General features: G+C 41.8%; 3 protein-coding genes and 1 long non-coding RNA gene across 6 annotated transcripts; 2 read left to right on the top strand and 2 right to left on the bottom strand.

The window, feature by feature from the left end:
- Positions 1 to 10,012: 10,012 nt before the first annotated feature.
- On the bottom strand, positions 10,013 to 18,540 carry LOC123733390 (C-type lectin domain family 4 member M-like). 3 transcript variants are annotated; one of them, XM_045712798.1, is made up of 6 exons: positions 18,110 to 18,540; positions 11,699 to 11,797; positions 11,200 to 11,601; positions 10,938 to 11,062; positions 10,751 to 10,851; positions 10,013 to 10,319 (listed from the first exon to the last, which is right to left on the bottom strand). In XM_045712798.1, exons 1-6 carry the CDS (start codon positions 18,249 to 18,251, stop codon positions 10,172 to 10,174), a joined length of 1,017 nt encoding a protein of 338 aa, XP_045568754.1. In that variant the 5' UTR covers positions 18,252 to 18,540; the 3' UTR covers positions 10,013 to 10,171. The 3 variants fall into 3 exon arrangements, with proteins under 3 accessions (XP_045568754.1, XP_045568755.1, XP_045568756.1); XM_045712799.1 differs by lacking the exon at positions 18,110 to 18,540 and adding an exon at positions 12,663 to 14,103 and having other exon boundaries at positions 11,699 to 11,812; XM_045712800.1 differs by lacking the exon at positions 18,110 to 18,540 and adding an exon at positions 12,663 to 14,103.
- A 4,506-nt stretch (positions 18,541 to 23,046) lies between these two features.
- On the bottom strand, positions 23,047 to 24,141 carry LOC123733389 (uncharacterized). Its single transcript, XR_006763756.1, has 2 exons — positions 23,943 to 24,141; positions 23,047 to 23,353 (listed from the first exon to the last, which is right to left on the bottom strand). It is a non-coding gene; the product is annotated as an uncharacterized lncRNA (long non-coding RNA).
- A 12,739-nt stretch (positions 24,142 to 36,880) lies between these two features.
- LOC123723764 (T-cell ecto-ADP-ribosyltransferase 1-like) lies at positions 36,881 to 38,477 on the top strand. The gene is made up of 3 exons (XM_045712796.1): positions 36,881 to 37,088; positions 37,211 to 37,293; positions 37,902 to 38,477. Exons 1-3 carry the CDS (start codon positions 37,061 to 37,063, stop codon positions 38,475 to 38,477), a joined length of 687 nt encoding a protein of 228 aa, XP_045568752.1. The 5' UTR covers positions 36,881 to 37,060.
- A 2,275-nt stretch (positions 38,478 to 40,752) lies between these two features.
- On the top strand, positions 40,753 to 44,601 carry LOC106610442 (ecto-ADP-ribosyltransferase 5). The gene is made up of 2 exons (XM_045712801.1): positions 40,753 to 42,098; positions 42,260 to 44,601. Exons 1-2 carry the CDS (start codon positions 41,991 to 41,993, stop codon positions 43,142 to 43,144), a joined length of 993 nt encoding a protein of 330 aa, XP_045568757.1. The 5' UTR covers positions 40,753 to 41,990; the 3' UTR covers positions 43,145 to 44,601.
- Positions 44,602 to 69,870: the final 25,269 nt, after the last annotated feature.

Here is a 69,870-nt window from a genome sequence, read left to right as displayed (position 1 = left end):
GCGCGATTTTCAAATCCTTTGAAATGCTATTACTTCAATTTCTCAAACATATGACTATTTTACAGCTATTTAAAGACAAGACTCTCGTTAATCTAACCACACTGTCCGATTTCAAAAGGCTTTACAACGAAAGCAAAACATTAGATTATGTCAGCAGAGTACCAAGCCAGAAATAATCAGACACCCATTTTTCAAGCTAGCATATAATGTCACAAAAACCCAGAAGACAGCTAAATGCAGCACTAACCTTTGATGATCTTCATCAGATGACAACCCTAGGACATTATGTTATACAATACATGCATGTTTTGTTCAATCAAGTTCATATTTATATCAAAAACCAGCTTTTAGATTAGCATGTGACGTTCAGAACTAGCATACCCCGCACAAACGTCCGGCGAATTCACTAACAATTTACTAAATTACTCACGATAAACGTTCACAAAAAGCATAACAATTATTTTACGAATTATAGATACAGAACTCCTCTATGCACTCGATATGTCCGATTTTAAAATAGCTTTTGGTGAAAGCACATTTTGCAATATTCTAAGTACATAGCCCAGCCATCACGGGCTAGCTATTTAGACACCCGGCAAGTTTAGCACTCACCAATATCAGATTTACTATTACAAAAGTTTGATTACCTTTTGTTGTCTTCGTCAGAATGCACTCCCAGGACTGCTACTTCAATAACAAATGTTGGTTTGGTCCAAAATAATCCATCGTTATATCCGAATAGCGGCGTTTTGTTCGTGCGTCCCAGACACTATCCGAAATGGTAAATCAGGGTCGCGCGCATGGCGCAATTCGTGACAAAAAAATCTAAATATTCCATTACCGTACTTCGAAGCATGTCAACCGCTGTTTAAAATCCATTTTTATGCCATTTTTCTCGTAAAAAGCGATAATATTCCGACCGGGAATGTCCATTTAGCTAAACAGAGGAAAGAAAACAAAGCTTTCGGTCGACGCGGGCACGAGCCTGAGTCTCACAGTACTGTAACCAGCCACTACCCAAACGCGCTACTTTGTTTCAGCCAGAGCCTGCAAAGCCACGATTCAGCATTTTGCCGCCTTCTGAGAACCTATGGCAGCCGTAGGAAGTGTCACGGGACAGCTAAGATTCTCACTCTTCAATAAACAGAGACAAGAAGAACGACACCTTGTCAGACAGGCCACTTCCTGCATGAAATCTTCTCAGGTTTTTGCCTGCCATATGAGTTCTGTTATACTCACAGACACCATTCAAACAGTTTTAGAAACTTTAGGGTGTTTTCTATCCAAAGCCAATAATTATATGCATATTCTAGTTACTGGGCATGAGTAGTAACCAGATTAAATCGGGTACGTTTTTTATCCAGCCGTGTCAATACTGCACCCGAACCCTAACAGGAAAATTGGGCACTTCATTCGTCTGAATTTCAGAATACTGCCCCGTCACTAAAAAGTTAAACAAATCTTAGTTCAGTCACCAGTTTAAGTTGAGAGTGGGGGTATCCATGGCATTTTCCAATTATGTCCTTATTTTACAAGTCTAAAAAAACATAAGACTCAAACTTACCTGAGACTCCCTGTCTCTGCCAGTCTATCCCTGCCGATCTGTCCCCAGTGCTGCTGTCTCTGTGCCATTTGTTGCCTGCTCTGCCTAATGACACCATTGTGAAACATTACCATTAGCATTTCACTTCTTTCTTATGAACATTTTATCAACTAGTCTTTGAGATATTAGGCTACTAGGGTTCTTACCTTGCGTTTTGGTGTACTGAAAATACTCTTGATGTTCGTCTTTTTTATGTCATTTTTCTACCTGGCTGGCTACATACACACAGTTTGCAGGTTATTTACAGTAAGAGATTGACTTCTATTATCTACTATATGGGCTTCTATTATCTATTATCTTCTATATGGGCTTCTATTATCTTCTATATGGGCTTCTATCATCTATTATCTTCTATATGGGCTTCTATTATCTATTATCTTCTATATGGGCTTCTATCATCATCTATCATTCTATATGGGATTCTATTATCTATTATATGGGCTTCTATGATCTTCTATATGGGCTCCTATCATCATCTATCATTCTATATGGGCTTCTATTATCTATTATATGGGTTTCTATTATCTTCTATATGGGCTTCTATCATCTAGCACCCCTTCTCAAAAAACCTACACTCGATCCCTCCGATGTCAACAACTACAGACCAGTATCCCTTCTTTCTTTTCTCTCCAAAACTCTTGAACGTGCCGTCCTTGGCCAGCTCTCCTGCTATCTCTCTCAGAATGACCTTCTCGATCCAAATCAGTCAGGTTTCAAGGCTGGTCATTCAACTGAGACTGCTCCTCTGTGTCACGGAGGCTCTCCGCACTGCTAAAGCTAACTCTCTCTCCTCTGCTCTCATCCTTCTAGACCTATCTGCTGCCTTTGATACTGTGAACCATCAGATCCTCCTCTCCACCCTCTCCGAGTTGGGTATCTCCGGCGCGGCTCACTCTTGGATTGCGTCCTACCTGACAGGTCGCTCCTACCAAGTGGCGTGGCGAGAATCCATCTCCACACCACGTGCTCTCACCACTGGTGTCCCCCAGGGCTCAGTTCTAGGCCCTCTCCTATTCTCGCTATACACCAAGTCACTAGGTTCTGTCATATCCTCACATGGTCTCTCCTATCATTGCTACGCAGACGACACACAATTAATCTTCTCCTTTCCCCCTTCTGATAACCAGGTGGTGAATCGCATCTCTGCATGTCTGGCAGACATATCAGTGTGGATGACGGATCACCACCTCAAGCTGAACCTCGGCAAGACGGAGCTGCTCTTCCTCCCGGGGAAGGACTGCCCTTTCCATGATCTCGCCATCACGGTGGAAAACTCCATTGTGTCCTCCTCCCAGAGTGCTAAGAGCTTTGGCGTGACCCTGGACAACACCCTGTCGTTCTCCGCTAACATCAAGGCGGTGACCCGATCCTGTAGGTTCATGTTATACAATATTCGCAGAGTACGACCCTGCCTTACACAGGAAGCGGCGCAGGTCCTAATCCAGGCACTTGTCATCTCCCGTCTGGATTACTGCAACTCCCTGTTGGCGGGGCTACCTGCCTGTGCCATTAAACCCCTACAACTCATCCAGAACGCCGCAGCCCGTCTGGTGTTCAACCTTCCCAAGTTCTCTCACGTCACCCCGCTCCTCCGCACACTCCACTGGCTTCCAGTTGAAGCTCGCATCTGCTACAAGACAATGGTGCTTGCCTACAGAGCTGTGAGGGGAACGGCTCCTCCGTACCTTCAGGCTCTGATCAGGCCCTACACCCAAACAAGGGCACTGCGTTCATCCACCTCTGGCCTGCTGGCCCCCCTACTGCTGCGGAAGCACAGTTCCCGCTCAGCCCAGTCAAAACTGTTCGCTGCTCTGGCACCCCAATGGTGGAACAAGCTCCCTCACGACGCCAGGACAGCAGAGTCAATCACCACCTTCCGTAGACACCTGAAACCCCACCTCTTTAAGGAATACCTGGGATAGGATATAGTAATCCTTCTAAACCCTCCCCCCCCAAAAAAGATATAGATGTACTATTGTAAAGTGGTTGTTCCACTGGATATCATAAGGTGAATGCACCAATTTGTAAGTCGCTCTGGATAAGAGCGTCTGCTAAATGACGTAAATGTAAATGTAAATGTTTAGATTTAGAGGAGTATATGGGCTTCTATCATCTATTATCTTCTATATGGGCTTCTATCATCTTCTATCATTCTATATGGGCTTCTATTATCTATTATCTTCCATATGGGCTTCTATCATCATCTATCATTCTATATGGGCTTCTATCATCTATTATCTTCTATATGGGCTTCTATTATCCTATCTTCTATATGGGCTTCTATCATCTATCATTCTAGATGGGCTTCTATCATCTATTATCTTCTATATGGGCTTCTATCATCTTCTATCATTCTAGATGGGCTTCGATCTAAAAGGTAGCTAGCTAGTCAGCTAGCAAATGTGAAACAAATTGCAGTGACAAGGGTTGACAGCTGTATGAGTTCACCATTTACACAACGTATGCTGCAACCTTTTGTAATTTTAATATAGTTTATGTTTTATATTGTCTGGCTTCCAACAATAGCTGAATTATCAGAGCTAGCGAGCACCAATTCCGTTTCTGTGGTGTTTGCTATAATCTTTGCTATCGTCAGTTTACTCCAAGAACGGCACACAGGTGCTTCAAAGTCCCCTAGCAACAATTTAGTGTTTTGCAATGAGACCATTAAAGATATTTAAGACAATGGTAGAAGAAAGTGTAGTTCTGTTCAGTTGGGAGTTCAGTTTATCGCTAACCTTATCACAGGGACTTCGAAGCACTACAGCTGCATGCTGATCTTGGAATAAACTGACGATTGCAAAGATTCATCTTTGACCACGCCACATAAATGGAATAGGTACTAGCTAGCTTGATAGTTAATGTTTGCTTTAGTTTGCGCACTAGCTCTGCAAATGTAGCTATTGTGTGTGTGAACCCTGCCAACATAAAACAAAATCGCTATGGTGAGATTGACTGGGTCAACCTCACATTAGTTATGTGCATTGAGGGCCTTTCAGACGGTAGACATGAACCCTCTGTTACCTTGCCAGCTAAGGAACACTACATTGCATTGCTAGCCTCTCTCATTGACTCAAATTCAAATAGCTGCAAAAACTGGTTGATTATACTGTAGCTAGCTAGCAAACATAAGCTAACCGCTAGCTAACATATAGAGTGACCTGTCATTTAATGCAGCGAAAATGAGGACTGGTGACGGTTATAAATGTGTTTTCTTGTATTGAGTGGTAGAAGTAAAGAAAATGTCTAACATATGCTTTATTTGAACTACTTACTGTAGGTCAGCCACCAACGACAGGCTCTGTTACATTCCCACACATGCGCAGTACCTGTATCATGTGCCACTGGCAGTGGATCAAACCATTGTGAGGCAAAAGTCGGGGGGTCTCAATCTTTTGAAACTTAAAAATGAGCTATTAAGTGTCTATAATCAGCACAAGTTCTTTCACTGTGTATTATCAATATTATTTAAATGACATAGTTATGTTTACAGTGATATACTGGGGGGACAAATCATATTTTTACCAGGATGGGGGGGTCGTGTCCCCCCCGTCCCCCCTGGGATTTCCGCCTCTGTTCACATAACAAGTAATTTGAGGCCTCCAGAGGACTCTTATCTTTAAGTGTCTCAGTACAGTCCTTCTCACCATATTTTTGATTGCCATCGCCATTATCAGGCTGATATGGTGGAGACCAGTACCTACAGGGTTAAAAATAGTCAGATATCATGGTTAATACCAGTACCTACAGGGTTAACAACAGTCAGATATCATGGTTAATACCAGTACCTACAGGGTTAAAAACAGTCAGATATCATGGTTAATACCAGTACCTACAGGGTTAATAATTGCGATATCACAGTTAGAACATTACAATCCTAAATAATATACATATTAATATACATAAATAAAGATATCTTTGTTGACTGCTGCAATCATTGACAATAACCTGTATAGAAACATTTTTATTGGAGCCTTATTGTCAGAGTAGTTAACATCTCTTCTCTGTGGTCAGTGGTGTTCCATCCACCCATTTCCAGGTCTCCTCTGTCTCTCTGTCAGTCAGACCAATCCAGACTCTCTTCTTGAAGTTGAAGAGAAACTCCTATGGTTGAGAAAGATACAATATACACTGAATTGAGTAAGCTCCAAAAGTTTTGGGACGCTGACACATTTTGTGTTGTTTTGGCTCTGTACTTCAGCACTTTGGAATTGAAGTGATACATTAAAGGTTAAAGTGCGGACCATCAGCTTTCAGTTTCGGGTTTTTTCATCCATATCGAGTGAACGGTTTAGAAATGACAGCACTGTTTGTACATCGTCCCCCATTGTAGGGGACCAAAAGTATTAGGACAAATTCACATATGTGTTTTAAAGCAGTCAAAGTTTAGTATTTGGTCCCATATTCCGCAATGACTACATCTAGCTTGTGACTCTACAAACTTGTTGGATGAATTTGCTTTTGTTTTGGTTGTGTTTCAGATTATTTTGTGCCCAATAGAAATGAATGGTTAATAATGTATTGTGTCAATTTGGAGTAACATTACATGTAAATAAGTATATAATATGTTTACTAAACACTTCTACTTAAATGTGGATGCTACCATGACCATGGATAGTGCTGAATGAATTGTCAATAATGATGAGTGAGAAAGTTAAAGATGCACAAATCCCATAAAGTGAAAGCTGTCAGTCTGCCCGTTAACCTCATAGACACTGTATCATTCCAAATCCAAAGTGCTGGAGCACAAAGCCCCACCAAAAAACATTTGTTAACGTCCCAATACTTTGAGCTCATCGTTTGACCATATCTACCCCCGACAGACCTATATCCCCCCTCCCCCCACCTCCCCCTTCTCTTTCGCGCTCTCTCCTCTCACCTGTTCCTCTTTGCTGTTTATGATCACCAGGTCTGTTCCTCTTTCCAGACAGTACTGTCTGCTCTCCTCCCAGGTTTTCTTCTTAGTAGAGAGGAAGTAACAACTGCAGTCAAACTTCTTCCATCCATCAAAACAACACGTTTTTTCTGTTTGATGACAACACAACACTGATACAATACAATAAACATCACATTTTATTTTCCATGATTCACTGGATTCGATCTCAATTAACACATGTACATCATAATGAATAAAGGTATGAAAACCAACTCACTGACCACAACGCAAATTCTGAAGCCTGTCTCTCACTGTATTCAGGTTGTTGTATCTGGTCTGTAGCTGGTCTCTCTCTTCAGTCAGGTTGTTGTATCTGGTCTGTAACTGGTCTCTCTCTGTAGTCAGGTTATTGTATCTGGTCTGTAACTGGTCTCTCTCCGCAGTTGTGTTGGTCTTATAAAGGGAAAAACTCTGACAAGTTGTTCCTTTCATCCTCAGAATCTTTGATGGTTCTGTTATCTACAAAGTATTAACACATAGTTACTAGGTAAAACACCAGGTAAATAGGCTTAGTAACAAGCACTTAATACAACTATGTGAAAAGCAATGAACCTGTACACAAACTCACAGTAGACAGACAGGCCTATGATCCTAGCCAGTAGAACACACAGCAGCCCCAGACACACTGCAGCAACTAGGAAGGGTCTCTTCCCTGAGCTATCAGGCTCTGTGGACACATACAACATACTTTTAAGTTTTGTGAGTGTGTGTGTGTGTGTGTGTGTGTGTGTGTGTGTGTGTGTGTGTGTGTGTGTGTGTGTGTGTGTGTGTGTGTGTGTGTGTGTTACCTGAATGCTGGTCTCCTGGTTCATTATTTGGAGCAGTGTCTGCTGTCTCTTCGCTCTTGGTGCTGGTCTCACCGTCTCTCTGGGTGTCTGCACTTACGTAGATATCCACAATCTTCTCCTTCATCTCACCTCTGTCAAACTTGACCTTCTTGTTCATATCTGATTCAGCATAGATTACCTTTTACATCTTTAACAATGCCTGGGTCTTTATTTCTACAGTGGGGAGAACAAGTATTTGATAACCTATAAAATTGGCTGTTGTCCTACTTACAAAGCATGTAGAGGTTTGTAATTTTTATCATAGGTACACTTCAACTGTGAGAGACGGAATCTAAAACAAAAATCCAGAAAATCACATTGTATGATTTTTAAGTAATTAATTTGCATTTTATTGCATGACATAAGTATTTGATACATCAGAAAAGCAGAACTTAATATTTGGTACAGAAACCTTTGTTTGCAATTACAGAGATCATATGTTTCCTGTAGTTCTTGACCAGGTTTGCATACACTGCAGCAGGGATTTTGGCCCACTCCTCCATACAGACCTTCTCCAGATACTTCAGGTTTCGGGGCTGTCACTGGGCAATACGGACTTTCAGCTCCCTCCAAAGATTTTCTATTGGGTTCTGGTCTGGAGACTGGCTAGGCCACTCCAGGACCTTGAGATGCTTCTTACGGAGCCACTCCTTAGTTGCCCTGGCTGTGTGTTTCGGGTCGTTGTCATGCTGGAAGACCCAGCCACGACCTATCTTCAATGCTCTTACTGAGGGAAGGAGGTTGTTGGCCAAGATCTAGCGATGCATGGCCCCATCCATCCTCCCCTCAATACGGTGCAGTCGTCCTGTCCCCTTTGCAGAAAAGCCTCCCCAAAGAATGATGTTTCCACCTCCATGCTTCACGGTTGGGATGCTGTTCTTGGGGTTGTACTCATCCTTCTTCCTCCAAACACAGCGAGTGGAGTTTAGACCAAAAAGCTCTATTTTTGTCTCATCAGGCCACATGACCTTCTCCCATTCCTCCTCTGGATCATCCAGATGGTCATTGGCGAACTTCAGACGGGCCTGGACATGCGCTGGCTTGAGCAGGGGAACCTTGCGTGCTCTGCAGGATTTTAATCCATGATGGCATAGTGTGTTACTAATGGTTTTCTTTGAGACTGTGGTCCCAGCTCTCTTCAGGTCATTGACCAGGTCCTGCCGTGTAGTTCTGGGCTGATACCTCACCTTCCTCATGATCATTGATGCTCCACGAGGTGAGATCTTGCATGGAGCCCCAGACCGAGGGGTGATTGACCGTCATCTTGAACTTCTTCCATTTTCTAATAATTGCGCCAACAGTTGTTGCCTATTGTCCTGTAGCCCATCCCAGCCTTGTGCAGGTCTACAATTTTATCCCTGATGTCCTTACACAGCTCTCTGGTCTTGGCCATTGTGGAGAGGTTGGAGTCTGTTTGATTGAGTGTGTGGACAGGTGTCTTTTATACAGGTAACGAGTTCAAACAGGTGCAGTTAATACAGGTAATGAGTGGAGAACAGGAGGGCTTCTTAAAGAAAAACTAACAGGTCTGTGAGAGCTGGAATTCTTACTGGTTGGTAGGTGATCAAATACTTATGTCATGCAATAAAATGCAAATTAATTACTTAAAAATCATACAATGTGATTTTCTGGATTTTTGTTTTAGATTCCGTCTCTCACAGTTGAAGTGTACCTATGATAAAAAATGACAGACCTCTACATGCTTTGTAATTAGGAAAACCTGCAAAATCGGCAGTGTATCAAATACTTGTTCTCCCCACTGTTTGTAGGTCAACTAGTCTCTGCTTCTAGAATTAATGTGGTGGTCTTCCAACATGGCCACCAGGAGTTGTCGTACGTCAACTGCAAGTCCTCTATACGTTAAGTCTCTGCTTCCAGTGATATCTCTGTCTCTGAGTCATCTGTGTGTCTCTGTCTGTGTGACTGCTGTAGGTGTTAACTCTAGGGAAGTATCAACATGATGACATGGGTAGTTGTGGCTATGCTAATATAAAAAATATAACAAGTTTGCATACTTGTGTGTGTACCTTTGTGGAAGTGTGCATGTGAGAGATTGTTACAGAGGTTATTGTTAAAATATTTTCTGCAGCACAATATAAATCATTCCATGTCTCTACATGGTCACCTTGTCCAGAATATATCTCAACACAGTCCTCCTGCCGAGGGAATGGGACTTGCTATTTGTGATGATGGACAGGACACTATAATACCAGGAAGATATAGAGGGGAAGTGGAAAACAAAGGCTAGCTGCTAACAAATATATTCAGGGAGTTTCCAGAACTCCCCCTTCCTTTCACCTTTCTGCTGATTTGGACCGTTTGTTTACTTCCAAATATACATCAACATGTTCAGGAGGTCCAGCACTACACACATGGGTCATTACAATGTCCATACAATAGATTTGAGACTACAAACTGCTCCAAGTGGATATTGAGGTAGGGTAGTCTTAGCCAGTGAGGAGGAAATGGCGACAGAAACGGATGCAGCTCTGTTCTCTCTTAATGAACCAGATTGGTCGAGGAGGTTTTGAGTGACAGCTAGTTGAACCACTGAAAATAACAACTTCACTTCCCTTTTTGAGACCCATATAGTAGAGTCTGATGTACTATCTTCATGTTGACTCTGGTAAACAGGAAGCTACAACGTCAGGAAACAAGTAGGACTTTTATTAATATATTAATACAAACAAATACAACATTTGTGTGCATGAGTTTGAGACAAAGAGAGAGAGAGACAGAGACAGAGGAGGAAGTTCTGTGCACTGTAGTCTACTGTATGTGTTACAGCATGTTGTCATGGTGATTTTAAAACACTTTCTCACAAACCCAGTTGAGTTTGCTGCCACATGACATGTCATTCCATGCCTTTAGAGGACTCTGATCTTTGTGTATCTCAGCACAGTCCTCGTCCCCATTAGGACCTGCATTATCAGGCTGTTTGGCATACCAGTACCTACAGGGTTAAAAACAGTCAGATATCATGGTTAATACCAGTACCTACAGGGTTAACAACAGTCAGATATCATGGTTAATACCAGTACCTACAGGGTTAAAAACAGTCAGATATCATGGTTCATACCAGTACCTACAGGGTTAAAAACAGTCAGATATCATGGTTAATACCAGTACCTACAGGGTTAAAAACAGTCAGATATCATGGTTAATACCAGTACCTACAGGGTTAAAACAATCAGATATCATGGTGAATACCAGTAGCTACAGGGTTAAAAACAGTCAAACATCAGTTACAACATCATAATACTAAATAATATGTAGACATTTGTCATCTGATAGTTAACTGTTGACTGCTATCATCAATATCAGTAACCTGCATAGAAAAAGGTTGAATGGAGCCTTATTGACAGATTAGTTATCATCTCTCACCTTGTGGTCAGTGGGGTGTCGTCTACCCATTTCCAGGTCCCCTCATTAACAGAGTCAGTCAGACCAATCCAGACTCTCCTCTTGAGGTTGAAGAGAAACTCCTGTTGTTCATAAAGATAAATATAGAGATGTATTGGTTTGATCATATCTACCCCTGCACACTCATCCCTCTCCCTCTGCCTCTCACCTGTTCCTTATCACTGTTTATGATCACCAGGTCTGCTCCTCTCTTCAGACAGTCCTCTCTGCTCTCCTTCCAGGTTTTAGACTCAGTAGACAGGAAGTACCAACTGGATTCAAACTTCTGCCAGCCTTCCGGACAGGTTTGAAAATATTGATGAAAATACGAATTTCCTTCAATTTATCACACTGGACACTTAATGAAAGAACACAGACTCATGATCAGTTGTGTATTGTTAATGATAATTTATTACTGTAGGTTTACTCACCGAGATTGGTAAGCCTCCCGCTAAGAAAATCTCTCTCAGTCTGTAGCTTGTCTCTCTCTTTAGTGATGGTGTTGTAACTGGTCTGTAGCTGGTCTCTCTCTTTAGTCAGGGTGTTGTAACTGGTCTGTAGCTGGTCTCTCTCTTTAGTGATGGTGTTGTAACTGGTCTGTAGCTGGTCTCTCTCTTTAGTCAGGGTGTTGTAACTGGTCTGTAGCTGGTCTCTCTCTTTAGTCAGAGTGTTGTAACTGGTCTGTAGCTGGTCTCTCTCTTTAGTCAGGGTGTTGTAACTGGTCTGTAGCTGGTCTCTCTCTTTAGTCAGGTTGTTGTAGCTGGTCTGTAGCTCTTCTATCTCTGCAGATGAGTTGGTCTTATAGGCTAAGAAGCTCTTAGAGACCCCATCATCTGTTATAACAACAACCAAGTGTATCAATAAAATAGATAATCTGGTGAATTGTAGGTGAATGCTGGTGAATTGTAGGAATTGTAATTTAAGACTTACAGTAGACAGACTGGCCTATGATCCCAGCCAGTAGAACACACAGCAGCCCCAGACACACTGCAACAACTCTGGAGGATCTGTTCCCTGAGCTATCAGGCTCTGTGGACACAGGTACTGTACATAGCATCATCAATGAGACACAATCACACTTTTAAAGTTATGTTTTCTCAACCCATCTCTCTTCCTGTTGGTGGGGACTTGTGGTTGTTAAAGATACAGCTTCACACATTAACAGGAGATATAGTGACCAGTTACAGTTATCTCCTAGCCTTGCTAACGTTAGCCAGCTATCTGATGTTAGTAGAATTTATATGTTTAGGACATTCGTAACGTATTGTACATTTTGCAAATTCGTAACATATACAAATTGTAATTCGTAACATGTCATACAAAATGTAATTCGTAACATAATAGAAATTGTAATTTATAACATACAAAATGGATCATGGACATCCACAAATTGATACATGTCATATTAAACCTATCATATTACACTAAATGGAGTGACTCGGATTTACGTACATAATAATAAAAAATGCATTGAGACCAGGTTGGAAATACACAGTGGCGATTTGCATTGGACTTTATGAACATGGAAATGAATGTTTCAGCAGTTAGTATACATCCTAAAATACAGAGCCTCAAACATTTCAGAACATTTAACCTCTAGTCTTAAAGGAACAACGTTTCATGTATCCTTTTCCACAAGTATATCAATTCAAAAGCTTTCCCTTGTGAAGTAAGACCTATATTTGGAAGACACAATGTATTCCGTTTTTGAATATTTAATAATCTGTTTGTTACAGTTTATTTTACTCAGTTGAATTTTGAAGCCTTGGAGCGTAGGGCATCGGCCTTCCTCATCACATTAACATAGGCACAATTGTTTATGCAGCAAGTGGAAGGATAATAACCATTAGTTTAAACTTACATGTGTGTGTCTCTATGACTACAGTGTACTTACCAGTGTTCTGAGATTCAGGTTGTTTATCTATGATCCTGTTCACTGTATCCTGTCCACAGCTCTTCCTGTCCACATTAGCATAAATCTCCTCAGACTGCTCCGTATAAAGGTTCATTCTAATTGCCCCCTTAAAGTATACTTTGGTACTTTATGTATCTACACACAGTACAACAGACAGTATATTATGTTGCATATCCTGTTAAACAGCTGCTTTAGTTTAACAGTCTGTTGTGTCTGAGAACGTACAGTGTTATAGATGTAGGGAGGACTTCACACCTCATACATCCTGTTAAACTGCTGCTTTAGTTTAACAGTCTGTTGTGTCTGAGAACGTACAGTGTTATAGATGTAGGGAGGACTTCACACCTTAACCCTTTGTGTCACCAACCCCGGTGCTCTAAAATGAATGTGAAGAATAGGGAGAAAGAGCTGATGCTGATAACATTGTAGTGTAATACAGAAAATCCCCATCAATTGGATGAGTCACTATTATGTAGGTGGATGGAAATTATCCAAACATTATTTGAATATAATAATAATAAACTACATTAGTCAATCTGACTACATTATCATGTGAATGCTATAGGCCCAGAATGGTATCCAGAGGGAATATAGCCAAGGTTGCAAGCCTTGCGTCACCACTCGGAATACTATAAAATGCACGTGTCTAGGTTTACCGTTATGCAATTATTAAGAGGCTGAGGAACAAGGAGCTAATATTTTGCAATCAATGTCTAGCATTCAATTATTCAGTTAACCTCAGAGATGCACAGTTAGATACCAAGCATATATGCTATGTGCTTTTGGAAAGTATTCAGACCACTCAACATTTTCTTAACCAGTGGTTTGAGCAGACAGCAACCTCCAGGAAGAGACACAATAGCAGATAGACACCATGATGAGTGTGTAGGTATGTAGCAGACAGGTCCACTGGTGTATGGTACATTGTGTTGCTGTTGGTAACCTACATGTTGTCCCTTGTACAGTGAAGGTTGTGAGTCATTCTCACCTTTTATTAGCATTGATTTTGTGTGAGTGTGTGTGTTTCCTCTCAGTAATGTTCTGCCCTCTGTGTGTGTCCAGGTCACACTGTTTTAAGTATCCAATCACATTCAATTAGGAAGCTGGTAGACCTTGTTAAAGAACTTTGTTCCTTCATTTATTAATCTGTGCTTTGTTATTCTTAATATTAAAGTGATAAGCATAGGCTAATAATTGGTCACGCTTTTTTTGCAAAATCACATGACATGTTTCTAATAAAAATAAAGAAGAATCATTTTCCAGAGTACAGTATGTCTACATACTCTCCTCTAAATCTAAACATTTACATTTACGTCATTTAGCAGACGCTCTTATCCAGAGCGACTTACAAATTGGTGCATTCACCTTATGATATCCAGTGGAACAAGCACTTTACAATAGTACATCTATATATTTTCGGTGGGGGGGGTTTAGAAGGATTACTTTATCCTATCCCAGGTATTCCTTAAAGAGGTGGGGTTTCAGGTGTCTACGGAAGGTGGTGATTGACTCCGCTGTCCTGGCGTCGTGAGGGAGCTTGTTCCACCATTGGGGTGCCAGAGCAGCGAACAGTTTTGACTGGGCTGAGCGGGAACTGTGCTTCCGCAGAGGTAGGGGGGCCAGCAGGCCAGAGGTGGATGAACGCAGTGCCCTTGTTTGGGTGTAGGGCCTGATCAGAGCCTGAAGGTACGAAGGTGCCGTTCCCCTCACAGCTCCGTAGGCAAGCAACATGGTCTTGTAGCAGATGCGAGCTTCAACTGGAAGCCAGTGTGGAGGAGCAGGGTGACGTGAGAGAACTTGGGAAGGTTGAACACCAGACGGGCTGCGGCATTCTGGATGAGTTGTAGGGGTTTAATGGCACAGGCAGGGAGCCCCGCCAACAGGGGAGTTGCAGTAATCCAGACGGGAGATGACAAGTGCCTGGATTAGGACCTGCGCCGCTTCCTGTGTAAGGCAGGGTCGTACTCTGCGAATGTTGTATAGCATGAACCTACAGGATCGGGTCACCGCCTTGATGTTAGCGGAGAACGACAGGGTGTTGTCCACGGTCACGCCAAGGCTCTTAGCACTCTGGGAGGAGGACACAATGGAGTTGTCCACCGTGATGGCGAGATCATGGAAAGGGCAGTCCTTCCCCGGGAGGAAGAGCAGCTCCGTCTTGCCGAGGTTCAGCTTGAGGTGGTGATCCGTCATCCACACTGATATGTCTGCCAGACATGCAGAGATGCGATTCGCCACCTGGTTATCAGAAGGGGGAAAGGAGAAGATTAATTGTGTGTCGTCTGCGTAGCAATGATAGGAGAGACCATGTGAGGATATGACAGAGCCAAGTGACTTGGTGCATAGCGAGAATAGGAGAGGGCCTAGAACTGAGCCCTGGGGGACACCAGTGGTGAGAGCACGTGGTGCGGAGATGGATTCTCGCCACGCCACCTGGTAGGAGCGACCTGTCAGATAGGACGCAATCCAAGAGTGAGCCGCGCCGGAGATACCCAACTCGGAGAGGGTGGAGAGGAGGATCTGATGGTTCACAGTATAAACACAACAATTATTTGTCTTATTTTTTCTCTCTCTTCCTCATTCTCTTAATTTTCTTCTTCCTCCTCTATGTCTCTCTCTGACACTAAGGCTCTATCTCAATTAGTCTCCCCTCTCCTCCTAGCTCCTCACCTCCTCATATCTCCTCCTATCTCCTCTCCTCTGATCTCCTCTCGTCCTATACTCTTATCTCCTCTCCTCCTGTCTCCTCTCCTCTTATCTCCTCTCCTCCATATCACTGAATGCAACCGTCAACATAGTAATTACTACCAGCTAGCAAATGTTAGTAGAATTCAAATGTTTAGGACATTCCGTAGCATATTGTATGTTTTTGCAAATTCGTAACATATCATACACATTGTAATTTGTAACATATCATACAAAATGGATGACGGGCATCCACAAATTGATACATACCATATGAAAGGTAATGTATCATATTCAAATGGAGTGTCTCTGATTTACATACAGAATAATACGAAATGTTTTGAGACTAGGTTGGAAATACAGAGTGGCGAGTTACAGTACATACTGTAGGACTTTATCAGCATAGTAATTACTAGACTCCAAGAAAAACACTGAGAGTGAGAGTTTCCAATCATGTTCTTAAAAATATATGTTTTGACTCATGGATGTCATTCCATGAGAACTGTAGATGTATCATAGAAGCCAAGTACTAATTGCATTTGAAAATGTAATGCTAAGAGAGAGATACATTTTTTTTGATAATGGTATGCTCATCTTTGACAGTGTCTTTAATGCTGTAAAACCATAGGACTAGATGACCCTGTAAAGACATGGAATGATTACAATTGTGGAAAATATCAAAACTGGATCTGTGAGAAAGTGATGTAACATCAACCTACTATGACAACGTCCTCTCTCTCTCTCTCTCTCTCTCTCTCTCTCTCTCTCTCTCTCTCCCTCTCTCCCTCTCTTCCACCCCCTCACCCCCTCTCTCTCGCTCTCTCTCTCTCTCTCTCTGTCATGTTGATGGTGGAATACAGTGCTGAATGGTTAAGTGATGATTCCACCTAGTGGTTAAAGTGAGAGAGGAAGTCACCATAGAGGTGAAATAGCGGTATGATAGACTTACCTATGGGCTCTTTCTCAACTAATATTTCCTCAATTCCTCCTCACATCCTCTCTCCTCCCCTCCTACTCAGAACTCATTGGAGAATACAATCCTAGGTGAGCGACCTTGGACCTTCTGCTCTAATAGGGTTGAGTGTGTGTTACCCGAGTACTGGTCTCCTGTTCCACTCCTGGTCCATCCTCTCCTCCATCTTAACTCTGTCAAACTTGACCTTCTTGTTCATATCTGGCTCAGCATAGATTACCTTTGACATCTTTAACAATGCCTGGGTCTTTCTTTCTATGTAGGTCTACTATACATTAAGTCTCTGCTTCTAGAATTAATGTGGTGGTCTTCCAACATGGCCACATGGAGGCGTTGTACGACAACTGCAAGCCCTCTACATGTTAAGTCTCTGCTTCCAGTGATATCTCTGTCTCTGAGTGATCTGTGTGTCTCTGTCTGTGTGACTACTGTAGGTGTTAACTCTAGGGAAGTATCATAAATATAACACGGGTAGTTGTTGCTATGCTAATACAAAAAATATAACAAGTTTGCCTTCTTGTGTCCGTGCTTGTGTATGTGTGTATGTGTATGTATGTATGCTATTTGTAATGATGGACAGGACACTATTATACCAGGAAGATATAGATCATAGAGGGGAAGTGGAGAACAAAGGCTAGCTGTTAACATATATTAAATATCATATGTAACAGCCTCACGATAATTCAGGGAGTTTCCAGAACTCCACATTCCTTTCACCTTTCTGCTGATTTGGACCCTCTGTTTACTACCAAATATACATCAACATGTTCAGGAGGTCCAGGACTACAAACATGGGTCCTTATAATGTCCATTTAATAGATTTGACACTATAAACAGATCCAAGTAGATATTGAATGTGGGTAGTCTTAACCAGTGAGGATGAGATGACAACAGTAACTCCTCTACATTTACCCTTTAGCCATTTTTTAAAATGTTTTTTATTTAAAAAACGTATTTAACTAGGTAAGTAAGTTAAGAACAAGTTACAATGACAGCCTACCCCAGCCAAACCTTCCCCTAACCCGGACGACGCTGGGCCAATTGTGCGCCACCCTATGGGACTACCGATCATGGTCTGTTGTTATACAGCCTGGGATTAAACACAGGTCTGTAGTGACGGCTGTTGCACTTCAATGCAGTGCTTTAGACCACTGTGCCACTCAGCCCCCAATTTAGCAGACGCTCTTATCCAGAGTGACTTACAAAAGCAATTATGTTTAAGTGCCTTGCTCAAGGGCACATCGACAGATTTTTCACTTTGTCGGCTCAGGAATTCTAACCAGCAACCTTTCTGTTACTGGCCTAGCAATCTTAACTGCTAGATGTCCTGCAGCCCTCTCTCTTCATGAGCCTGATTGGTCGAGGAGATTTTGAGTGACAGCTGGTTGAATGACTGAAAAGATCCACTTCATTTCCCTCTTTTGGGACCAATATGTGGGAACAACAATCATATATGAGCATTTCATATTGTGCTTATATATAACTTCACAACAAAGACTGACTGTCAAAGATTATTAGGAGATCACACAACAGCCCCAGACACACTGCAGCAACTCCAGAGGGTCTCTTCCACCACTGAAAATGTACTGTATCACAAATTATTAAAGCTAAATCTTTGGTAATGTGTTGTACTGTATCATCCAGGAATGGGACACAAAGGTCTAGTACTACAGGGTAATCTCACCTGTTTAATGTGTGTGTGTGTGTGTGTGTGTGTAATTTGTGTGTGTGTGTGTGTGTGTGTGTGTGTGTGTTCGTGCAATCTTACCTGAAGCAACAATTCCATCTCTTCGACTGGGCTTGAAGGCATTTATGTTGGAATATAATTGGCCATCAATGTCTGTGTTCTTCATTGCATCAGGCTCATCATCTTCAAATCTATCTGGGATTTCATAGACTCCCTCTGACATCTTAACACACTTGTGATCAAGAACAGTAACTTCTACTTCTAACCTAAACTCTAATATACGTCTGTAGCTGTGTCTTCTCCCTGCATTGTCCTGTGTTTGTGTGACTTTAGGTAGTGAAACTCTTTATCAGTCAACCACAGTGAATGATACATTGTGAAATCAACACAACACTGGCCACCATGTGACTTCCACCAGTCTTAGTGTGATAATATAATACATGATGTGACTCCCACCAGTCTTAGTGTGATAATATAATACATGATATGACTCCCACCAGTCTTAGTTTGATAATATACTACATGATATGACTCCCACCAGCCTTAGTGTGATAATATACTACATGATATGACTCCCACCAGTCTTAGTTTATAATATACTTCACGATATGACTCCCATCAGCCTTAGTTTGATAATATAATACATTATATGACTCCCACCAGCCTTAGTTTGATAATATAACACATTATATGACTCCCACCAGCCTTAGTTTGATAATATAATACATGATATGACTCCCACCAGCCTTAGTTTGATAATAAACTACATTGAATTACTATATATCATGCTATATGATGTACGTGTGAATTCACAGGGTCTGAATTTTGGATGTGCTAAAATAAATTGGGATCCTGTTAATTGACATATACACTACATATATCCTGACTGAGTTTACAGCACCACCAGCCTTCAAATGGAGAACACATTATGGCTCCCTACGGTGGTGTAGGGAGAAGTGTCCCCTAGATGCTGGTCTTAGGTTGGTTTTACATTTCCACCACTAATGGTTAAGGTTAAGATTGGGGGAGGGAAAGCTGATCCTAGATCTGTACCAAGGGGAAACTTCCCCCGAAGTGTGACCGGCCACCGATGACCACATAGGATTCTTTGTTCTATCGATGCTGACTATGAAGAGTTACTCAGAATGAAAAAGCAGAAGTTCTGACAATATCTCCATAGTTTCAGTTTTAAGAGAATAGAAAGAAGAATAAAAACCCTTCACATGTATTATGATAAAACGTTCATATTTCCACCCTGACTTTCAATACAACATAACATATACATACTGGTTACATCTAATGACACAACTCTCTCTGCACTGACTCCACTGTTCCACATGACATCTACCTACATGAACTATTATACAACTCTATAGCTCTACTCTACTCCACAGGAGGAGAGAAAGCATCACACAGATCCTTAGATACAGGGACAGAGTCAAAGGTGTCCCTCTGGTGGATATAGTACTAACTACAGGTACATCTGTAGTGTTGGTGACAGAGACCTGGGTGGATGTAGTACTAACTACAGTTACAGCTGTAGTGTTGGTGACAGAGACCTGGGTGGATGTAGTACTAACTACAGGTACAGCTGTAGTGTTGGTGACAGAGACCTGGGTGTATGTAGTACTAACTACAGGTACAGCTGTAGTGTTGGTGACAGAGACCTGGGTGGATGTAGTACTAACTACAGGTACAGCTGTACTGTTGGTGACAGACCCGTATTGTCTAACTACAGGTACAGCTGTAGTGTTGGTGACAGAGACCTGGGTGGATGTTACAAGGTACAGCTGTAGTGTTGGTGACAGAGACCTGGGTGGATGTGTACTAACTACAGGTACAGATGTAGTGTTGGTGACAGAGACCTGGGTGGATGTAGTACTAACTACAGGTAAAGATGTAGTGTTGGTGACAGAGACCTGGGTGGATGTAGTACTAACTACAGGTACAGTTGTAGTGTTGGTGACAGAGACCTGGGTGGATGCAGTACTAACTACAGGTACAGCTGTAGTGTTGGTGACAGAGACCTGCGCCCTTTTCCCCAAAAGCATATTAAGGCTAAGTTAATCTTAGAACAATAGGATGCTATGGTAATAATAATGGACTTAGCCTTAAGAATGGAAACCTGTCCCTGGGCTGTAGAGCTCACAACCACTCCAACAGAGTCCTTCACTGAGCCCAGACACACACCCACGTTGCCTGCGCTGTCCACCACCATCAGTTCTACCTTCTTTGAAAAGCAGGTGTTGCTGTTGGCCACCTGGGTCATGTTATCGGCCCTGGGGCCCACCACGTAGAAGTGTTGAGGGTCCCGTTGCCCTGGCATAGGGTGACACAGACGATGCCCGTTCTGTTGATACCGTCGGTGAGGTTGGCAGAGAGCTGCCAGTTTGAGGAGCTGCATGCTAACGGGCAGTTGGAGGAAACCACTGAGGTATTTTAAGAACTGAAGACTGTGTCCAAGATGTCTTCCCGTTGTTTTCAAGCTATTCACATTCTTATACGCAGGTTCATGGACATCCATATCTGGGTTGCATCCAGTTTACACAGCCCAACATCACATGCGCACAAGCACTCAGTGTGCACAGGGAGCAGCGCAAGCAGCAACGACGTCATCCAAAAACATGGCAGACATTGGATGAATAATCGGCCTCAGCGACAATTATTTGAATGATACAATGGATGTTTTTTCTGCGCAAAGGTGATGACTAAAGAGTCTTATTAGGTCATTTTCTAATCTGAATTGTCTGTGTGGCCGTGTGTGGGAGATGTTTTATGGGGCCGGGCATCCGTTTAACTGCAGTACCGAAACAAAACTGTAGGAGCAATCGATCCCTGGCCCCTTGGAGGAGATGCCTGGTAGCCCGTTGTGGGGAGTGGTAAAATCTGTCACCTGGAGGGAGGAAGGGAGGGAAGAAGAAGGGAGGAAGAGGGAAGAGGGGATAGAGAGAGAGAGAGCTAATGTAGCTGAAAACAACTGGTATCTTACAGCAACCAATTCCTTTCAAATCAGTGACTGTGAGGGAGAGAGGATATGAGAAAGGGATGCCATTGTAGAGTTTTGAAACAAGACCTTTACTTTACTGACAACGGACAGGGTAACATCCGTTCCTGACGAGGTGCTGGTGGGCGCCATGAGGCTCACCGTACCGTTGGCCCCACCGCCCCAGTCACCATGGAGATGATGGCAGGGAAGGAAGAAGTGAATCTGCGATTGTTGGTGGCTTGGACGGTAAAGGTTCCTCCATTTTTGTTGGCCGTTTCTACGTTGAAGGGGACTAAAATGGGGCTTAGACTCTGATGGGTTAAACCTCTTACATCTAGACGTTCCGCTAGAGGAACACCTGCTCCAATATCCAATGATAGGCGTGGCTCGAATTACAAATTCCTAAAAAATCCCAAAACTTAAATTTTTCAAACATATGACTATTTTACACCATTACATCTAGACGTTCCGCTAGCGGAACACCTGCTCCAATATCCAATGATAGGCGTGGCGCGAATGACAAATTCCTCAAAAATACAAAAACTTCAATTTTTCAAACATATGACTATTTCACAGCATTTTAAAGACAAGACTCTCCTTTATCTAACCACACTGTCCGATTTCAAAAAGGCTTTGCAGCGAAAGCAAAACATTAGATTATGTCAGCAGAGTACCCAGCCAGAAATAATCAGACACCCATTTTTCAAGCTAGCATATAATGTCACAAAAACCCAGAAGACAGCTAAATGCAGCACTAACCTTTGATGATCTTCATCAGATGACATACCTAGGACATTATGTTATACAATACATGCATGTTTTGTTCAATCAAGTTCATATTTATATCAAAAAACAGCTTTTTACATTAGCATGTGACGTTCAGAACTAGCGAACTAGCAAACTTCCGGGGAATTTACTAACAATTTACTAAATTACTCACGATAAACGTTCACAAAAAGCATAACAATTATTTTAAGAATTATAGATACAGAACTCCTCTATGCACTCGATATGTCCGATTTTAAAATAGCTTTTGGTGAAAGCACATTTTGCAATATTCTAAGTACATAGCCCAGCCATCACGGGCTAGCTATTTAGACACCCGGCAAGTTTAGCCTTCACCAAAATCAGATTTGTTCATATCTGGTTCAGCATAGATGACCTTTGACATCTTTAACAATGCCTGGGTCTTTCTTTCTATGCAGGTAAACTATACATTAAGTCTCTGCTTCTTGTGATATCTCTGTCTCTGAGTGATCTGTGTGTCTCTGTCTGTGGGACTGCTGTAGGTTTTAACTCTAGGGAAGTATCAACATGATGACATGGGTAGTTGTGTCTATGCTAATACAAAAATATAACAAGTTTGCATACTTGTGTGCGTACCTGTGTGCAAGTGCGCATGTGAGAGATTGTTTCAGTGGTTATTGTTAAAATATTTTCTGCAGCACAATATAAATCATTCCATGTCTCTACATGGTCATCTTGTCCAGAGTATATCTCAACACAGTCCTCCTGCCCAGGGAATGGGATTTGCTATTTGTGATGATGGACAGGACACTATCATACCAGGAAGATATAGAGGGGAAGTGGAGAACAAAGGCTAGCTGCTAACATATATTAAATATCATATGAAACAGCCCCAAGATAATTCAGAGAGTTTCCAGAACTCCCCCTTCCTTTCACTTTTCTGCTGATTTGGACCCTCTGTTTACTCCCAAATATACATCAACATGTTCAGGAGGTCCAGGACTACAAACATGGGTCATTACAATGTCCATACAATAGATTTGACACTACAAACTGCTCCAAGTGGATATTGAGGGTGGGTAGTCTTAACCAATGAGGAGGAGATGGCGACAGAAACGGACGCAGCTCTGTTCTCTCTTAATGAACCTGATTAGTGGAGGAGGTTTTGAGTGACAGCTGGTTGAACAACTGAAAATAACAACTTCACTTCCCTCTTTTGAGACCCATATAGCAGAGTCTGATGTACTATCTTCATGTTGTCTCTGGTAAACAGGAAGCTACAATATCAGGAAACAAGTAGGACTTTTATTAATATATTAATACAAACAAATACAACATTTGTGTGCATGAGTTTGAGACAAAGAGAGAGAGAGACAGAGACAGAGGAGGAAGTTCTGTGCACTGTAGTCTACTGTATGTGTTACAGCATGTTGCCATGGTGATTTTAAAACACTTTCTCACAAACCCAGTTGAGTTTGCTGCCACATGACATGTCATTCCATGCCTTTAGAGGACTCTGATTTTTGTGTATCTCAGCACAGTCCTCGTCCCCATTAGGACCTGCATTATCAGGCTGTTTGGCATACCAGTACCTACAGGGTTAAAAAAAGTCAGATATCATGGTTAATACCAGTACCTACAGGGTTAAAAACAGTCAGATATCACGGTTAATACCAGTACCTACAGGGTTAAAAACAGTCAGATATCACGGTTAATACCAGTACCTACAGGGTTAAAAACAGTCAGATATCATGATTAATACCAGTACCTACAGGGTTAACAACAGTCAGATATCATGGTTAATACCAGTACCTACAGGGTTAAAAACAGTCAGATATCATGGTTAATACCAGTACCTACAGGGTTAACAACAGTCAGATATCATTGTTAATACCAGTACCTACAGGGTTAACAACAGTCAGATATCATGGTTAATACCAGTACCTACAGGGTTAACAACAGTCAGATATCATGGTTAATACCAGTACCTACCTTGTTAATACAAGTACCTACAGGATTAACAACAATAAGACATCACAGTTATAACATCATAATACTAAATAATATGTAGACATTTGTCATCTGATAGTTAACTGTGTTGACTGCTATCATCAATATCAGTAACCTGCATAGAAAAAGGTTGAAAGGAGCCTTATTGACAGATTAGTTATCATCTCTCACCCTGTGGTCAGTGGGGTGCCGTCCACCCATTTCCAGGTCCCCTCATTAACAGAGTCAGTCAGACAAATCCAGACTCTCTTCTTGAGGTTGAAGAGAAATGTCTGTTGTTGAGAAAGATAAATAAACAGATGTTTATGTTTGATCTTGTTAAGGTTGAAAAGAAATGTCTGTTGTTGAGAAAGATGTTGTTAACTGAAATGGTCTATATGTGTAAAATAAAACACATTACTGACCAAGGAATGTTAGTCCAGAACCCCATCCAGCTCTCTGTCTCTGACACCTGTTCCTGTTCTCTGTTAATGATCACCAGAGGCCTCATCAACCGCAGATAGACACACATCTGTGTGTAAACCATGCGCAGCATCATTTCCACGCAAAGTCTGAGATTTATATGGACGTTTGCTTGAATTTACGCACAGACATGACCATTTGTAGGAACAGTGAGTTCCAAGTGGTGGAACAAGGGAACTGCTTGTCAAGCATGGGGAAAATATATGTTGAAATTGTGTGAGTAATAATGTAGTTCTACTTCCATTGTGAATTAATGCAACAGATCTTGACAGACTATATATAATTTCACCACATCAGTGCATTTGTTACGATAATCATCAATATAAAGTAGGGTAATATGTTCAATTAGAGACACTTGTTGAAGTGAAACCATTGTAGAAATAATATAAAAGACTGAGATAATGGAATTAGAGATGCCTGATGTTGCTCTGTTAGAAGGTTTGGCACATGATGCATTTAGCAGAGCGCATTTTTGGAGACTTTTTTACAGAAAGTACAGAATGGCTCATCAGATATAATTTCCCAAAACCAATCGTATTGTATGTTTTAGAGGATTTTAAGACCTACCTAAGGAAGGCAAAAACATGTCAGTCCGGTGCACATCAAGTGCCATCCAGCCTCAGGTTTTTGGCAACCGGCACTTTTCAGTGGGAGCTTGCCGTTCGGCATCTGACATCCCTGTATGAGCCATTGTTTTGGATTTAGTCATCAGCAAAATAAACTGTAACATACAATTCCCATAAGTCATCGCGCAACAGGTTGAAATCAAGAGGGGTTTCTTTGCCATCAATGGATTTCCAATTACAAATGGATCAATAGACGGCACCCACATTACCATCCCAAAACCAGTTCAACTATGTGAACAGAAAAGGCTTCCACTCTTAATGTGCAGGTGATAGGTTATATGACAAAAACAAAACCTGATGAATGTGCTGGCAAGGTGGCCAGTTGGAACGCACGACTCGTTCATTCTGTTTATGGTGGCCTATTCACCTACAAGAGGGAGCTGTTGAGGATGGATGGCTTATTGGTGAGTGTTGCCTACTCATTTCAAGTAAATGTGCCGTTGCTAAAGCAACTTGAATTGTCCTAATGGTCCTCTCTTTGTAGCTATGTTTTTATTTTTCCTGGTCAAACCACAACTGAGTGAGACAAATAAAACCTGTTTTGTACTCAATATCTGACACTAGCACCTGTATTGCAGTCTGGATTATTATCATTCCAAGGTTCTTTTGGTTGTGCCTTTGTAGCCAATATCATGGTATGGCGTTGTATATTCCCACGGGCTTTAAAGGGTTTATTTTGACCATATATGGTTAACCTGTTGTGGTATAGGGGGCAGTATTTTCACGGCCGGATAAAAACGTACCTGATTTAATCTGGTTACTACTCCTGCCCAGAAACTAGAATATGCATATAATTAGTAGATTTGGATAGAAAACACTCTAAAGTTTCTGAAACTGTTTGAATGGTGTCTGTGAGTATAACAGAACTCATATGGCAGGCCAAAACCTGAGAAGATTCCATGCAGGAAGTGCCCTGTCTGACAATTTGTTGTCCTTCTGTTGCATCTCTATCAATATTACAGCATCTGTGCTGTAACGTGACACTTTCTAAGGCTTCCATTGGCTCTCTAAAGCCGCCAGAAAGTGGAATGGGGTGTCTGCTGTCTCTGGGCAAAGTACAGCAGCAGAGTTTGTAAGTGGTCAGCCTGGGGACAGTGAGACTGGAGATGCGCATTCACAAGACTTCTCCATTTTTTTCTTTCAGTCTTTGAATGAATACAACGTTGCCGGTCGGAATATTATCGCTATTTTACGAGAAAAGTAGCATAAAAATTGATTTTAAACAGCGTTTGACATGCTTCTAAGTACGGTAATGGAATATTTTAAATTTTTTGTCACGAAATGCGCTCGCGCGTTACCCTTCGGATAGTGACCTGAACGCACGAACAAACAGCGGTATTTGGATATAACTATGGATTATTTGGAACCAAAACAACATTTGTTGTTGAAGTAGAAGTCCTGGGATTGCATTCTGACGAAGAACAGCAAAGGCAATCCAATTTTTCTAATAGTAATTCTGAGTTTAGGTGACCCCGAAGTTGGCGGATGTCAAAATAGTTTGCCGTGATGGCCGAGCTATGTACTCAGAATATTGCAAAATGTGCTTTCGCCGAAAAGCTATTTTAAAATCGGACGTAGCAATTGCATAAAGGAGTTCTGTATCTATAATTCTTAAAATAATTGTTGTGTAATTTAGTAAATTCACCGGATGTTTTCGGTGGGTATGCTAGTTCTGAACATCACATGCTAATGTAAAAAAAGCTGTTTTTTGATATAAATATGAACTTGATTGAACAAAACATGCATGTATTGTATAACATAATGTCCTAGGAGTGTCATCTGATGAAGATCGTCAAAGGTTAGTGCTGCATTTAGCTGTGGTTTGGGTTTATGTGACATATATGCTTGCTTGGAAAATGGCTGTGTGATTATTTGTGTCTATGTACTCTCCTAACATAATCTAATGTTTTGCGGAGAAAGAGAAGTGTATCAATAAAATGGTGCAAAATAGTCCTATGTTTGAGAACTTTGAATTATGACATTTTGTGGTTTTAACCTGTTAGGACTAGGGGGCAGTATTGACACGGCTGGATAAAAAACGTACCCGATTTAATCTGGTTACTACTCCTGCCCAGTAACTAGAATATGCATATAATTATTGGCTTTGGATAGAAAACACCCTAAAGTTTCTAAAACTGTTTGAATGGTGTCTGTGAGTATAACAGAACTCATATGGCAGGCCAAAACCTGAGAAGATTCCATGCAGGAAGTGGCCTGTCTGACAATTTCTTGCCCTTCTTGATTATCTCTATCCATTACAGAGGATCTCTGCTGTTACGTGACACTTCCTACGGCTCCCATGGGCTCTCAGAAGGCGGCAAAAAGCTGAATCGTGGCTTTGCAAGCTCTGGCTGAAAAAAAGTAGCGCGTTTGGGTTGTGGCTGGATACAGTACTGTGAGACTCAGGCGCGTGCCCGAGTCGACCTCATGCTTTGTTTTCTTTCGTCTGTTTACTTAAACGCAGATTCCCGGTCGGAATATTATCGCTTTTTTATGAGAAAAATGGCATAAAAATGGATTTTAAACAGCGGTTGACATGCTTCAAAGTACGGTAATGGAATATTTAGAATTTTTTTGTCACGAATTGCGCCATGCTCGTGACCCTTATTTACACTTCGGATAGTGTCTTGAACGCATGAACAAAACGCCGCTATTTGGATATAACAATGGATTATTTTGAACCAAACCAACATTTGTTATTGAAGTAGCAGTCCTGGGAGTGCATTCTGATGAAGAACACCAAAGGTAATCAAACTTTTGTAATAGTAAATCGGAGTTTGGTCAGGGCTAAACTTGGTGGGTGTCTAAATAGCTAGCCGTGATGGCTGGGCTATGTACTCAGAATATTGCAAAATGTGCTTTCACCGAAAAGCTATTTTAAATTTGGCGCTCTGATTTTTCATTGCCTGTTGAATAGTGTGGGACGATTTCGTCCCACCTCCCCTAGAGAGGTTAACACAACAGTCACCTGGAGGAGGAGGAGGAGGAGGAGGAGGAGGAGGAGGAGGAGGAGGGTTAATACACAATACATTATATGCGTTGAGGTCGTTGTTAGGATATACAGTGAGAGTGACTTACTGAACACTGAGCTGGAGGACATTGGTCAACAGCCTGTAAGTCAAGAAAGTACCATACCTGTGCTGCAGAGGAGATGCCCTCGATGACGCTGGTGGATCGGGGCAGATCCTCCTTGGTGACCTCAATGGCCTGGCGTGAATGGCCTGACTCCACCCACGGAATGCCTACGACAACGACAACTGGAGCGTAGGTTATCATTCAACATGAAGGTCACCCGAGAAGAAAAGGTAGAGAGAGGAGAGGCAGAGAGAGGAACCGAGAGGTAGAGAGAGGAGAGGTAGAGAGAGGAAACGAGAGGTAGAGAGGAGAGGTAGAGAGAGGAAACGAGAGGTAGAGAGGAGAGGTAGAGAGGAGAGGTAGAGAGGAGAGGTAGAGAGAGTAGAGGGAGAGGTGGAGAGGGAGAGGAGAGGAGAGGAGAGGAGAGGAGAGGAGAGGAGAGGAGAGGAGAGGAGAGGAGAGGAGAGGAGAGGAGAGGAGAGGAGAGGAGAGGAGAGGAGAGGTAGAGATAGGAGTAGAGATTGGAGAGGTGGAGGGAGGAAAGGAGTGGTAGGAGAGGAAAGAGTAGAGGAGTGGTGGAGAGGAGTGGAGAGGTAGAGGAGAGGAGAGTTAGAGAGAGGAGAGGAGAGGAGAGGAGAGGAGAGGAGAGGAGAGGAGAGGAGAGGAGAGGAGAGGAGAGGAGAGGAGAGGAGAGGAGAGGAGAGGAGAGGAGAGGAGAGGAGAGGAGAGGAGAGGAGAGGAGAGGTAGAGAGGAGAGGTTGAGAGGAGAGGAGAGGACAGGGAGAGGGAGAGGTAGAGGGGAGTGGAGAGGTGGAGAAAGGAGAGGAGAGGTAGAGATAGGAGTGGAGAGGTGGAGAGGTGGAGGGAGGAAAGGAGTGGTAGGAGAGGAAAGGTAGAAATAGTAGAGGAGTGGTAGAGAGGAGAGGAGTGGAGAGGTAGAGGAGAGTTAGAGGGAGAGGAGAGGAGAGGAGAGGAGAGGAGAGGAGAGGAGAGGAGAGGAGAGGAGAGGAGAGGAGAGGAGAGGAGAGGAGAGGAGAGGAGAGGAGAGGAGAGGAGAGGAGAGGAGAGGAGAGGAGAGGAGAGGAGAGGAGAGGAGAGGAAGACGGAGGAGAGGAGAGGTAGAGAAATGTTCATGACAGAATAAAGGATGGATGTGTAGGAAAGTAATGAAAAGACGGGAGAATGGAAAGAAGATACATTGAAATGCAGAGAGCGAGCGAGAGAGAAAGAGAGAGGGAGAGAGATAAAGAGAGAAAGATAAAGGAAAGATAGAGATAAACAGTAGTGAAAGCCCTAGTACCACAGACTTGGTTCTCTCTATGAAGCTGGTGACAGTCAGGGGAGGCTGGTGGGAGAAGCTATAGGAGGATGGGCTCATTGAAATGGGGTTTCCATATATTTGATGTCTTTGGTACTGTTCCATTTATTCCATTCCAGCCAATACAATGAGCCTGTCCTCCTATAGCATCTCAGTCCAGCCTCCAGTGGTTTGTGTGTGTGTGTGTGTGTGTGTGTGTGTGTGTGTGTGTGTGTGTGTGTGTGTGTGTGTTTGCGCGAGTGCACTCTTTAGTGCATTGTCTTTAGCAGGAGCATCAGTGAACACATAGATCTCAGAGGAGGGTGGCGCCACTGTGAGGGCCAGCTGGGAATTACAAAACACACATCAGAGAGTCAGACCACACTGGGATCAAGTACTGGAACTCTATGGGAAATAACATGTTCAGTCCACTGGCAAACTAACCAGCTCTGGCAGAGTTACCAAAACAGGCAACCACATTTCAAATGCAGCCGTTGAAATACAGCCTTCATATTGGGAATGTGAAAGTAACTTTTGCTCATCAAATCAAATCAAATGTATTTATATAGCCCTTCTTACATCAGCTGATATATCAAAGTGCTGTACAGAAACCCAGCCTAAAACCCCAAACAGCAAGCAACGCAGGTGTAGAAGCACGGTGGCTAGGAAAAACTCCCTAGAAAGACCAAAACCTAGGAAGAAGCCTAGAGAGGAACCAGGCTATGAGGGGTGGCCAGTCCTCTTCTGGCTCTGCCGGGTGGAGATTATAACAGAACATGGCCAAGATGTTCAAATGTTCATAAATGACCAGTTTGGTCAAATAATAGTAATCACAGTGAACAGGTCAGGGTTCCATAGCCGCAGGCAGAACAGTTGAAACTGGAGCAGCAGCACGGCCAGGTGGACTGGGGACAACAAGGAGTCATCATGCCAGGTAGTCCTGAGGCATGGTCCTAGGGCCTCCGAGAGAGAGAGAAAGAAAGACAGAATTAGAGAGAGCATACTTAACCTCTCTAGGGCAGGTGGCACCAAATCGTCCCACCTACGTAACAGCCAGTGTAATCCTGTGGCACGTTATTCAAAAACCTAAAAATGCAAAAACTTCTATTTTTCAAACATATGACTATTTTACACCATTTTAAAGACAAGACTCTCGTTAATCTAACCACACTGCCCGATTTCAAAAAGTCTTTACAACGAAAGCAAAACATTAGATTATGTCAGCAGAGTACCCAGCCAGAAATAATCAGACACACATTTTTCAAGCTAGCATATAATGTCACATAAACCCAAACCACAGCTAAATGCAGCACTAACCTTTGATGATGTTCATCAGATGACAACCCTAGGACATTATGTTATACAATACATGCATGTTTTGTTCAATCAAGTTCATATTTATATCAAAAACCAGCTTTTTACATTAGCATGTGACATTCAGAACTAGCATACCCCCCGCAAACTTCCGGGGAATTCGCTAACAATTTACTAAATTACTCACGATAAACGTTCACAAAAAGCATAACAATTATTTTAAGAATTATAGATACAGAACTCCTCTGTGCACTCGATATGTCAGATTTTAAAATAGCTTTTCGGTGAAAGCACATTTTGCAATATTCTCAGTAGATAGCCCGGCATCACAGGGCTAGCTATTTAGACACCCAGCAAGTTTAGCACTCACCAAAGTCAGATTTACTATAAGAAAAATGTTATTACCTTTGTTGTCTTCGTCAGAATGCACTCCCAGGACTTCTACTTCAATAACAAATGTTGGTTTGGTTCAAAATAATCCATAGTTATATCCAAACAGCGGCGTTTTGTTCGTGCGTTCAAGACACTATCCGAAAGGGTAAATAAGGGTGACGAGCACGGCGCAATTCGTGACAAAAAAATTCTAAATATTCCATTACCGCACTTCGAAGCATGTCAACCGCTGTTTAGAATCTATTTTTATGCCATTTTTCTCATAAAAAAGCGATAATATTCCGACCGGGAATCTGCGTTTAGGTAAACAGACGAAAGAAAATAAAGCATGGGGTCGACTCGGGCACACGCCTAAGCCCATAGTACTCTGATCGGCCACTTGCCAAAAGCGATAATGTGTTTCAGCCAGAGGCTGCCTCGATATCATTCAGCTTTTTCCCGGGCTCTGAGAGCCTATGGGAGCCGTAGGAAGTGTCACGTTATAGCAAAGATCCTCAGTCTTCAATAAAAAGAGCCAAGATGAAACACAACTTGTCAGACAGGCCACTTCCTGCATGGAATCTTCTCAGGTTTTGGCCTGCCATTTGAGTTCTGTTATACTCACAGACACCATTCAAACAGTTTTAGAAACTTTACGGTGTTTTCTATCCAAAGCCAATAATTATATGCATATTCTAGTTACTGGGCAGGAGTAGTAACCAGATTAAATCAGGTACGTTTTTTATCCGGCCGTGTCAATACTGCCCCCTAGCCCTAACAGGTTAAATTCACACAGGACACTGGATAAGACAGGAGAAATACTCCAGATATAACAGACTGACCCTAGCCCCCTGACACATAAACTACTGCAACATAAATACTGGAGGCTGAGACAGGAGGGGTCAGGAGACACTGTGGCCCCATCCGATGATACCCCCTGGACAGGGCCAAACAGGCAGGATATAATCCCACCCACTTTGCCAAAGCACAGCCCCCACACCACTAGAGGGATATCTTCAACCACCAACTTACCATCCTGAGACAAGGCTGAGTATAGCCCACAAAGATCTCTGCCACGACCGACACAACCCAAGGGGGGCGCCAACCCAGACAGGAAGACCACGTCAGTAACTCAACCCACTCAAGTTACGCACCCCTCCTAGGGACGGCATGGAAGAGCACCTCTATGCCAGTGACTCAGCCCCTGTAATAGGGTTAGAGGCAGAGAATCCCAGTGGAGAGAGGGGAATCGGCCAGGCAGAGACAGCAAGGGCGGTTCGTTGCTCCAGAGCCTTTCCGTTCACCTTCACACTCCTGGGCCAGACTACACTCAATCATAGGACCTACTGAAGAGATGAGTCTTCAATAAAGACGTAAAGATTGAGACCGAGTCTGCGTCTCTCACATGGGTAGGCAGACCATTCCATAAAAATTGAGCTTTATAGGAGAAAGCCCTGCCTCCAGCTGTTTGCTTTGAAATTCTAGGAACAATTAGGAGGCCCGCGTCTTGTGACAGTAGTGTACGTGTAGGTATGTACGGCAGGACCAAAACGGAAAGATAGGTAGGGGCAAGCCCATGTAATGCTTTGTAGGTTAGCAGTAAAACCTTAAAATCAGCCCTTGCCTTAACAGGAAGCCAGTGTAGGGAGGCTCATGACATTGCCTGAACACACACACAGTGACAGGCACAGCTCTGGCATATCTCCTCCTCCTGTTGCTGTCACGGCATCAACACTCTGTTTGAAAATATCTGCATTTTGTTGTGATGATCAGAGGCCCAAATCCTGCAAACACAAACACACACACACACGTACACACACACACACGTACACACGTACACACACACACACGTACACACGTACACACACACACACACACACACACACACACACACACACACACACACACACACACACACACACACACACACACACACACACACACACACACACACACACACACACACAGGTATCTCCTGTCTAGGTGACTCTTTCCCAGGTGAGTCAACAGCGGACAGTTTCTCCACCTTGTTAATTACATTGTCGTTTTTTATTTGTCATGGATCCAGTTCAGAGCATTCAGAACATAGTTCCACAGTCCTGAAACAATATATAAACAACCAAACTAACTGCCATGTAAAGACCTTGGAACAACACAGTACTGGAACAAAATAAAACAGGTCTCTCTTGTAAAAGATATCCCAACAAGAATAACCTGTAGAAATAAATGTTAAATACAATTAAATACACAAATAGACTACCAGTTACAGGAACAGAGTGGAGAATCATGACTGTATCCTGACAACACAATATCAGGAACAGAGTGGAGAATCATGGCTGTAGCCTTGACAACACAACATCTGGAACAGAGTGAGAATCATGACTGTATCCTGACAACACAACATCAGTAACAGAGTGGAGAATCACGACTGTATCCTGACAACACAATATCAGGAACAGAGTGGAGAATCATGGCTGTAGCCTTGACAACACAACATCTGGAACAGAGTGAGAATCATGACTGTATCCTGACAACACAACATCAGTAACAGAGTGGAGAATCACGACTGTATCCTGACAACACAACATCAGGAACAGAGTGGAGAATCATGGCTGTAGCCTTGACAACACAACATCAGGAACAGAGTGGAGAATCATGACTTAGCCTTGACAACACAACATCAGGAACAGAGTGGAGAATCATGACTTTATCCTGACAACACAACATCAGGAACAGAGTGGAGAATCATGACTGTATCCTGACAACACAACATCAGGAACAGAGTGGAGAATCATGGCTGTAGCCTGACAACACAACATCAGTAACAGAGTGGAGAATCATGGCTGTAGCCTGACAACACAACATCATACAGTACCTTTTTGCATAGTACCACATGAAAGTTAAACATGTCTTCCAACAAGGTGATATACAGTATTGTTACATGCTGTACTCTACACACTGTGGTTGAATCAGGACTGGTAGTGTAGGTGATATACAGTATTGTTACATACTGTACTCTACACACTGTGGTTGAATCAGGACTGGTACTGTAGGTGATATACAGTATTGTTACATACTGTACTCTACACACTGTGATTGAACCAGGACTGGTACTGTAGGTGAAAATACGTTGTTTTTTCATGATTACCTTTAACGGAAGTCTGTGAACATAACAATATTAGAAACCTCTTTAACCTGTTAGGGCTAGGGGGCAGTATTGACACGGCTGGATAAAAACGTACCCGATTTAATCTGGTTACTACTCCTGCCCAGTAGCTAGAATATGCATATAATTATTGGCTTTGGATAGAAAACATCCTAAAGTTTCTAAAACTGTTTGAATGGTGTCTGTGAGTATAACAGAACTCATATGGCAGGCAAAAACCTGAGAAGATTCTGAACAGGAAGTGGCCTGTCTGTCAAGTTGTTGTTCATCTTGGCTCTTTTTATTGAAGACTGAGGATCTTTGCTGTAACGTGACACTTCCTACGGCTCCCATAGGCTCTCAGAGCCCGGGAAAAAGCTGAATGATATCGAGGCAGCCCCAGGCTTAAACACATTATCGCGTTTGGATAGTGGCCGATCAGAGTACTCTGAGACTCAGGCTCGTGCACGAGGGCACGAGATGTTTTTATTTTCTCTCTCTTTGTACGTATACACGCTTTCCCGGTCGGAATATTATCGCTTTTTTACAAGAAAAATTGCATACAAATTGATTTTAAACAGCGGTTGACATGCTTCGAAGTACGGTAATGGAATATTTAGAATTTTTTTGTCACGAAATGCGCCATGCTCGTCCCACCTAGCCCATAGAGGTTAATCCAAAGTGATTTACAGTACAGTGAGTGTATACATTTTGAGTTTAGGGTATGTGACTCCAGCGGGAATCAAACCCACCACCCTTACACTGCTAGGACCACGCTGTTATCAACTAATCCAAACCGGACCTCAATTCTCAACCCAGGAAGCACCGTCAATGTGTTTCACCTTTGCTAGATTACATAGCACTAGCAATACTGTATGATTGGATGACTACAACATAAATTATTGTAACTTTAGTGACCCAGGTCAGATGTACAATAATTTTATCCAAACACATCAGAATGTTTGCTGAACGTTTCTGGAATGCAGACATCCAGCATTCTGTTCTCCAGAATTCTTTAGATAACATTGACCTCACTTCAGAATCTGTAGAAATATGTGACTGTGTGCCAATGTATCCTCCTTCTCAAGCCATCTGCTGTTTCGACACAGTCACCCACAGGGGAAACTCTTAACATTCACTGTGTGTGCATACCATAGCAGCACCCACTCGTAGCATGCGCTCCAGCAGGTATGTCTCACTGGTCACCCCCAAAGCCAATTCCTCCTTTGGTCGTCTCTCCTTCCGGTTCTCTGCTGCAAATGACTGGAACGAACTGCAAAAATCTCAGAAGCTGGAGACTCATATCTCCCTCACTAGCTTTAAGCACCAGCTGTCAGAGCAGCTCACAGATCACTGCACCTGTACATAGCCCATCTGTAAACAGCCCATCTATCTACCTCATCCCCATAATGTATTTATTTATTTATTAATCTTGCTCCTTTGCACCCCAGTATCTCTACTTGCACATTCATCTTCTGCACATCTACCATTCCAGTGTTTAATTGCTATATTGTAATTACTTCGCCACCATGGCCTATTTATTGTCTTAATTTACCTCATTTGCACTCACTGTATATAGACTTTTCGTTTTCTTTTACTATATTATATAGTATGTTTTGTTTATTCCATGTGTAACTCTGTGTTGTTGTATGTGTCGAATTGCTACGCTTTATCTTGGCCAGGTCGCAGTTGCAAATGAGAACTTGTTCTCAACTAGACTACCTGGTTAAATAAAGGTGAAATAAAATAAATAAAAAAAACACGTGTTTGGGTGTGTCCGATGTGTTGACATTCTGAACGACAGCAATCAATCAGTCTTTATCAATAGAAACTTTGTCCTGAACAAACACTGAGGGGTTATTCATCTGACATATTACTGTGTTATGGAGACAAAAGAAAGAGGTTGTGTGTGTGTGTGTGTGTGTGTGTGTGTGTGTGTGTGTGTGTGTGTGTGTGTGTGTGTGTGTGTGTGTGTGTGTGTGTGTGTGTGTGTGTGTGTGTGTGTGTGTTAGAATATGAGCTGTATTGATCTGTGCAAACAGACATCACTGTACATATACAGTATAGCTGTTGGATTAGGTGCTACCTCTACAGTGGCTGGACTCCAGCATAAACTACACAGTCAGCCGCTGTGATACCAAACACCCGTAAGGTCACGTCCCATTCTGAATTTCCTTTCCTTGTCCTCTTTCCTTGTCTCCTGTCATCATTCCTTTGTAACCACCACAGATCTGAAAGACCTTGCCATATGAAAGCAATATGATGGAAAACCCATAGAATGAAATAAAATATAATGCGTCTCTATGGGGAAAACATCCGGGTCTCACGCTGACATAACATAGTAAAGGAAACAACAATAGGAAGCTGTTTGAGAGTATTTGGGAAACTGCCTAAATCGTCGTCTTGACATGATGCACTGTGGGCACAAGAGGTCAGAATCTCACCAGCTGAGAACATGATTGGCAGACAAAGCTTTGAGACAACTGACTCCCTGCCAATGCAGTTACCCTGGTAACCTTTGACAATTCCCCCTTCTGGCTACATGCAAATATAATAATAATCTGAGCTAAATTATGTCTAGTATGACCATACCTCACTATCACAGAAATATATTATATTGTAATGAAGAAAATGAAGTTAAAGTTTTATCCAAATTGAAAGAGAAAGTAACTTTAAAGTTGTCTTTCAGTTTAGACCTCAACGTCACTGTGGGGTGGATCATCATTATCACAGCTATAAAAAGAAACACATGACTGGGATGACAGAGAGAACTGATCCACTGTAAGAAGAGTTTGACTGGAGAGCTCCTTGCGTCACCAGTTACTGTACTAGTACAGAGTGCAGGTGAGTGATTCTCCATTTGACAGGATGTGATCTTTTATTCCAGTCTTAGGAACAGGGATCACTTGTTGCATCACTTGGGTTGTTGAATTAACAGTTAATTTCATAATTTTTTTATGTTTGATTATACTTTGAACATGCTGTAGACTTCTGCAACATGGGTGGTGGATATCTCTTAATTGATGGTGAGATGTTTTTATAATGTTTTACAATGACAACAGTTTTGTATGTATCTGTAACTTCTTTGTATGTAAAGGCACAATGGAAATGTTTATCATCCTTTCACTGGTTTTGTTCTCATCTTTAGATGTGAAGAGAACTGAGAAGAAGACAAACACAATATTTGTCTTGATGTTGATTCTCTGTCTTCACTTTGGACTGGTGAAACAGGTACACTAAGAAAAATACAACCTCAAACGTAATATTTAATTTACCTAGTTTACTTTTTTTACCCTGCTTATAATAAATTATTTCAAATCAGGAAATTAAGTTGAGTAAACGAAAAGCCAATCAAATATAATTACATTGTAATGTATTTGTTACACGTTCCTACAACTTTACATTTAACACCAGCAGGGTTCATTTATATTTTTAAGTTGAACAAGTACTCCTTTTACAGAGACATAAGAAGAGAAAATATTGTCCCACTACTGTTTTTTCTGACAAGAAAAGAGAGTCCTTAAATGTTATGGGCAATACCTGTGAATAGTCTTCATGTTGTTTTGACTACGCCCTGAGCTATGCAGAAAAAACAATTGTGGATCATATCTTTGGCATCCTGCTTTAGGACTTGAGCATTGCCATTATTTTGTACTTTCATTTTGCACATTGACATAAAACCACAGACAAACACACGACTTAATACTTGTTTTCCTCACATTTAGCCTCACAAATAGGAAACTACGTCCAATAAGGGATTGGTAAACATTTTATAACCCAAGCAGGGACCTGTTAGGTCTGTATCAGGAGAATGTCACTAAAGAATGTTACTGTTACAGAACAAGATTTTCCCACTGGACATGGCACCTGATTCTGTTGATGACAAATATGATGGCTGCAGAGACGAAGCCTTTAAGAGGGTGGATAGCTACTACCTCCCACATGAGAAAAACACCACCACTAACTTCATAAGAGCCTGGGACATAGCAGAGAAACATGCATCCATTCCAAAAGATGGTCTGCAAAAAGTGCATTCCATCTCTATGTATTTGTACACAAATAACAAACCCCAACCTCCCTCTGAATCCATCTACCTAGACTTCAACGAAGCAATTAGACAAGGCAGTTATGGGTATGGAACATCATTCCAGTACCATTCCCTGCACTTCTATCTAACTGACGCCATTAAGATTCTCAAACAAAGTCAAACAACATGTAGGACCACCTACCTTAGAACCAATGTAACTTTTGATCTGGATGTTATCAACAAAGAAATGCGCTTTGGTTATTTTGTCTCAAGTTCTATACATAAGACCTTATACGATTTTGGAGACACATCCTGCTTTGAGATCAACACACGTTTTGGTGTTAACCTGACATATTACTCTGCCTATGCAAACGAGGGGGAGTTTTGATTCCTCCCTATGAGGTATTCAAAGTCACCAACATCCAGACAAAGTCAGCAGTCAGTAACCTGTGGTGTAAAGTCGTCTACACTCTAAAGAGCACTGGGAAATGGAAGAGTGACCTGAATTGTAAAGCAATAGATACAGGCTACTGCTACATAAAGCTATTAACTGTGTTCATAGTCACAATAGTGTTCATATATTTACAACACTAAAATAGGTATTTAGTCAGACAGCATAGGCAGCAGCTCTATAGAGATGAGATGATGACTTGGAATGACATACTCAAGTCATAAAATAAAACCAATGTAACTGAAATATTTAATTAAAGTAATGTGAATAAATGATGGTTAAAAATGATTAAGTGATAAGCAGTAATGGTCAGTCACTACCATCATGGGACTTTTATTAATAGTTTTATTACGTGTTCTTACATCATTCAACCCACATATTGCATAGTGTATTTAATGTTTAAAAAAATAATGATTTTTTTTAAATTATCAAACAAACCGAACCAACCTCAAAAAGCACTAATCGTTCAGCACTACTAGCTATCATAGAACCAAAGTGTTATTTTGATCAGAACATTGTCAACAAAAAAGATTAGGCACATTCACCTCGGACACTCTATGCTTGGAAAAAGACAGAGATTCATTTGGAGAAACGTCCTGCTTTGAGATCTCCACATGTTTTGGAGTTGACATATTATATTACTCTGTATTTACAGGAGAGAGAGAAGTCTTAATTCCTCCCTATGAGGTATTCACAGTGACAAACATCCAGATGAAGCCACCAGAGAAAAAACTGTGGTGTGACGTCATCTACACATTAGAGACCACAGGACTTTGTAAGAGCTGAACTGCAAATTGGTGGCAAAATTTATCAGAAAAGTATTTTTTTTTAACGTTTCTTTTACGACCAGCTGATACAGGCAACATAATTCTGTTTAATTATGTTCTGTATATTACTGATCATCCTCCCAGCAATGTACAACGGGAAGTCATCTGAAACAAAGATATCTTTGTCTCGTCCTGACCCTAGTAAGATATCATTTTCATTAGTAGAGTAGGACAGGGCATGACAGGGGGTGTTTTTGGTTGTTCTATGTTTGCTATTTCTAGGTTTTAGTTGTAGTTGTTCTATTTCTATGTTGGGATTGTTTGGGGTTGATCTCTAATTGGAGGCAGCTGATCCTCATTGCCTCTGATTAGAGATAATATTTAAGTAGGGGTTTCTCCTCTTACTGTTTTGTGGGTGATTATCTTTTGAGTAGTGTGTTTCTCTCTCTCTGTGTGTCACGGTTTGTTGTTTTGTGATTTCAAGTTACTTATGTACGGCATTCAGTTTCACGTCTAATAGTTACGTGAAACTGACATTGCATTTTGGTCCGCTCATTCAAACAGCCGTGACAGAATACCACCAAAGGGCCAAGCAGTGTGGAATGGAGCAGCAGGAGAAATGGACTTGGGAAGAAATCCTAGACTGTATTAGAACACAGATAACAAACCCATCTACCTAGACTGTATTAGAACACATAACTAAACTCATCTACCTAGACTGTATGAGAACACATAACTAAACCCATCTATCTCCTCTCTGAAGTGTGCATGTGTAACAACTTGAATTCGACCTTGCACTCCTAAATCTGATGCCCGACCGCTAAGTCGATGACGTGGCACACAACAATTCGGCGCGGCAGGTAGCCTAGTGGTTAGAGCATTGGGCCACTAACTGAAAGGTTGCTAGATCAAATCCCCGAGCTAACAAGATAAAAAATCTGTCGTTCTGAACAAAACAGTAAACCCACTGTTCCTAGGCTGGCATTGTAAGTTAGAATTTGTTCTTAACTGACTTGCCTAGTTAAATAAAAACATTATGCCATTTTTAGAAACTTTCTCAAATGTTCAAGAATACTGAGATCAGATGTTTAATTTATTATAACATTATCAGAATGTTGGCCCCGTTACATATTGTCCGTCTTCTCTCACTGCTGCCCTCTGGGCTTCCTCTCATCACCATATTTGGTAGTGAGTGGAAGCCCCCACCGGATGCTTCAGGTTTTTACCCCTTGTGACACATCAGTGTTTCCTCTTTTACCTGTGCTAGAACTGTAATGCAAGGTATACTCAGGGTTAAAGTCACCAAGGACCAGAAAAAACAGTGATGTGTCATACATGGGTGGTTCCATAAAAAGAGAACCTGTTGTGCGTATCAACATAACAATGGAACACACAAGAGAAGAGGATTAATAGGTTTTGCTCATAACTTGGCTTCATAAAAAAGGATACCGTAACATTGAGTGACCATAACTCAACTAACAGGTAAGAATGTAACATTTCTACCTGTACATCCAGTTTTCTACAGATTATTTCACAAGCAAAAAACACTAAAAAGTAATGATTAAAGAATGATTATAGTGATAACTTTGCCCTCTCACAGAGTACAGTATAACACTAACTTGTGAGTGATAAGGAAAAGTGACTAACTAGCGAGAACAGAGAGCACAAATACATTTGATGGCAGATATTACAAATGCCACATTTACATTTCATTTAATTTCAAGTTCTTCCAATTGTACCTCTCAATATAAATACCTCTGGAACAGGCACAGTAGGACCTGAGCTGTGTTGGAATACTCAAACTATCCGCATGAACAGTACTATTTGTGATGTAAATGGAGAATGTATTATGCTTATTGGTCATAGTATGGATAGAGTTATTATGCCGAAAGTCCCCGGATGTCGTACTACATTCAAAATAGTCAAAATAGGAAGTATAACAAGCAGTGGACACTATTTCAATGCAATTCTTCAGAAAATGGGCGTGGCGTCACAACATTTTCAGATTTGAAGAAAATTGCGAAAATATGCAGCTGAAGTCCGATGAAAGCGGACACAAATGCATTGCTTTAAGTAATTATGACAAATGTTAAGAAAATGTTGAGCAATGTAATAATGTAATGACTTTTCAAATAAATGATGTTACACGTTATGTTGGGTGACAATTTGTTAGGTACGCTAGCCCTTACGAACCGTATAGCATATCATTACAGCAGTTGCTTGTATGTACCGGTATGTTAGCTGGCTACCTAACGTTAGTTGGCTACTAATACATCAAACTTGCCAGGATATTAACTATATGCTATCTAACTAACCACCCAACATTTATTGACTTTATTATTCAAATCATTCTTAGGTTAGTTAAGTGGTATAGTCATTGTGCGTTCTCATTGGACATTGTTCACAAAGTCGTAAGATGTCTAGCTAGTCATTTGTTAGCTATGCTAACAAGCTAGCAAGAAGTTGCATAGCAACAGCATCAACTTCCGGTAGACAGGCAAAGCGCTAGTACACTCAACTGAAAGGATACCGTCCATTTACAGTACCAATATGAAATTATAGTATGTAGTATGTACTCATTAAGTATGTAGTATACAGTATGTAAGTATGGGTATTCGAACACAGCACTGGTTTCTTGTTGAAATTAACTGTAACCTTTTACTCCCTTCTTCAACGTCACTAGATGGAAATCAGTAACATACACAAAAAGAAGACAATCGTCTTTTCTGTTATTTTTCTACTTGTTTTGATAGTAATCTTAGTTTTGATCCTCGGCATTCCCCATTCAAAGGTGAGATATTTTACATTTTAATTAAATTAAATACATTTTTTTTATTACATATTAAATTGAAATTGTTTGCCCCTACAGTAGATCAGCGTTCCCAAACTTTAGTACAGTTTGCCATAAGTTTTATGAATGGAAACGTGTTTAAAAAAATGTCACTGTTACAGGATGGAGAAACTGAGAACGGAGGGATTCAAGATGGAGGGATTCAAGATGGAGGGATTCAAGATGGAGGGATTCAAGATGGAGGGATGCAAGAGATTCTACCTCTAGACATGGTCCGTTCTTCTGTTGATGATAAATACGATGGTTGCAGAGATTTAATGTTGTGGGCGGTTGAAAACATGTACCTCTACGATGAGTTAAACACGAATCCTCAATTCAATACATCCTGGAACATAGCAAAACCACATGCTATACCACATGGAGACAGTTTGAATACAGAGCATTCCATTGCTATCTATTTGTATACAAAAAACAAACCAGGACACAATTCCAGATCGATGTACCTGGACTTTAACAAAGCAGTTCAAGAGGGCAATTCTGCATATATGACAACATCATTCAAGTACCATGCATTGCATTTCTACCTGACTGATGCCATTCAGATTCTTAGAGAAAGACAAGAGACATGTAAGGAAACCTTTCACAGAACCAACAAGAAGTTTGATCTGAGTGTTCTCAACCACGAGATCCGTTTCGGCACCTTCGCCACAAGCTCTTTAAGATCCAACTTAACCAACTTTGGGAACGTGTCTTGCTTTGAGATCCACACTTGCTTTGGCGCTGAGCTAACTTCTTACTCAGCCTTTCCTGAAGAGAGAGAAGTTTTAATTCCGCCATATGAGATTTTTGAAGTCACCAAAATCCAGACAAAGTCACGAGTGAATAACCTGTTGTGTGAAGTCGTCTACACACTAAAGAGCAAGGGAGTAGACAGTGATCTGAATTGCAAATTGATTTTGAATGGAGGAGAATCAAACATCATCAGAGCATCAGATACAGGCTACATAATTCTCTATATTATGTTGATTACTACTGTATATTACTGATCATTACCAACGTACGATGAGAAGTAGCCTGATCTGACACAGCTGCCCCAGCTTTACAGTGTAAAGATCCTGGCTGTGTTCCAGGTCAGCTACATTGCAGACGCATGCCTAATCTCACGCCTGGATAGGCCTTTAACATATCAACTAACCACATCATATCGCAATCTGATGCCGATTGCGCAGTCGAGGACGTGGCACACAACCATTGGCTGATGCAATGCAACATCAGAAATTTATTCGGCCTGTAATGCAACCCCTGTTCAGGCTTGTTTTAACCAGCATTGACTGCTACTGTATTACAATTGTTGAGATTAAATGTCTTGGTCATATGTAATAATTTCTTGACATTTGCTGTCATGTACACCTTGACCACGGCTCGCTACAGTACACCTGGCAGCTTTTGAGGTTTGGGAGGGGAGGGATTTTTCGGCCTTACGTTGCACGAGACTTGCAAAGAGAGGGGGGAGGGGGGCTACCAAAGATGATCGTCCCTGGTTTCACCACTAGTCCAACATCTCAATGCCCCACAACAGTAACTGTCCAGAGGCCAGTGCTCATGCAATAATTGGTTCTGAGTTGCCGAGATGAAGCCAAAGAGAACCAGCCACTATCATCACATACACATCTGAGTGACATTGTGGCTAACATGATAAAGCTTCTTTCACATTACACCATTTTCAAAATCGTTAAAATCACCTTATGTGCCTGACTGTCATGCCTAATGGCTGTACAAAGACATGACATGTTAGTACTGGCTTTAAAGCTTGCTTCACATTTCATGGTTTACAAAATCCTACAGTTTACCTTTCACACTATGCAAGTCTTGACAGGATTGCACGTGTCTCATGTCTAATCTGAAATTAATTATACCAGACAAGCTGACTCAATTGAACCTAAGGTCAGTTCGTACCGGGTTGTAAGAATGAGAGTGAGGAGAAAATAAAACTTGGAGGACTCTCTGAGGCTGAGTGAGAGGGTTGGGTGAGAGAGCACTGAGAAAGGTTAGTCTTTTCCTGTCTGTGAGATCACTGGCTGTACGCCTCATCAGAGTAGGAGTGCTGATCTAGGATCAGTTTTGCCTTTTAGATCATAATCAATACGATTATATGGACAAGGGATCCTAGATCAGCACCAGAGCTCCGTACTGCTCACTAAACCAATCACAACTAGGAGAGAGAGTGGGAAGAGGAGGCTGTATCAAAGATGAATGATACAGCTACAGTACCTATCCTAAATACCATGCTAGCCTTTTCATGCAAGTGATATTCTGTCGGTTTCATTAAGTACATTGTTCACCTGGAAAAACTGGTTTGAGAGACTCAGTCAAGCATAACCGACATACGTTGATAACATGTAAGAACAATATAGGCCATAGGTTAATAGAGAGAAAGGACTATATGTAGGGTTCTGTCTGGTATGTTGTTCTACCATATGACTAAACACACTGGCCACGTCCAACTCCCCCATACTAACTAGTAGGCTGATGGATATGAGAAAATACAATGTTTTAAAGTATGTGAAATGTCTTCTATTGAGTATGCTTTCAATGCCAGGATGTCATTCATTTCAGCCTTAATGTCACGTCCTGACCAGTAAAGGGGTTATTGTAGTTTGGTCAGGACGTGGCAGGGGTGTGTTTGTTTTGTGTGTTTTGGGGTTTTATGTATGTTCTATATTTTCTATTTCTATGTTCCTATCTATGTTGTGTATTTCTTTGTGTTGGCCTGGTATGGCTCTCAATCAGGGACAGCTGTACATCATTGTCACTGATTGGGAGCCACATTTAGGTAGCCCTTTTTCCACCTGTCTTTTGTAGGAAGTTGTTTTTGCATTGCTGTGTGTAGCCTGCAAAACTGTCTAGCTGTTGTTCGTTTTCTTGTTTTTGTTCAATGAAAGTTAAAGGTGAGCACTCAACCCGCTGCGCCTTGGTCCATTCACTACGACGGCCATTACACTTAATCTGGTGTAATTCACTACATACTATTGAGGAAGAGAATTGTCACATCAGACCCAGATTATAAACTGATAATAAGATATGTGGATAGACTGTAGAAGACACATTCTCAGTGTGGGTGAGTCTAGTATGTTAAAATGTGTTGCTTATTGAATACATTTTAACTAGACTATACATTATAAATAGGGTAGCTAATAACCAGACAGATAACCATGTAGCATAATATTAAAGTAAGAGATCCGGCCGGCTCGCCAGGCTACATTCTAAATAGTATGTAGTATGATTAGAACACAGTAGTTTTAGTCAGTAGTATTCAAGACAGATGTCAGACACAGTCTAGGTGGTTTGTCTAAGAGGCAAGTTGACAAGGAACATCAAATAGTAAAACAATCAAAGATATATTTTAGTCATTAACCTTTTATTAATTGATCTGATAAAGGGGTTTTCATATTCACATGACTGTCTCACACTTGCAAATGGGCCACACACTTATTTAGGAGTTGGATTCTGGGGAAATAAACATTTTAAATAGATGGTCGACAGATGCTTTGGTTTAGGTAGGCTGCAGTGACATGGAGCATTGTTCATAGTTACCAGAAGAGGGAAGCATTTCACTTAACCAATTAAAGGCATGATTGACAGAGAAAGCTTAGACTAGGGTTATTCAAATCCAGTGTCACACAGTAGGGGTCAGTTCAGTGATTGCCTAAATTCAACACACCTGGTCTTCCAGGTCGGTTAAAATAAATCATGATTTGCCTGCGGCACTCCAGGACCACGGTTGCCTACAAGGTGCAGTACTTCCCAACCCTCTCCTCTGGATTCACCAGACTGGCACATTTGCATCAATTAGTCAAGGGGTTGATGGTTAGTAGACTGAATTAGGTGTGCCAGATTAGGGCTAAAACCAAAATGTCCCTTTTTCTCCGCCACCTTTTCATGCAAATCACAGAGATCCGGGCCTGTTCCCGAGAAAGCAGTATATCGTTCGCGTCGGCTTCGTCAAACTTGTTAAAGGAAAAATAGGATTCTGCCAGTCGTGGTGAGTAATCACAGTCCTGATGTCCAGAAGTTATTTTTAGTCATAAGAGACGGTAGCGGCAACATTATGTAAAAAGTAAGTTACAGACAATGCAAATAAACAAACAAAAAACATGTAAAACGTCTGCCTTCTTCTCCGGCGCCATCTTAGTCATCTGTCCTGTTATAAACGATACCCACATTGTTTGCTTATATTGTTAATATTTCTTCTGCCAGTGAATTGGCATTTGTTGTCATGTGCACAGCAGCTTTTGTTAAAACCAATAAAGAAAAACATTGAGCATTATTACATCTCCTGTCCTATTTATCCACTACCTGTACATCTGTTGTAAAGATATTAATTTCAGCTCACTTGAGGACATTTTGTTTGTCAGGAATAATTAGAAGTGGCTACAAAGATATTTAGATTTGTTAAAGTTGCGTCTATTCGTTTCTGGTATCAGAACAAAATAGTCTGCACATAGTACCTTCTGATTTAGCTGTACTTTCATTAATGCAAACACCTGTATGGTAAATATGTCGTTCGTATACGGTCTCTCTGTGACACCTCGCAGGGCAGAGAGAAGAAGAGGGTGTCACATTCTATTGTTCTCTCTTTTATACTCTGACAGAGATAGTTCCCGCTCAATGCTGGCCTGTCAGAGGGAGGAGGAGCGTGGTTTAAACTTGCTCATCCTAACGTCGGCGTGCAGGCAGGTCCCAGCCTAGTGACGCACTTCCTGTCGCCGGGTGTCGTTCTTCCTGTCTTCAGCAGTTGATTTATCCGTAGTTTATATAGGTGCAGACAAACAGAGAACACGACTCTGGGGCCGTTGAGAGCTTTTTGGACGCTACCCTGGCTTCCGAGCTGAACATCCCCACTCAGTCCTGATGTTAGAGTGCAGGACGGGCGCTCATCATACCACTCCGATCAACCTATGGGTGTCAGGGAATCACCGCGAGACAATTACATTTCTGCTCATCAAGTGTCCTCAGATTCCCGTGGTTTTGGGATTCTCCTGGCTCCAGCAACAGAATGCCCTCATCAACTGGTACCATCATTGGCTGAAGTCTATTCTGCCATGCCCATAGTTTAAACTCAGCGCAACCTGCCCCGTGACGTCTTCCTGGGGGCTCAGATGGTGCCCCAGACCTCTCCGCATGGAGTACCAGGACCTCCGGGAGGTGTTCAGCAAGACCCCTGCCACTTCGCTTCCGCCGCACCAACCCTATGACTGCGGGATTACATTTACATTTTTGTCATTTAGCAGACGCTCTTATCCAGAACGACTTACAGTAGTGAATGCATACATTTCATACATTTTTTTTCTTCTCCGTACTGGTCCCCCGTGGGAATCGAACCCAGAACCCTGGTGTTGCAAACACCATGCTCTACCAACTGAGCCACACGGGAGCCACACGGGATTGACCTTCTCCCTAGCACCAACCCATCCCGGGGACATTTATACTCTCTGTCGGGACCGGAGACCAAGGCAATGGAAACCTACATTGCAACAGGATTTATACGACCAGCGGCCACTACGAGTATCTGGTCATGCGTTTTGGCCTCACCAACGCCCCTGCTGTGTTACAGGCTCCAGTAAATGATGTTCTCCAAGACATGTTGAACCGGTTTGTCTTCGTCTACATTGAATAAATCATCGTCTTCTCCACGTCCGACAGGTTCTTCAACGCTTTCTGGAGTATCAGCTGTTTGTGAAGGCAGAGAAGTGTGAGTTCCATCGCTCCACCATCCCTTTTCTGGGTTACATATTCTCTGCTGGGTGTGTCTTGATGGATCCCGGGAAGGTGATGGTGGATTGGCCTCAGCCTATGTCCAGGGCGCAGCTGCAACGTTTCCTGGAGTTTGCCAACTTTTATTGCCGTTTTATCCGGGGTCACAGCATGTGCTGACTAACAGAGAACACGGAGGTAGTGAACAATCTTACAATATACCATCTATCCACTTTGACACTAAACGGTTGCTTTGACACTAATACAAAAAAAAACATTTGTTATCTAAGAGATGGACATGATAATGAATGTCTTTTACAGTAATGGCACATACAAAGTTACATATTGGTAACTAAATGACATTTATCTTATCTTTGTTAGGTTTTTTTTGTCTGTTGTGCTTTACACCAAACTCAACCTGATGACAGTCTGTCTCACACCTTCAAGAGGGTCTCAAACTTGTTAGCAGGGGGGTTTCTGAGGGGGAAAGATCACAAAAGATATCTGTTAGGGACAGTTAGAAATTGTTCAACGTAGGGGTAGGTTGTCAAACTTTTCTTTTGCATTTGAGGGTAGTGCGGGTTTTTCTGGGCACAGGGGCACATTCTTTCCCTGGTTTACATCTACCATTTGGCAGGTTTTACTATTGAATGTATTCTACTGCATATAACCACATGTCCTCATCTGCTTGCATGCACTTCTGCTATTAAGGTGAATGGTACTTGTCTTATGCACTATGCTTTTCCGCACGCTTACTATACCACAGGTCAATATAGTCTACCAGTCAACTGTCTATCCTGCCCTCTATCCACCATTCATAGTGACAATAGTGGTAGGTGGATCATTTGTCCAGATCTGCAATTGGCTGGCTAGCAATCATACCACACATAAAAGCATTCAAAGGTGCATCAATGTTTAATATAAATCCACAACAACAAATAGGAATTGCTGATAGGCACCACAGAGGCCAGGTGCATCATTACACATGAAAGAACAGTGAAGACACATGCAGCTCCCCTATTGATCTTGCTTAGGGACAATACAATAATCCTACCTAGACTACAACACCAAAAACCAATGAATAATTGTATTATTGTTCTACTCTAGGCAGTAGACTGCAGTAAAATGTAATTATAAGCCTTGTTTTTGGAATGTTTCATTCCATTTGGATCAGTTGTGTGTCTACTCTGATAGATTCTAGAAAGGCACAGCAGCAGACCAGTCTAGCTGTATTTTTACTGCTGATACTGATGTGCTGTCTCTTGCCGATCATCATTCTCCCAAGTTGTTCCATATAGTGTGGCCACATTGACCTATGATCCCAGCAGGCCCAGTTATTCAGAAAAGCTCAACACACCTGCCTACTTTCTGATCCGAGCTCCTATTTCTCAACCTAGAGCCTAAAGCTTAAATATAGCCTAAATGCTTGTCATTTAACTTTTAAAATGTATCACCTTTTATGTGTGGCGTAAACATAAGTAGTCACAATGTTTTAGTCTGATTAGGCTACTTTAAGTCTCCTGTAGGCTACCTGCAAATGTTCATCCCCTCCCCTCTAATGTAATTCAAGCATCCAAACTGCTCACTGTCCATTCCATTAAACCAAAAAATTTAAAGACATTGGGAGATTGTCAAGCCAAGACTTTAATACTGAGTAGGGAAGGTTATATATAACGCAAACCATGATGATAAGCACCCAAAGTCAGTAATCGGTATGCAGTTCTGCGTTGCTTATTGGTTGGTTGAAAATGTGTTGCATATATCTTATAATTATAAATATAGCACCAAAATGTTGAAACTCTTATATCCCCCTAGCTGATCATTATCTGAAGCCGGCTCTGATCATAGTGTAATAAAACAGGCAGAGAGAGTTGGCTCGTCTGTGGTGATTGGCGAACCCATAACCTTCTGGCCCGTTAGCCCTGCGTGGCATCCACTGTGGTAAAGTTGATATCCATGTTTATAAGCACAGGGTTGCTACAGTTATTATTTATGGTGGTAATAAAAAAATGTTTAGTACATTTTATAGTGGGGAGGGTCTGCACATTTTTGGACAGTACAAGGGGAAGGTTATGTGAAAATATTTTTGACTTTGCAGAGGGGGATGAATCTTTTTTATGACACCTCAAGTTAGCAAGACAGTACAAACAGATCTGGGACTCAGGCTAGAAAAGATCTAAACAGCAGTCAGAAGTCATGAGGGAATTCACCCTGATGACTGACTGATGACTGGTATCCTTCCATATCACAGGAGGTTGGTGGCACCTTAGCTGGGGAGAACAGGCTTGTCAGCCATTATTATGAGCCGTTCTCCCTTCAGTAGCCTCCACTGTTTCACATTTACCAAATGTGATATATTTTATGAAATATTTTAATTGACAATTTAATTGACAATTTTCTATTTTATTCTATTGAAATGATGATACTTTGTTCTGAAGCAACATTTGTAAATAAAACCTGTTGCTGAGAAATAGGTAGAACTCATCCAGTGACGTCATTACCAGTCACACAACCTCAGAGACAGTGACCTTGACAACTGATGACCACATATTGCGGTGTTTGACTTGGGGTTGAGGGGAGTGTGAGAGACAGAAACGGGGAACATTAACTCTTTCTCAGCAGCATCACTTTTAGTTGCAAATGGCCCTGTGGTGAACCAAAGTAGAGCTGTGTACATCCTCATGCATGTGTACATGTGCAGACATGAAGATCTGCATGACTTTGTGCACATATTATCTTGGTTCTTCAGTGTGGGAACAGGATTTGTAGTTTTTCTGCTTGTAAAGTCAGAAATCTGTAGATCTTAGCAGACAGTATGCGAAACACAAGTCCTGAAGCTGAACAATAGAGGAACATCTGCATACAGTCTACCCGCACCCACATATCCTCTTTGCCTCTGTCTGGATTTTTCAGCTCCTCAGCTTCCTGTGGTTGAGGCCTCTTCCCGTCCTTTTTCTTCTTCATCTTCCTTGTCTCAGTGTTACCATAGCTCTGACTGGAGGAGTCACCAGCTCATACTGACTAGGCTCATTCACAACATCTTAAGATATGGGGAAAACGTGCAGTCGTAATTCGTTTTTTTATTGTGGTGGCGGCATTGGCGTTGACCCTGGGTCTTTACTTTGGACTGGTGAGATCATTTTTATTTTATCCATATGCAACTGTCATTGTCGTCTGCCCTAAAGATTAAGGTTTCCAGAATAGTGGAACATTGTTGACTGCATCATATAGTTTATTCTTAATTAATTATTTGATATGTAAAGCTTCATAGTTTGATCATCTATACCGACATCAGACATGAGTTTAAATACTTGAAAAATAATCTAAAATACTTTGTTTTCTTTAGTCTACCTGAAGTACCAGATGGGACATTTCTATTTGTTTATTAATGTCACATCCTGACGAGCAGAGGGTGTAGTTGTGTAGGTTTTTGGTCAGGACGTGGCAGAAAATGTCTGTGTATGTTTGTTCTGGGTTGCATGTTTCTATGTTGGTCTGTGTGGCTCCCGATCAGGGACAGCTGGTTATCGTTGTTCCTGATTGGGAGTCATATATTAGGTGTGTGTTTTTCACTTGGGTTTGTGGGTTGTTGTGCTAGCACTGCTATTATTTTGTACGTATAGCCTGTTAGCCTGTCGTGAGTCGTTCTTGTTTATTGTTTTCTGTGTTTGCGTTATTCTTTATCATTAAAGATGAGTATCCACATCCCGCTTGCATTTTGGTCATCCATTCCCAATGACAGCTGTCACAATTAAGCCAGGCAAGCTCAAAATGACACAGATAAAACATTTTAACTTATTTTTTTAACTGTATTTTAAACCCAGGTCTGATTGACATTATCACCAATATCCCAAGTTCCTGTTGAGTATATATGATATGAGAAAATGTACATTAAGGGGTCGTTCCATGAATAGAGGGCCTTTTGGGTAATTCAATGAAACATTACTATTTATTTCACCTAATTTTAACATTCTGTCATAAAGAACACATGTTTATCTTCATAAAAATATGTTTTCCCATCTCCAGAGGTTAATGTAATAAAAACCTGTATAAAAGATGACAATTAAAAGGTAACAGGGTGGACGATCTTAAATCAGCCATAACTCCACTTGTGACGGGGGAATGGAAGCTTATTGTGTGTGAAAGAGAATGTGAATTTAAAAAATATAATCTGTTTAGTTAGAGTGTAGCTGTATATGATTAAACTGTTAAATGTAGTGTTTTATCAAAATTTACACACAATGTTACAAGGACATAAAAGGCACTTTATTTATGGAACGACCCAAATCTATTGCACAAAGGAGTTAGCAGACATTGTTCTCAATGGGAGAAAAAGAGAACTGGTAAGTCTTGTGAAGTAATGTATTGAAACTAAATTGTACTTTTACAGAAGCCTTTCTCACTGGAAATGGCCACTACATCTATTGATTATCAATACGTTGGCTGCAGTAACAACATGCACAATGAGGTGAACACAGTCTACCTCCCACTTGAGAAGAATACCAATTCAGACTTCAATAATGCCTGGAACGAAGCAGAAGAAAAAGCCAAACCATCTATCGATGTGTACACAAATGAAAGCCCAATATCTACCCGGACTTCAACAGACAACTTAGATGTAGATGTAATTATGGGACAACGTTCCAGTACCATTCCTTGCACTTCTATCTAACTGAGGCCATTCAAATGCTCAAACAAAGTGGAACAACATGTAGGACCACCCACCGTGAACCAAAGTAGATTTTGATCAGAACGCTGTCAACAAAACTATCTGTTTCGGCACCTTCACCTCGAGCGCTCTAGAGAAGAAAAACATAACTAGATCATTTGGAACGAAGTCCTGCTTTGAGATCTTCACATGTTTTGGAGCTGACATATTTTATTACTCTGTATTTACAGGAGAGAGAGAGAAGTCTTAATTCCTCCCTATGAGGTATTCACAGTGACCAACATCCAGACGAAGCCACCAGAGAAAAAACGGTGGTGTGAAGTCATCTACATATTAGTGAGCACTGGAGTTCGGAGTGACTTGAATTGCAAGTTGCAAAATGGAGCAAAATCAAACCTGAGAAGCAGCTGTTCTGCATTCAACCGCACATCAGGAAAAGGCTACATTACTCTCTATATTATGTTGATAATTACTGTATATCACTGATCATTCAGTGATATACAGTAATTAAAAATGTTTACATTCCTTCTTTCAGTTGTAATCATCCTGTGAAAACTGTTTAACCCATATTGCTGCCTCAGATTAAGATCAAGGCTATTTTTCTTCATATTGTTTAGTAATTTGTTGACATTGAATCAAATTGTAATTTGTGATTCGTTGACATTTGTTAGTATGTGCACTGTGTTTGTTTATATTCACCATTATGTTACTGATTCCCTCCATCAATATTGTGTTTATATTCACCATTATGTTACTGATTCCCCCACATCAATATTGTGTTTATATTCACCATTATGTTACAGATTCCCCCACATCAATATTGGGTTTATATTCACCATTATGTTACTGATTCTCCCACATCAATGTACAAAGAGAAGTAATTCAATACAAATGTTGCTTTTCTCTTATTTGTTGACATTTAATGTAATGGTATTTTTGTTATTTGTTGACATTTGTTAACATCCATTTTTCTATTGTAATACAATGATCTTGTTTAACCTGTAATGATTACTGTTGGCCTCTTGACATTGTATGGTCATTTGTTGATTTCTGATGTGTTATCGTGCACTGGACCTGGTGTTGAAACCAATAAAGAAAAGCATGAAATATTATAATGACATCTCTTGTCCTCTTTATCCACTGTTTTAATAAACCTACAGAGGATAATATTCCATCACATTGAAAGCAACTTCACTGCAGATCAGCACCAAGGGCTTTGAAATAAAATTCAGGCCAGAGAGAAACAGGTAGGCAGGCTAAACAGAGAGAGAAGAGGAAACTGACTGTCAGGAGGGAGGTAGGGAAGGAGGGAGAGCAGTAGTATTGTTAGTAGTTTCCTGTGTCTGTGAGGTCAGAGTGAGATGGGATGGAGAACAGTAGCAGGGTTAGTAGTTTCCTGTATCTGTGAGGTCAGAGTGAGATGGGAGGGAGAACAGTAGCAGGGTTAGTAGTTTCCTGTATCTGTGAGGTCAGAGTGAGATGGGATGGAGTACAGTAGCAGGGTTAGTAGTTTCCTGTATCTGTGAGGTCAGAGTGAGATGGGAGGGAGAACAGTAGCAGGGTTAGTAGTTTCCTGTATCTGTGAGGTCAGAGTGAGGTGGGAGGGAGAACAGTAGCAGGGTTAATAGTTTCCTGTATCTGTGAGGTCAGAGGGAGATGGGAGGGAGAACAGTAGCAGGGTTAGTAGTTTCCTGTATCTGTGAGGTCAGAGTGAGGTGGGAGGGAGAACAGTAGCAGGGTTAGTAGTTTCCTGTATCTGTGAGGTCAGAGTGAGATGGGAGGGAGAACAGTAGCAGGGTTAGTAGTTTCCTGAGTCTGTGAGGTCAGAGCTCAGTACTGCTCAATATATCAACTACAACGAGGAGAGAGCGGTCTCATTCCAGGCCTACTATATTGTTGTCAGGCTGCCCAAAGCAACCAATGGGCATCAGATTGCTATATCGTATGTTGTGGTTAACTGATATGTTTAACACCTATCCAGGAGTTGTGAAATCTGGAAGGCGACTTTAATGTAGTCAGCCTGGAACATGGCCAACGTCATGATTGGGGTTGGATGAGAGATGGGGAGGGACTTTGTTATGAAAGAAGCATTCAGCAGCCATCATGTTGACTAGCAGAGACAGAGGACATAGGGTGGAAGTGAACTGTCCTAACATCTACTGTCTATCCACAGGTTCACTTTTCTAACATGTACTGTCTATCCACAGGTTAACTGTCATAACATATACTGTCTATCTATGTCATAACATCTACTGTCTATCCACAGGTTAACTGTCCTTACGTTTACTATCTATCCACAGGTTAACTGTCTTAACGTTTACTATCTATCCACAGGTTAACTGTCTTAACGTTTACTGTCTATCCACAGGTTACTTTAACAATAACTTTTGCTTTGACACTAGTATAACAATTAGCATGTTCTATTTTTTTGTATTGTATTCAATATGGGATGCTTGATTCTGCCACCAATGTTACTGAGAAATGGATGGAACTCATCCAGTGACAACATGAGAGACGGTGACCATGACAACTGACTGACACACTGCAGTGGTTAACTTGGGGTCGAGGGCAGCGTCAAAGACATAAAGGGGGAGCGTTAACTCTTTGTCAGCAGCATCACTTTTAGTTTCAAATGGCCCTGTGGTGAACCAAAGTAGAGCTGTGCACATCCTCATGCATGTGTACATTTTCAGACATAAAGATCTCCATATCTTGGTGCTTCAGTGTGGGAACATGGTTTGTGGTTATGTCTGCTTGTAAAGAAATCTGACCAGGTATTTTTTTTGGACCTTTATTTAACTAGGCAAGTCAGTTAAGGACACATTTTTATTTTCAATGACGGCCTAGGAACAGTGGGTTAACTGCCTTGTTCAGGGGCAGAATGACAGATTTGTACCTTGTCAGCTCAGGGTTTTGAACTTGCAACCTTTTGGTTACTAGTCCAACTCTGTAACCACTAGGCTACAGTCTGCAAAACTCAAGTCCTGAAGCTGAACAATGCAAAACTACCTCTATCACGCTCCAGTCTGGAAAATTCAACTATCATATCATTATAGTCTATCATATCATTACAGTGGTGACATCAGAAAAAGTGCAACATTTTCATAGTGCAAAAAGTATGACAAATACTGTAAACATTGTAATCTGTGATTTCATTTGGTAACACCTTTTTTGTATAGTCCATCTGTAGATGCTCTATCACTGACCCTTAAAATTAGGACCAAATTAGAGCCGGATCGAATGACATTTTCAAATTGGAACTGGGACGTGGGAAACCCGGTCCAGTGCAGCCCAGTTTCACAACTGGTGCCAGCTCTATTAGAATTCGGGCTGGTGACACCGTTACTATGCAACCACCAGCTGATCACTGCTGGATTCTGACACCAAGTTTTGCTAACTCGTCGACGGTTTGTTGCTGTTAGCTAGCACATGGACAAGCAACACTGCTGTAGTCAGACATGACACAAATGACCACCATAGCTGGATCATTCATTTATTTAGCTAACAGGAATTTTTGCTCCATGTCATATTAAAAGTTGGCGAGCTACATACAATATATATTCACCAATATGTTACTGATTCCCTCCACCCCATCATTATTGTGTTTAAATTCACCATTATGTTACTGATTCCCTCCACCCCATCAGTATTGTGTTTATATCCACCATTATGTTACTGATTCCCTCCATCAATATTGTGTTTATATTCACCATTATGTTACTGATTCCCTCCATCAATATTGTGTTTATATACACCATTATGTTACTGATTCCCTCCATCAATATTGTGTTTATATTCACCATTATGTTACTGATTCCCTCCACCCCATCAGTATTGATGGTTCGGAAAATCTGACCATGACTCCATTTTGTTGCTCCCAGCCTATAGACAGAAACTAAAACTGTAAACGCCCGTGCTCAGGTCTGTTCAACGCTGGTCCGACCAATCCGATTCCACGCTTCAAGATTGCTTCGATCACGTGGACTGGGATATGTTCCGGATAGCGTCGAACAACAACATTGATGAATACGCTGATTCGGTGAGTGAGTTTATTACCAAGTGCATCGGTGATGTTGTACCCACAGCGACTATTAAAACATTCCCCAACCAGAAACCTTGGATTGATGGCAGCATTCACGCAAAACTGAAAGCCCGAACCACTGCTTTTAATCACGGCAAGGCGACCGGGAATATGACCGAATACAAACAGTGTAACTATTCCCTCCGCAAGGCAATCAAACAAGCTAAGCGTCAGTATAGAGACAAAGTAGAGTCGCAATTCAACGGCTCAGACACGAGAGGAATGTGGCAGGGTCTACAGTCAATCACGGACTACAAAAAGAAAACCAGCCCCGTCACGGACCACAATGTCTTGCTCCCAGACAAACTAAACAACTTCATAATCAGCTGATTATCATCTGGGTCTGAAGTGACAATTCTCTTCCTCAATAGCATGTAGCAAAAAAACTAGATTAAACACTGAAATGATTGTGACTCAATAGAAGACATTGCACATACTATAAAATGTTGTATTTTCTCATATCTATCAGCCTACTAGTTAGTATGGGGAGTTGGATGTGGCCAGTGTGTTTAGTCATATTTTAGAACAACATACCAGACAGTACCTAGATATAGTCCTTTCTCTCTATTAACCTATGGCCTATATTGTTCTTACACGTTATCAACGTGTGTCGGTTATGCTTGACTGAGTCTCTCAAACCAGTTTTTCCAGGTGAACAACTTACTTAATGAAACGACAGAATATCACTTGCATGAAAAGGCTAGCATGGTATTTAGAATTGATACTGTAGCTGTATCATTCATCTTGGTTTTGTCTCCTCCTCCCACTCTCTCCTGGTTGTGATTGGTTGATAGAGCAGTACGGAGCTCAGGGGCTGAACTAGGATCCCTTGTCCATATAATCTTATCGTTATGATCTAAAAGCCCAAACTGATCCCAGATCAGCACTCCTACTCTGAGAGGCGTACGTCCCCTGACCTCACAGACACAGGAAACGACTTACCCTTCTCAGTGCTCTCTCACCCAACCCTCTCACTCAGCCTCAGAGAGCCCTCCAAGTTTTATTTTCTCCTCACTCTTGTTATTCTTCCAACCAGTTACGAACTGACCTTAGGTTCAATTGAGTCAGCTTGTCTGGTATAATTCATTTCAGATTAGACATAACGGGACACGCGCAATCCTGTCAAGACTCGCATAGTGTGAAACGTAATAAAACTGAAGGATTTTGTAAACCATGTAATGTGAAGGAAGTCATTTCTTTGTACAGCCATTAGGCATGACAGTCAGGCACATAAGGTGATTTTAAGGATATTGAAAATGGTGTAATGTGAAAGAAGCTTTATCATGTGAGCCACAATGTCACTCAGATGTGTATGTGATGATAGTGGCTGGTTCTCTTTGGCTTCATCTCGGCAACACAGAACCAATTATTGCGTGAGCGCTGGCCTCTGGACAGTTACTAGTGTTGGTTGAGATGTTGGACTAGTGGTGTAACCAGGAAGGATCATCTTTGGTAGCGCCCCTCCCCTTTCTTTGCAAGTCTTGTGCAACGTGTGGCCGAAAAAATCCCTCCCCTTCCAAAACTCAAAAACTGCCAGGTGTACTGTAGCTAGCCGTGGTCAAGGTGTACATGACAGCAAATGTCAAGAAATTATTACACATGACCAAGACATTTAATCTCAACAATTTTAATAGTAGCAGTCAATGCAGGTTAAAACAAGCCTTAACAGGGGTTGCATTTCAGGCCGAATACATTGCAGACGTTGCATTTTATCAACAAATAGTTGTGTGCCACGTCATCGACAGCGTAGTGGGCATCAGATTCCTAAATTATGTGGTTAGTTGATTTGTTAAAGGCCTATCCAGGCGTGAGATTAGGCATGCGTCTGCAATGTAGCTGACCTGGAACACAGCCAGGATCTCTACACTGTGAAGCTGGGGCTGTCACAGTTCCTGAGTTATTTTGAGTGTGTTTCCTTGGGTTGCCGCTGGAGGGCACCCTTGCCTTGTTTTCTCATTCCCAGGTTACCCTGATTGTTCTCATTATTTTCACCTGTGTTTAATTACCTTTTCTGTTCACCTGGCTATTTTGGTTCCTCAGTTGGCCTGCTGCGTTGCTGAGGTCTTATGTTTTGTTTTGTGCACTCTGGTGCTGAAGCCTTGTTTCTGCCTAGATTTTAAGTAAAGATCTGGATTTACCCTTACCTCTGCTTGCTATGTTTCTCTGTGACTGGGTTCAAGTTCGTACAAGCCTCATTGTAACAGGGGCAGCTGTGTCAGATCAGGCTACTTCTCATCGTACGTTGGTAATGATCAGTAATATACAGTTATCAACATAATATAGAGAATTATGTAGCCTGTATCTAATGCTCTGATGATTGATTCTCCTCCACTCAAAATAATTTTGCAATTCAGATCATTGTCTACTCCCTTGCTCTTTAGTGTGTAGATGACTTCACACAACAGGTTATTCACTCGTGACTTTGTCTGGATTTTGGTGACTTCAAAAATCTCATATGGCGGAATTAAAACTTCTCTCTCTTCAGGAAAGGCTGAGTAAGAAGTTAGCTCAGCGCCAAAGCAAGTGTGGATCTCAAAGCAAAACACATTCTCAAAGTTGGTTAAGTCGGATCTTAAAGTGATTGAGGCGAAGGTGCCGAAACGGATCTCGTGGTTGAGAACACTCAGATCAAAATTCTTGTTGGAAGTTAAGCTTTATTTTGATGTATTACACTTGTATTTCTATGAATGTTAAATATTTATATTCTGATGAATTTTTTTTGAACTGTTTGGCCATGATTACCATTGTTATTTTTGGAGGGAAAAGGGGGACGCTTGCAAGCCGAAGAACACCATCACAACCGTGAAGCATGGCGGTGGCAGCATCATGTTGTGTGCGTGCTTTGCTGCAGGTGGGACTGTCGCACTTCACAAAATAGATGGCATCATGAGGGAGGAAAATTGCGTGGATATATTGAAGCAACATCTCAAGACATCAGTCAGGAAGTTAAAGATTAGTCGCAAATGTGTCTTCCAAATTGAAAATAACCCAAAGCATACTTTCAAAGTTGTGGCAAAATGGCTTAAGAACAACAAAGTCAAGGTATTGGAGTGGCCATCACAAAGCCCTGACCTCAATCCTAAAGAAAATGTGTGGGCAGAACTGAAAAAGCATGTGTGAGCAAGGAGGCCTACAAACCTGACTCAGTTACACCAGCTCTGTCAGGAGGAATGGGCCAAAATTCATCCAACTTATTGTGGGAAGCTTGTGGAAGGCTACCCAAAACGTTTGACCCAAGTTAAACAATTTGAAGGCAATGCTACCAAATATGAATTGAGTGTTTGTAAACTTCTGACCCACTGGGAGTGTGATGAAAGTAATAAAAGCTGAAATAAAAAATTCTCTCTACTATTGTTCTGACTTTTCACATTCTTAAAATAAAGTGGTGATCCTAACTGATCTAAGACGGAAGTTTTACTCCGATTAAATGTCATGAATTGTGAAAAACTGAGTTTAAATGTATCTTTTTAAGGTGTATGTAAACTTCCGACTTCAACTGTACTTTCCTTACTCCCATCCTTTTATTACTTTTACTTTGCTTTACTTTCATCCTTTATTCTGTCATCAACTGTCATCATCGTTCTGTCATCATCGTCAGCAGCATACCACCCTGCATCCCACTGCTGGCTTGCTTCTGAAGCTAAGCAGGGTTGGTCCTGGTAAGTCCCTGGATGGGAGACCAGATGCTGCTGGAAGTGGTGTTGGAGAGCCAGTAGGAGGCACTCTTTCCTGTGGTCTAAAATCTAAATAAATATCCCAATTCCCCATGGCAGTGATTGGGGACATTGCCCTGTGTAGGGTGCTGTCTTTCAGATGGGATGTTAAATGGGTGTCCTGACGCTCTGAGGTCATTAAGGATTCCATGTCACTTATCGTGGGGTGTTAATCCTGGTGTCCTGGCTAAATTCCCAATCTGACCCTCAAACCATCATGGTCACCTAATAATCCCCAGTTTCCAATTGGCTCATTCATCCCTCTCCCCTGTAACTATTCCCCAGGTTGTTGCTGCAAATGAGAATGTGTTCTCAGTCAACTTACCTGGTAAAATAATGGATAAGTAAAAAAAAATCAACCTCCCTCTACCTGTAGTTAGTACTACATCCACCAGAGGGCCACCTTTGACTCTGTCCCTGTATTTAAGGATCTCTGTGATGCTTTCTCTCCTCCAGTGGAATAGAGTAGAGCTATAGAGTTGTATAATAGTTCATGTAGGTAGATGTCATGTGGAACAGTGGAGTCAGTGCAGAGGGAGTTGTCATTAGATGTAACCAGTATGTATATGTTATGTTGTAATAAAAGGGTGGAAATATTAACTTTTTGTCTTAACATGTGAAGAGTTTTTATTCTTATTTCTATAAAGTCTGTCAAACTGAAACTATGGAGATATTATCAGAACTTCTGCTTTTTCATTCTGAGTATCTCTTCACAGTCAGCATAGATAGAACAAAGACCCAATATGGTACAGATCTAGAAGCAGGTTTCCCTCCCCAAATCCTAACTTTAACCATTTGTGGTGGAAATTCAAAACGGACCAAAGATCAGTGTCTTGTGGCAACTTCCTCCTGCACCGCCTGTCAGAGTGCAAGACATAATTGTCTCTCCATTTGAAGGCTGGGGTGCTGTAAACTTAGTCAGGATATATGTAGGGTATATGTGTATTTATCCAAAATTGGGACCCTGTGAATTCATACATACATCATATAGCATGATATAGAGTCATATCATGTAGTATATTATCACTTCAGTTGAATCATATGTTTAAAACTGATGAGCACTGTGAGAAACAAACGTGTTCAGATTAGAAACTAAGGCTGGTGCAAGTCACGTGTTGACCAGTTTCCCCATCACTGTGGTTGAAAGTTTAAAAAATAGTGTCACTACAGTAAATCACACAGACGAAGGACAGTGCAGGGAGAAGACACAGCTACAGACGTATATTAGAGTATTTTACCACAAGTGTGTTAAGATGTCAGAGGGAGTCTATGAAAATTCAGATGGATTTAAAGACGATGAGCCTGATGCAATGAAGAACACAGACATTGATGGCCAATTATATTCCAACATAAGAGCCTTCAAGCCCAGTCCAAGAGATGGAGTTGTTGCTTCAGGTAAGATTGCATGCATGCACACACGCACGCACGCACACACACACACACACACACACACACACACACACACACACACACACACACACACACACACACACACACACACACACACACACACACACACACACACACACACACACACACACACACACACACCACTACATTAAACAGGTGAGATTACCCTGTATTACTATATCTTTATTTGTCCCAATCCTGGATGATACAGTAAAACACATTACTAAAGATTACTTTACTTTCTTTAATAATTTGTGATACAGTACATGTTCAGTGGTGGAAGAGACCCTCTGGAATTGCTGCGGTGTGTCTGGGGCTGCTGTGTGTTCTGCTACTGGCTGGGATCATAGGCCTGTCTGTCTACTGTAAGTTTAGTATGTTGTCACTGAGACTTATGTAGCCTACTTAATCATACTTAATCATCAATGGTGTGGTAATTACATTTATGATTAACTCTTCCTTTTTACAGATGGAGTCATTGGTCATCGCAACTCAACAGAGCGAGACCAGCTACAGGCCAGTTACAGCCTTCTGACTAACGAGAGAGACCAGCTGCAGATCAGTTACAACAACACCATTGAAGAGAGAGACCAGCTACAGACCATTTACAGCCTTCTGACTAACAAGAGAGAACAGCTGCAGACCAGTTACAACAATGTGACTGAAGAAAGAGACCAGCTACAGACCAGTTACAACAGCATGACTGAGGAGAGAGACCAGCTACAGACCAGGGTTCGGTTCTATGGTGAGTGGAGTTCATTCATTTAATTTAGTACATACAGTACAAGAGATGTTGTATCTTTGTAGGCATTTGAATGCCTGCTGTTCTGTTGTGTTTATCTCAGAGAAACCATGTCTATCTGGATGGTGGAAGTTTGGCACCAGCTGTTACTATGTCTCCTCCACGATGGACAGCTCTGGGGCCGGTCAGCGGCAGTGCAGAACAATGGGAGGAGAGTTGGTTGTTATAAACAGCAGAGAAGAACAGGTCACAGATAATACATTATTAATACTTCAATGCTACTGTCTCTTTATTATCATCTACTTCTCTGATTAGTATTCAACATGTATAACCAACTGAATCGCAAATGTTCATGTCACTGTCAATTTATAAAATAGATTTCCTGTCAGAAACGAAAGTTTGCATGAGATTATATAAACTCAGCAAAAAAAGAAACGTCCTCTCACTGTCAACTGCGTTTATTTTCAGCAAACTTAACATGTGTAAATATTTATATGAACATAACAAGATTCAACAACTGAGACATAAACTGAACAAGATCCACAGACATGTGACTAACAGAAACTGAATAATGTGTCCCTGAACAAAGGTGGGGTCAAAATCATAAGTAGCAGTCAGTATCTGGTGTGGCCACCAGCTGCATTAAGTACTGCAGTGCATCTCCTCCTCATGGACTGCACCAGATTTGCCAGTTCTTGCTGTGAGATGTTACCCCACTCTTCCACCAAGGCACCTGCAAATTCCTGGACATTTCTGGGGGGAATGGTCCTAGCCCTCACCCTCCGATCCAACAGGTCCCAGACATGCTCAATGGGATTGAGATCCGGTTTCTTTGCTGGCCATGGCAGAACACTGACATTCCTGTCTTGCAGGAAATCACGCACAGAACGAGCGGTATGGCTGGTGGCATTGTCATGCTGGAGAGTCATGTCAGGATGAGCCTGCAGGAAGGGTACCACATGAGGGAGGAGGATGTCTTCCCTGTAACACACAGTGTTGAGATTGCCTGCAATGACAACAAGCTCAGTCCGATGATGCTGTGACACACCGCCCCAGACCATGACGGACCCTCCACCTCCAAATCGATCCCGCTCCAGAGTACAGGCGGTGTAACCCTCATTCCTTCAACGATAAATGCAAATTTGACCATCCCCCCTGGTGAGACAAAACTGCGACTCGTCAGTGAAGAGCACCTTTGCCAGTCTTGTCTGGTCCAGTGACGGTGGGTTTGTGCCCAATGGCTACGTTGTTGCCGGTTATGTCTGGTGAGGACATGCCTTACAACAGACCTATAAGCCCTCAGTCCAGCCTCTCTCAGCCTATTGCGGACAATCTGAGCACTGATGGAGGGATTGTGTGTTCCTGATGTAACTTGGGCAGTTGTACCTATCCCGCAGGTGTGATGTTCAACTGTACCAATCCTGTGCAGGTGTTGTTACACGTGGTCTGCCACTGTGAGGACGATCAGCTGTCCATCTTGTCTCCCTGTAGCGCTGTCTTAGGTGTCTCACAGTATGGACATTGCAATTTATTGCCCTGGCCACATCTGCAGTACTCATGCCTCCTTGCGGCATACCTAAGGCACGTTCACGCTGATGAGCAGGGACCCTGGGCATCTTTCTTTTGGTGTTTTTCAGAGTCTGTAGAAAGGCCTCTTTAGTGTCCTAAGTTTTCATAACTGTGACCTTAATTGCCTACTGTCTGTAACCTGTTAGTGTCTTAACAACCGTTCCACAGGTTCATGTTCATTATTTGCTTATGGTCTACTATACTACTACTTGTACTTCTACTATATTATTACTACTCCTACTATTCTACTATTAATGTACTACTACTGCTACTATTACTGCTACTACTACTACTATCATACTACTAGCGTGGAACCCCGTATTATCGGCATATTCATCAGGGTTTAAGAAATATATTACCTTCAACTGTGTTATCCTGTGATCAAGCCATCAATATTTTGTGATTATTGGTGTCGTAAAATGTTAGCTAACGGGTTAGCAATTACCTTGTTTGACACTTCAGTGGAAATACTACTACTACTACTACCAGCTTTTCGATAAGCAGTTTTGCAAAAAAATACGTCCCGTATTATCGGCATACGTTCCCCAGTTATTGGCCACCTTACTATTTTATTCAATTACAAGACATACGTTCAATTTTGTTCATAAAAAGAAACACCAACTTCGTCTCCGAAGTGTTTACAAGATAGTTGACTAGTTGGCTAGCCAACTGGTTTAGAAGAAAATGAATTGCCCATCAACTTTTAAATGCATAGCCCAGTGCACCCTCCTGTGGACTCTTCGAAAGGGTTCTTCACCAACATCCTCTTCAGTTTTGTAACCAAATAATGTCTCAATTTGTTTTACAGATTAACCTTTTGTTTTGAGAAAGTAGATAACAGATTAATACTAAAATATAAATGAGTATGACTCATTTACATAAAATACAACTTTAATTTCAGTAATGTGCATTGACATGCACAATGAAAACACTGTTGGAGTTTGTTGCAGAGATGCACTTGGAAAGTAAAGTAAGAAATACACAAGATGGGTTGAGTAAATATATATATTATATTTTAGACGTAATTTAGAAAAAATGTTTCCTAATAAATAATTGCATATGAAAACAAACAATTAAATATTGGCCTCCATCCCTATATTGTTGCAGAAAGCACAATATTCAAAAGGCACTCGCACATCTGAGCAATCTTGTTGCAGGTGCATGGCAACAGTTGAAACAGGATGAAGGAAAAAAAGGAAACCGCACACTGTTCTTGATAGTATCACTGATATTTAATAAGCTTACGTATCGGCCTAACGGCCTTCGTCAGAGCTTTTGTGAATTTTCTGCAAACAGCACCTCTATGTAGAGGCATTTCACAAATATTACAAAAGTGTATAAATAAGACGCATTGAATACGTCCATAAAACCACAATGAGGACATAGCAAGTTCTCATTAATCATTGGGTACATCATACGAAAAACATCAGAGTAATCTTAAATAGGGACATATTTCAAATTCACAACATAACATACATAGGCATTTCATCATTAAAAGTCCTTTAGGAAATAATGTCTGGAGGGTAAAAATCCCAAAACATTATCTTTTGCTCAGAGTATTATTAATATCACCTCCCCTGTCTGATATCTTAACTTTCTCTATACCACAAAATCTAAAGGTAGAAATGTCATGTTTTTGGTCATTAAAATGTACTGCGACTGGATAATCCCTGTCGTTTCTCCTGATTGAACTTTTATGTTCACTAATTCTCTGTTTGAGAGAGCGGGAGGTTTTACCGACATAGCAGAGCCCACATGGACATTTAATAATGTAAATAACATGGGTGGTGGTATACGTGATGATATCGTTAATTTGAAACCGTTTTCCTGTGTGTGGGTGGCAGAAATATTCACACTTCATCATATTGTTGCACTGTGCGCATCCTCTGCATTTATAGCTACCATTTGGTAGAGGGCGTAAAAGAGCCTGGCTGATTTTCTTTCGTGGCTGGCAGTTGGCATGAACCAATTTATCGCGTAAATTGCGACCTCTCCTATACACAATGAGTGGTGGATTTTTAAATTCAGTCGGCAAAGCTGGGTCCGATGATAAAATATGCCAGTGTTTCTTGACCACACCTCCCACTTTTCGCGAATTCAAAGTATATGTGGTTGTGAACATTACGGAGTGTTCTTTTGCTTTAGCGGGTCTTTTTTGTAACAATTCATCTCGTGTTTTTCCCAATGCCTAATGAAGAGCTTCATCCACACATTGTGGCGAATAGCCTCTTCTTAGAAACCTAATGCGCATCTCCGCTGCTTTTTCTAGATAATCATCATTGGAATAGCATATACGGCGCAGTCTGAAAAACTGGCTTCTAGGAAGTCCTCTTTTTAATGGCTCAGGATGGAAGCTGTCCCCCTGTAATAGAGTATTTCTGTCCGTTTCTTTTCTATACAGAGTTGTAAACAGGGTTCCATTTGATTTCTCAATCCACATATCGAGGTAATGAACGCGTTGAGTGTCACTTTCAATAGTACATTTGAGATTGGGATCAATGTCATAGAGTAGTGCCATAAAATCTGACAGCTCTTGTTCAGTTCCTTCCCATATGCAAAAAAATATCGTCAATATATCGATACCACTTCAGGATTTTATAAAAAAATGGGTTTTCGTCTGACGAAGGCCGTTAGGCCGATACGTAAGCTTATTAAATATCAGTGATACTATCAAGAGCAGTGTGCGGTTTCCTTTTTTCCTTCATGCAGAAAGCACAATAAAACCTGCAGTGGAACTAGTGTTGTCAGAAGTCACAGCACACCCATGACACCTTGGACTCACACTCCTGCGGGGAGCTTGCTGGCAGATAATGCTCTCCGCAGTGAGCACTGCAGGTGGTGTCTTGTTTTAAAAAACAAATAATAATAAAAAACTCAAACTGATTAACATGGTTTGTAAATGTAGAAGTACTGGAGCAATACTAGTAATTGACACAACTGAGAGAGAAAAACAACCAGATGATGAAGTACCTGAGGGTGGAGCCATGGGTGGCATGACAGGTGGCTGCTGAGCTGTTATCTTCCTTTCTGTGCTACAGAGAGAAAAAGTAGTGTTAGACAGAGCATTTTTCATGAAAACAATTTAACTTTTTACACCAATACCTCTGTAGGAAGCTGCAGAAGTTTTGGAGGAGGTGGATATGCCTTGAGGGCTGGTGCTATGTAAAGAGAGAAAAATGTTTAAACATTTTTTTTTGTAATTTAACATGTGAGGTGGCTGTAGTCAAATTGCAGGGTGCAGGGACACCAGACAAGGCTGCTGTGGTGGTGTGACTAGGGGAGATGGAGGAAGTAGTTGGATGGAGACAGAGGAGGCCGCGTCGGTGGTGACAGATGGGGGGGTGGTGTGCATCGTGGTGGTGGATGAAAACGGCGACAATGGCTTGGAGGAGCTAGTGTTTGTGGTGGTGGGGCTGAGGGGCCGACAATGGTGTGGCTGAGAGAGCAGGCACGTGGCCTATTTCTGCAGCTGGAGGCTCCGGCGGCTCCTACAGGTGTTGCACACTGGGAGGCACTGTCGGTGGTGACGCAGCTGTCAGGAGGGATTCCTGTGGGGCGTCCAGCAGAGGCGATGGCATCAATAGTCTCATCCATAGCAGCCCTCTCCTGTGCCCTCTGTGTTCTGAGGGCTGCCCGATGCTCTTTCTCCTCTGCCCTCTCACCCCTCTCCTGCCACGTGTATTCCTTCCCGGTGAGGCATGCCGCGACCACTGGGAGTCTTCTGTATTGGTATAGCCGATACTTCAGGACAGTTTGGATGTGCCCCAGGTCCTTCACTATCAGCCCCTCTATTAGGGGGTGCTCTTGTAGGGCTGGGACTGGAGCAGGGGCTGGGGGTCGTCCTGTAGTCGCTGGGGAGGAGGTGCTGGTGGACGGCACAGTGCTGCTATTCCAGGAGAGGCGGTGGTGGGACACGGAGGGACCAAGGCAGCATTAAACGGGACAATTCAATGGCTGAAGCGTCAAAAAGGAAGAGGCCACATTTCTTAAACCCTTCCACCACATAGCGCATGTCCTTGCTGCACTGGTACGGGTAACGTAATACTCTGGCAAATTCTGATTTGTTTACCATGTAGGAGTGGTCAACATGGCTGAGGTCTCCAGCTACCTTGGAGAACTCAGCCTTTAAAGGGCCAAACTATGCAACGTCCAGAGGCTACAGGGCATGGATGCAGTGTGGTGGAAGACAAAGAAGTATTCCCTTAGTGCTGCCGCGATCACCTCCGGGTCCATGTGGATCCTGTGCCCATCGAAGAGAAGGAGAGGGCGCTTTTTCACTGTATACTTATTGAAGTGCTCATACCACTTCCTGAACAGGTCCCCGTCAATATAGCCTCTGTTTGACCGTCCATACAAGGCTTGGGGGGGGGGGCTCCCAGTGTGTTGTGGCCGCAGGGGGAAACACTTGGGGTAGATGATAAACATTTACATTACATTTACATTTAAGTCATTTAGCAGACGCTCTTATCCAGAGCGACTCACAAATTGGTGCATTCACCTTATGATATCCAGTGGAACAACCACTTTACAATAGCGCATCTAAATCTTTTTTTGGGGGGGGGGGTAGAAGGATTACTTTATCCGGGGGGGGGGACGTCATCTCTCTCTGTCTCCTCCTTTCTCTCTGAAAAAGTCCAGCTCGGTGATGTGCTCCTTGGTCCCCAGAGCCTGCTGGTACATGTGTTTCACTCCCCAGGGGGCCAGCACTTTGTGCCTGCTTTGACCGTTACGAAATCCAGATGTATATACTTATAGATTTGTCTGGGTTTCTCCCTCAACCCACTCTCCTACAAGTGCTTCTCATAAGAAGTGAAGAAGGTGTCCATGGTCGGACGTGTGGCACACTCAGATCTCACCCTGTCCAGGGTGTCCAGCCTCCTCATGCTCAGATTCTTGTGTCTCCTCCTGAACATTTCCCACCACCTCTTCCCCAGTGGTGGGATTGTCTTCCCTGGGTGCCGAAACCTAGAGTAGAATGTAAATTGTCCATCCAGGATGACATTTTTTATTTTGGCATCACAATACACATCCACATTTACATCACACACATTGAGAACAGTCTGTCCAGCATTCTACATACCTAAACCCATTGAACACCAGATACCGACAGATTTAAATCAGCCTCTGTCTGGTGAAGGGGAACCCATGGCTGGAGCAGTAGATATAATACTGCTACAGAGAATTTTCATCCTCCGTGCAAGCAATGTAGGTGGTCCACTGCGACCACCATGGCTGAACCGACAGGGGGTCTGCCGAGGTACACCATGCACCTTGGTAGATAAGAAAATAAAACTGTTACAAGCAGATAAAATTCACATACATGTGGTAATCTCCTAAAAACAAAATATGCCTAAACTTGGCAGCCTGGCAGATAGCCACCCCTGCCCCCAGTCCTCCATGGCATGGAACATGTCCACCTGACTCCACTGCTTCTTCTTGACTTTCTGCATGCTGTGGTGGGAATGTAGCTAAATAACTTGGCATAATTTACACATTCTAGAAAGATAACTCCATCTGAATATGTATAAACATTTGTAATTCATAGCTAAGGCATTGAAAGGTGATGATGAAAGATTTCACAATAACTGAAAGTGTACCCACCTCTGTTGTTGTTTTAATAAAAATTATTTTCATATTTAATATCATACAGTTGAAGTCAGAAATGTACATACACTTAGGTTGGAGTCATTAAAACTCATTTTTCAACCACTCCACAAATGTCTTGTTTAAAAAACTAAAGTTTTGGCAAGTCGGTTAGGACTTCTACTTTGTGTGTGACACAAGGCATTTTTTCAGCAATTGTTTACAGACAGATTATTTCACTTATAATTCAC

The sequence above is a fragment of the Salmo salar genome, unplaced genomic scaffold (genome assembly GCF_905237065.1).
Source record: "Salmo salar unplaced genomic scaffold, Ssal_v3.1, whole genome shotgun sequence".
In the NCBI taxonomy this organism is placed as follows: domain Eukaryota; kingdom Metazoa; phylum Chordata; class Actinopteri; order Salmoniformes; family Salmonidae; genus Salmo; species Salmo salar.
The sequence above is the reverse complement of the archived record's forward strand: the minus strand, read 5'-3'. Positions and strand labels throughout refer to the sequence as shown.

Coding starts and splice junctions, on each gene's coding strand:
- LOC123733390 (XM_045712798.1), bottom strand. CDS start 18,251: ATGTCAGAGGGAGTCTATGAAATCCCAGATAGATTTGAAGATGATGAG. Junction 11,798..18,109: donor AGATGGAATTGTTGCTTCAG/GTAAGATTGCAC, acceptor CTGTGTCCACAG/AGCCTGATAGCTCAGGGAAC. Junction 10,320..10,750: donor GACACCCCACTGACCACAAG/GTGAGAGATGAT, acceptor TTAACCCTGTAG/GTACTGGTATGCCAAACAGC.
- LOC123723764 (XM_045712796.1), top strand. CDS start 37,061: ATGGGTGGTGGATATCTCTTAATTGATG. Junction 37,089..37,210: donor TGGATATCTCTTAATTGATG/GTGAGATGTTTT, acceptor TCTCATCTTTAG/ATGTGAAGAGAACTGAGAAG. Junction 37,294..37,901: donor ACTTTGGACTGGTGAAACAG/GTACACTAAGAA, acceptor TTACTGTTACAG/AACAAGATTTTCCCACTGGA.
- LOC106610442 (XM_045712801.1), top strand. CDS start 41,991: ATGGAAATCAGTAACATACACAAAAAGAAGACAATCGTCTTTTCTGTT. Junction 42,099..42,259: donor TCGGCATTCCCCATTCAAAG/GTGAGATATTTT, acceptor TCACTGTTACAG/GATGGAGAAACTGAGAACGG.